This window comes from Hyaena hyaena, unplaced genomic scaffold (genome assembly GCF_003009895.1).
Source record: "Hyaena hyaena isolate Hyena2069 unplaced genomic scaffold, ASM300989v1 scaffold_10, whole genome shotgun sequence".
Lineage (NCBI taxonomy): Eukaryota > Metazoa > Chordata > Mammalia > Carnivora > Hyaenidae > Hyaena > Hyaena hyaena.
In genome coordinates, this window is record NW_024080642.1 from 8,168,927 (window position 1) to 8,241,015 (window position 72,089).

Consider the following 72,089-nt stretch of genomic DNA (forward strand, 5'->3'; position numbering starts at 1 on the left):
GTAAAATAACTGATTTTTATTTGTAAGATCGATAATTGTAGGTGGTGAAGAACATTTTTGTTAAATAACTGAATGAATTTTTCCATATCCATGAAGGTCATACTTGGAAACGTGTTGAGAAAGTCCAAAACATTTCAAAGGTTCTAGAGATCATTATGTCTATGGCAAACACACATGTTTACCTGGTTCTGGCTCCCCCTGGAAGGTGCTAATTTCTGGGGCCTCAAGGGGTAACAGTGGAGTGGAGAAAAATCCCAGTGTGAAAATGATGTCATATCAGCTATTTGTCTCTCTCTTTCTTTTATAAGCTATTGCCTCTGTGAGGGCCTCTGGGCTAGCATGACTGTCCCTCCACTTCGGTTAAGAAGTGTCCATCCTCTTGTCTGGGTGAGTGCCATCCCAGGACCCCTCACTGGACTCTTGACTTGGTTTACATGCCAAGGGAATGGGCTCTGGAATGGCTCCTCTCTCCTCCTAAAATATAAAGTGGGACTTGGGCGCTTGAATATGAGAGGTCAGAGAGAAGGCAGTGGTGACTAAGGTTCCCTGACGGCAGGGTTGTTACCAAAACAGTTAAGTCAAGAGCAGATTGAGAAAGAAGACTAATGCAGGTCTGGAGGGATTGACTTGGAGGTGATAGTCTGAACATGTCCATGTAGAAGAGGCTAGACCATTAGTTGGCATTTGACCCATTGTGGTCTTGACATTATTCTCAGAAGTAATCATCAGGAAATGTCTTCCTCTGCTTATGCCTTTTTCACTTGGGGAGATCCAGCTCCAGCCTTTTCCTGTTCAAGGAGACTTAAACAGCCATCCTTCAACCAGAAGTTGAGACAGATCACTGTGCATTTTATTAGTGTGACCATTTTGGGGAAAGGCAAGTATTGTCCAACTGATCATATGGGGTCAGTCACGGCACCATCACAGACTCTGTCCCTATCTGGTCATCAGGTCCATGATAGTGTGTGTGCTGGATGATGTGTAACTAGGGCGATGAGACAGAGGAGCAAGAAGCTAAGTGATGGTGGAATTGGAAGCAGAAGGGAATTCAGGCGCTGGGTATCTGCTTGTTTAGCTCTGTGAGAGAGCTTAACTGGGTATCCACGGATCCCACCTGGGAACCTAAGCCTGCAAATTCTCATCCTACTCAAAAACTTTTTTTTTACAGTAAAATAAATTTTTTTAATGTTTTATTCACTTCTAGGAGAGAGAGAGAGAGAGAGAGCGTGAGCAGGGGAGGGTCAGAGAGAGAGGGAGACACAGACTCTGAAACAGGCTCCAGGCTCTGAGCTGGCAGTCAACACAGAGCCAGAAGAGGGGCTCGAACCCACGAACCGCAAGATCATGACCCAAGCGAAAGTCGGACGCTTAACCGACTAAGCCATCCAGGCACCCCTACATTTTTCTTAATCAGCAAAAGGTCAGTACTTTGGATTCCAAATTTCCCCAATTCTATATGGAGAAATGCAATATCATCTTGCTGTTTAGAAAATCTACAAGGCTGGCATTCTCCTGCTGTGGAGCTGGTGATGTTCTCAATGCTATCTTCTCATTTCATGTCACTGTTTCCATTTCATTTCATTTCATTTCATTTCATTTCATTTCATTTCACTTTTTCTGAAAAGTCCAGACTAGTGCTCAGCTTTGCAAGTTAATCTCTTAATAGTCTGGGCAACAGCAAGCATCTCACTACCACCGTCATACATGATGGCATGTTATGTGGAGAAGGTGAAGACAGGTCGTGGGAACGTGCCTTCCCACCCCGTTTCCCTGAAGCCTCCAGTTCACGCCCTGGGATCCTGTGTACCCAAATTATGGCCATGCCACCATCTGCAGGCTTGGAGTTTTCTTCTTGGAACTTTGATCTCAGGAAAATCGTCTTTCTCTTTAACTTTCAAATATTACATTTGTTCCCATTTTATGTCCATTCATTCAGTTCTGTTTGAGTCTCTCCAATGCTACTGTTCTTACCCATTAAGTGTCAGACTTATCAAGTCTTTTCTTATTATGTCACAATCTTTAACTCTGTTACATTTTATGTGTTCTTGCGTTCTGGCCCTCTCCGGGACATTGCTACACTTGGTGGTCGCTATCAGGATCTCATTCTTCTTTCACCACCATTGGCACCTCCCAGCTTTTGCTCAGTTCTGCTGCTGGTGGAAGAAGGCCATGGATCTGGGAGCCTCAGGAAATGATTCCGTTGTCACTGAGTTTGTCCTGCTGGGTCTGTCAGAGACTCCAGCTCTGCAGCCCGTCCTCTTCATCATCTTCCTTCTCGCTTATGTAGCTACTCTCGGGGGCAACCTCAGCATCCTGGCCGCCATCTTCGTGGAGCCCAAACTCCACACCCCCATGTACTTCTTCCTGGGGAACTTGTCCTTGCTGGATGTCGGGGGCATCAGCGTCACTGTCCCTGCCATGCTGAGGCGCTTCGTGTCCAATAACAGAAACGTTCCCTACAGGGCCTGCCTCTCACAGCTCTTCTGTTTCCACCTCCTGGCAGGGGCTGACTGCTTCCTGCTGACGGTCATGGCCTATGACCGCTACCTGGCCATCTGTCAGCCCCTCACCTACAGCACCTGCATGAGCTGGGGAACTCCGCAAGCTCTAGTGGGCATGTCGTGTGTCTTTTCCTTCACCAACTCACTGACCCAAACTGTTGCCGTATCTACTCTTAACTTCTGTGGCCCCCGTGTGATCAATCACTTCTACTGTGACCTCCCACAGCTCTTCCAGCTCTCCTGCTCCAGCACCCAACTCAACGAGCTGCTGCTCTTTGTGGCAGCAGCCTTCATGGGTGTGGCCCCCTTGGTCCTCATCACTGTGTCCTATGCACACGTGGCAGCTGCAGTCCTGCGGATCCGCTCCGCTGAGGGCAGGAAGAAAGCCTTCTCCACATGTGGCTCCCACCTCACGGTCGTCAGCATATTCTACGGGACAGGTGTCTTCAGCTACATGAGGCTGGGCTCCGTGGAGGCTTCGGACAAAGACAAAGGGATTGGCATCCTCAACACTGTCATCAGCCCCATGCTGAACCCACTCATCTACAGCCTTCGGAACCCTGATGTGCAGGGCGCCCTGCAGCGGGTGTTCACGGGGAGACGGCCCCCAGAGTGACATCCTTTCCTCTAGTCTTAACGAATGTCAAGCTGCTTACAGCTTCCAAAAGGTATTGTGTTTGTGCAAATGGGAAGGGAGTATGCTGAAATGGGGTTGGAGACTGGCCTAGGAAGGAAAATACAATAAAAATGATAATAGCTATCACGTATTTTTTGATACATGACAGGCCCTCTTCTTGGTGACTGACGTCTACTAACTCATTTAATCCTCATAATAACCTTATGAGGTAGGTATATAGTTTCAATTTAGGAAATTGAATTTTAGAGAGGTTAAGTAACTTGCCCAAAGTCACACAACTAATGAACACCAGAGCTGGGATTTGAAGCCAGGCAGGTACATCTTTAACTACTGCATCTCATTTCAATGAGGAAGGATATCTCTAAGGTGTTCAACAGAAAAACAATGAAAAGAAAAGGAAAATCAATGTTACAGGGAAAATGTTATGAAATAAGAAATTTTTGTTGCTTTGACAAATTGATACTTTGTTCCAGAGCAGCTGGGAGAGGTTAAAGGGATTGCTGGAGGCCAAGTTCAACAAATAAATCAACAAAAAGGAAACAAGTGTTAAAAGGAAGCCTGAGGGAATAGGCCCTGATTAGAAATATCACAGAGGTGAGGTAGAGTATTTTCATATTCATTTCAAAAACACAAAAATTATGCGTAATAAGGTTAGTTAGAGAAAGAGGTTTGGCTCATTGTGAAAAATCTTCCTGACAGAATGGAGATCTTCACCATCTCTGATATAAATTTGAAACCACCCTTCTCCTTCTGCATTGCTGTAGGGAGAAAGCACTTCACTTATTCAACTTATAAACTTTAAACAGCTTTTTCTACAATGTAGTAAAAATGCATGAGTACTAAATTAGAAAGTTCAAAAAGAATAGGGGCTCCTGGGTGGCTCAGTCAGTGGGTGCAGGCTCTTAATTTCAGCGTGAGTAATGATCTCACGGTCGTGGGATGGAGTCCTGCGTTGGGCTTTGAGCTGAGCATGGAGCCTGCTCGGGATTCTCTCTCTCCCTCTCCCTGCCCCTTCCTTGCTCGTGTTCTCTGTCTTACTCTCAAAATAAATAAAAATTTTTTTAAAAAAACAAAGTTCAAAAATAATAATTAAATTGACTTGTAAGTTTGCCATTCAGGGATAATCATTATGGACATTAAGCATATAATAGTTGGGGGCACCTGGGTGGCTTAGTCGGTTAAGCGTCCGACTTTCGCTTAGGTCATGATCTCGCGGTTCGTGGGTTCGAGCCCCGCGTCGGGCTCTGTGCTGACTGCCAGCTCAGAGCCTGGAGCCTGTTTCAGTCTGTGACTCCCTCTCTCTCTGACCTCCCCTGCCCACTCTGTCTCTCTCTCTCTCTCCTAGAAATAAATAAAACATTTTTAAAAAAGCATGTAATAGTTAAAAATTTTTCATACTTCATATTTATTTGCCAAAATAAACTAATTCTATACCTAAATCTCTATAATCTGCTTTTTTTCAGTTAATAATGTAAGGGACATCTATCCATGATAATAAATATAGATCTTCCTCATTTTTTTCTATGGTTACATAGTATTCTTTGAATGGTTGGAACAAAGTGAATTTCACAACTACCTATTAGTGAACTTGTGTTGGTTCAAGTAATATTGTACGACATGGTGCAGTGGGCGTCTTCTACATTCACCCGTGCACATTTTTCTAAATATTTGCTGAGGGTAAATTCCTACTAGTGGAATTCCTGGGTCAAAGGGTATGTAAATTTTCAAGGCACTTGAAAACAAATTGCCAAATTGCCATTCAAGAATGACTGATACATTGATACTTCCATATCACCCGTAGCTTGTACCTCTGCTGAGGTACCAGGCCACATGTTATAACTCAGTGCTCTTCTAATTATAAATTCATCACTAGTAAAGTTAAATATATGTGTGTGTGTGTTTCTAAGATCTTTTTCTTATAAATTTGGAAGTACTCTTAGTTGGTTAATGATATTAATTCTTCATCTCATAAATATAGCAAATATGATATTTTCTTTGGTCATACAGAGGTTTTAAATTTATACATGATAAAAAGACTCGACTTTCTCAGCTACAGAGTTGTAGCATCTGGTTTTGACATGATGTCTAGAGAAACCTTTTTTATTTTTGATTCTTTTGCCATTTTCTAAATATCCTTACAGTTTAGTGTTTGTTGTAGGACTCCTTTTCTAGCTGTACACTTGTTAATTACCGTGGTATTACAGTACACACTGCTATGCAGTTCTTAAGATCTTTCTTGTTACTCTTCTTTCCCTACTATGGGTGTTCCAACCTTGCCAATTCCTGCAGCTGCCTAGTCCCATCTATCATCCTTCTAGATTAATTTTTATAATATGCTTGTAAAATTCTAACACAAACTGTATCAACGAAAGAATTTAGGAAGAATGGACAACATTGAGCTGTTAATTTTCCCATTTTGGAGCAAGGGATATCTCTTCAGTTCATCAAGTCATCTTTTAGAGTGTAAGAGATTTTTTAAAGTTTTTATTTTAATTCCAGTTAGTGCACAGACAGTGTTGTATTAGTTTCAGGTGTACAATATAGTGATTCAGCAACTCCATACAATACCTGGTGCTCATCACCACAAGTGTGCTCCTTAATGCCCATAACTATTTAAGCCATTCCTCCACCCATCTCTCCTCTGGTAACCATAAATTTGTTCTCTATAGTTAAGCCTGTTTCTTGGCTTGCCTCTCTCACTCTCTTTTTTCATTTTGGTCATTTGCGTTGTTTCTTAAATTCCACATACGAGTGAAATCATATGGTATTTGCCTTTCTCTGACTTATTTCACTTAGCACTATGCTTTCTAGCTCCATCCATGTCATTGCAATTGGCAAGACTTCATTCTTTTTATGGCTGAATAATATTCCTGTGTGTGTGGTGTGTGTGTGTGTGTGTGTGTGTGTGTGTGTGTGTGTGTGTAATTGCTGGATTGTAGGATAGTTCTATTCTATCTTTTTGAGGAGTCTCCATGATATTTTCCAGAATGGCTGCCCCAGTTTGCATTCCCAACAACAGTGCAAAAGGGTTCCCCTTTCTCCATATTCTCACCAGCATCTGTTATTTCTTGTGTTGTTGATTTTAGCCATTCTGATGGGTGAGGCAATACCCATGTGGTTTTGATTTGTATTTCACTGATGGCAAGTGAAGATAAACATCTTTTCATGTGATTGCTGGTCATCTGAATGTTTTCTTTGGAGAAATATCTGTTCGTGTCTTCTACATATTTTTAAATTGAATTATTTATTTTGAGGGGTGTTGAGTTTTATACATTTTTTATATATTTTGGATATTAACCCTTTACCAGATATGTCATTTGCAATCATCTTCTCCCATTCCATAGTTTGCTTTTAGTTTTGTTGGTGGTTTCCTTCTATGTGCAGAAGCTTTTTATTTTGATGTAGTCCCAATAGGTTATTTTTTATTTTGCTTTCTTTGCCTCAAGAGACATATCTAGTTAAAAATTGGTACAGCCAGTGTCAGAGAGGTTACTGCTTATTTTCTATTCTAGTATTTTTATGCTTTCAGGTCTCAAATTTAGGTCTTTCATCCATTTTGAATTTATTTTTGTGTATTGTAAGAAAGTGGTCTAGTTTCATTCTTTTACATGTTTCTGTCCAATTTTCCCAACACCATTTGTTAAAGAGACTGACTTTTTTCCATTGGATATTCTTTCATGCTTTGCCAAAGATTAGTTGATCATATAGTTGTGCATTTATTTATGAGTTTTCTATTCTGTTCCATTGGTCTATGTGTCTCTTTTTGTGCCAGCACATACTTTCTTGATTACTACAGCTTTGTAATATAACTCTAAGTCTGGAATTGTGATGCCTTCAGCTTTGTCGTTTTTTTTTTTTTTTTTTTCAGGGTTGCTTTTGCTCTTTGGGGTCTTTTGTGGTTCCATGTAAATTTTAGAATTGTTTGTTCTAGCTCTTTGTTCTTCCAACCCATAAGCATGGAATGTCTTTCCATTTCTTTGTGTATTCTTCAACTTCTTTCATCAGTGTCTTATAGTTATCAGAGTACAAGGTTTTCACTCTTTTGGTTAGGTTTATTACTAGGTATTTTATTATTTGTACAATTGTGATTGGGATTGTTTTCCTTTTATATATATATATATTTTTTTTTTTTTTTTAAATTTGAGAAAGAGCACTAGTGGGGGAGAGGGGCAGAGGGAGAAAGTGAGAGAGAGAGAGACAGAGAGACAGAGAGACAGAGAGAGCATCTTAAACAGGTTCACACTCATTGTAGAGCACAACGTGGGGCTCAATCCCACAACCCTGGGATCATGACCTAAGCCTAAATCAAGAGTTGGGCACTCAACTGACTGAGCCACTCAGGCATCCCTGTAATTGGGATTATTTTTAAATTTCTCTTTCTTCTGCTTCATTATTGGTGTATAGAACTTACACACACTTCTGTATGTTGATTTTGTATCCTGCAACTTTACTGAATTTGTAATCAGTTCTAGCAATTTTTGGTGGAGTCTTTTGAGTTTTCTATACAGAGTATCATGTATCTGTGAATAGTGAAAGTTTTACCTCTTCCTTACTGATGCGGATTCCTTTTCTTTTTGTTGTTTGGTTGCTGTGACTATGACTTCCAGTATCATGTTGAATAAAAGTCTTGAGAGTGGACCTCCTTGTCTTGTTCCTGACCTTAAGGGAAAAGCTTTCAGTTTTTACCCATTGAAGATGATGGGTAAACCTTTGGGTTTCTCATATATGGCCTTTATTATGTTGAGGTGTGTTCCCTGTAAACCTACTCTGTTGGGAGTTTTCACCATAAATGGATGTTGTGCTTTGTTAAATCTTTTTCTGTGCCTATTGACATGATCATATGCCTCTTATCCTTTCTCTTATTGATGTGATGGCTCATGTTGACTGATTGCAAATATTGAGCCACCCTTGCTACCCAGGAATAAATCTGACTTTACAATTGTGAATCATTTTAAAAAATGTATTGTTGGATTCTGTTTGCTGGTATTTTATTGAAGATTTTTGCATCTATGTTCATCAGGGATATTGGCCTGTAGTTTTCTTTTTTAGTGGTACCTGCTTTTGATATCAGAGTAATGCTGGCCTCATTTAATGAATTTGGAAGTTTTCCATTGTCTATTTTTTTGAATGGCTTGAGAAGAATAGGAATTATCTCTTCCTTAAATGTTTGGTAGAATTTGCCTGTGAAGCCATCTGGTCCTGGACTTCTGTTTGTTGGGAGTTTTGTGATTACTGGCTCAGTTTCTTTGCTGGTTAATGGTCTGTTCAAATTTTCTATTTTTTTCGATCTCAGTTTTGGTAGCTTTTATGTTTCTAGGAATTTATCCATTTTTTCTAGGGTTTCCAATTTGTTGGCATATAGTTTTCATAATATTCTCTTGTAATTGTATTTCTGTGGTGTGGGTTATTTCCCCCCTTTCCTTTGTGATTTTATTTATTTGAGTCTTTTCTCTTTTTTATTAATAAAACTGACTAGAGGTTTATCAATTTTATTGATTTTTTTTCAAAGAACCAGCTCCTGGTTTCACTGATCTGTTCTACTGCTTTTTTAGTTCAGTATAATGTATTCCTGCTCTAATCTTTATTATTTATTTATTTCTGCTGATTTTAGGATTTGTTGTTGTTGTTGTTCTTTTTCTAATTCCTTGAGGTGTAAAGTTAGGTTATTTATTTGAGATTTTTCTTGCCTCTTGAGGTAGACCTGTATTGCTGTAAACTTCCCTTTTAGAATGGCATTTCCTGCACCCTTTGTGGGTTTTCATTTTCATTGTTTCCATGTACTTTTTAATTTCTTTTTTAATTTCTTGGTTGCCTCAGTCATTGTTTGGGGAATGTTACTCAATCTCCATATATTCGTGGTCTTTCAAAACTTTTTTCTTGTCGTTCACTTCAAGTTTCATAGTGCTGTGGTCAAAAAAGAAACATCGCATGACTTCAATCTTTTTTTGCTTTGTTGAGGCTGGTTTTGTGGGTCAATATGTGATCTATTCTAGAGAATGTTCTACGTGCACTTGAAAGAAATGTGTATTCTGCTGTTTTAAGATGAGATGCTCTAAATATATCTAGTAAGTCCACCCATCTGGTCCAGTGTGTCATTCAAAGCCATTGATCCCTTGTTTATTATCAGTTTAGATGATTTGTCCATTAACATAAGTGGGATGATAAGGTCCCCTACTATTACTGTATTATTATTGATTAGTTCCTTTGTGTATGTTATTAACTGTTTTATGTATTTGGGTGTTTCTATATTGGGTGCACAAATATTTACAATTGCTGTATCTTCCTGTTGGATTGTCCTCTTTATTATTATATAGTGTCACCCTTTATTATTATATAATGTCACTTCCTGCCCATTGCCGGGTGGCTCAGTCGGTTATGCGTCCGATTTAGGCTCAGGTCATGATCTCACGGTTCATGGGTTCGAGCCCCGCGTCAGGCTCTGTGCTGACAGCTAGCTCAGAGCCTGGAGCCTGTTTCAGATTCTGTGTCTCCTTCTCTCTCTGACCCTCCCCTGCTCATGCTGTCTCTCTCTCAGAAATAAATAAAACGTTAAAAAATTTTTGTTTTTCAAAGTCTACTTTGTCTGAAGCATGTATAGCTACTCTGGCTTTCTTCTGACATCCATTTGCATGATAGGTGTTTCTGCATCTCCTCACTTTCAATCTGCAGGTGTCTTTAGATCTAAAATGAGTCTTTTGCAGGAAGCATACAGATAAGTCTTGTTTGTTTTTTTACCCATTCTGACACCCTATATCTTTCAACTAGAACATTAGTCCCTTTATATTCAAAGTAATTATTGATAGATATGTGTTTACTGCCATTTTATTATTTGTCTTTTATTACTTTCTGAAGATTTTCTCTGATTGTTTCTTTATTGTGTGTTTTGCTGATTTTCTTTAGTGATATATTTGGGTTTTTTTCTCTTTATTCTTTGCATGTTTACTAGTGGTTTTTACTATATGATTAGCATCAGGTTTGTATATAACGTCATCTGCATATAGCAGTCTATATTAAGGTGATGGCCATTTAAGCTTGAACCCATTCTTTTCTCCTCTCCTCTCCATGTTTAAGCATATGTTAATTTATATCCCTTTTTTATTATTTCCTTGACTGATTTTTTTAACAAAAATGTTCATTTCCACTGCTTTTGTGTTTCCTACTTTTATACTATCACTTTTGGTGCTAGCTTTGACAGCACATACACTATACTATCACTTTTGTTCTCTTCTTTCCACTCAAAGAGTTCCCTTTGATATTTCTTGCAGGGCTGGTTTAGTCCTCATAAACGCCTTTAATTTTTGTTTTTCTGGGATACTCTATCTCTCCCTCTATTCTAATGATAGTCTTATTGGATAGAGTATTCTTGGCTTTAAATTTTTCCCATTTATCACTGCTGTGTGTGTGTATGTGTGCACGCATATGTGTGCACACATTTAGTTTTCTTGTAACAAAGCAACTTGTACACTTTTAAAAATTTTAAAGTTTAAATTTTTAAAGTTTAAAACTGAGTACCATCTTTCCTTTTCAGTGAAATAAAAAGAAAACTTAAAAATAAACAGGAACAAAATTACAATGGACAATGTCAATCCCCAATGAGATCCTATAGGTTCTTCTGATTCTCCCATTGAATGGCAGGGCTCAAGTCATCATTAGGAGGGAATTTTATTTTTATTTTTATTTTTTATTATTTTTTAAATATTTTTATTTATTTCTAGGAGAGAGAGAGACAGCGTGAGCAGGGGAGGGTCAGAGAGAGAGGGAGTGACAGACTCTGAAACAGGCTCCAGGCTCTGAGCTGGCAGTCAGCACAGAACCCGACGCGGGGCTCGAACCCACGAACCGCGAGATCATGACCTAAGCGAAAGTCGGACGCTTAACCGACTAAGCCACCCAGGCGCCCCAGGGAATTTTATTTTTAAAATGTCATCTTAAACTGCAAGGATGTCCATTAAACATCATGATTAAACTTGCCAAAGGAAAAGCCATGTTGTCAAAATGCCCACTTAACCCACTGAAACATCTCAAACCCACCCCTTGCTGATCTTCTATAGACCCACTTTTAAGGTTTTTTCCCCCCTTTTTTTTTAAACAAGAGAATGTGAACAGATATATATTGGTAAATACTAACTGTCTGTATTCATATACAGGCACAGTGTTAACTCTGAGTCCAATAGTCAGAGAAACAAGGGAAAAAGCGAGATTCCATGCACCGCTACATAGAGGGTAGCGCCCTCCAGTTTCCAGCATAGCTATCGGAGCAGCTTTTTTTTTTTTCTGACAAAACATGGTGGTGTTGATTCCACAAAGGTTTTGTTGGGACAGGAAGGGATAAAAATGAATTTGGAACAGAAAGAGGTAGAGTTTCTTTCCCTACTCCATTCTGTTCATGGTATTCCCTCCCCACCAAATAAGTTGAGAACCATGGTATAAAGGGAGAGAAAAGAGGCTTTAAGAAACAGGGCAGATGAGCACAAGAGGCGGGAGAAAATGATTACAACTTGCTCCAAGGGACTGGAGAAAATTAAAAATGGAACTTTGGAATCCATCAGTTAGTCATCTTTTCCTTCTTCTTCCTCTCCTTCCTCCCCCTCAACATCATCTTCATCTTAGTCACTTTCATCCTCATCTCTTTCCTCATCAATATCTTCCATTCCTCCTTCTCCTCTTTTCCCCTTCCCCTTTCCCCTCCCCTCCTCCTTCTCCTCCCCATCCTCCTCCATCATCCACATCAGGAGCCAAGTTGTACTGTAATGGAGTTGGCCAAATATCCTCTTTGATGACCTCTCCTAACTCATCTGCACCTGCATCAGAATGGGTAGCAAACCGGGTGAAGAAACTTTCTGGTTCCTCAGGCTGTCTCTTCCTGATGGCTTTGTTCTGCATTTGACTTGAACATTTCATCAAATCCTTTCCAGATTTCCGTTTGATTTTAGTGGACTTTGAAGATGGATCACCACTCTCATTCAGATGAAATTCTTTGGAGAGAACTTTCTTCTCAAAGTAAGGGTTTTCATAAAAATAAAAATCTATTCTGTAACCTGATTTCATATCCTCAAGTTTTGTCACTTCAACCCTTGTCTAATAATGCAGCGCCTCTTCATCCTTCTCCCCAGGTAGCGTAGACACCTGTGGATGGTTGACAAATGTTGTTACCCCCAAATTTGGGATTTATGGTGATCAGTTCTGACCTATTCTGAAAAAATGGTTCGTGGAGTTTGTTATATTTCTCTTCCACTTTCAAAATCTTCTCCACTTTTTCATTACATCTGTCCATTTCATTTTATACTTCATCAGTATGTTCGATTGCTTATTGCTGCCCTTTGGCAAGTGCTGAGAGGTCAATGTCTCCTTTGACTTGAGGGCAGGAAGCAGTTTCTTCATTTGAGGTGGGAGTGAATACTGGCATTTAGGGACATGTTGTGAGGAAAGTCAACAAAACAAGGGCAGACGCATGTCTGGAGGAAACTCCAATTACTCTCCCATTCAGCACTTTGAATATACTATGCCACTCCTTTCTGTCTTGCAAAGTTTCTCTTGAAAAATATCCTGGTAGCCTTATGAGTTTTCTCTTCTAAAGTAATGACTTCTTTTGTCTTGCCACTTTTACAAGTTTTCCTTTATTACTCTATTTTGCAAATTTAATTACAATATGTCTTTGTGTGGGTCTGCTTTTGCTGATTTTGATGGGAGTTCCCTGTGCCTCCTAGATCTGGATATCTATTTCCTTCCACATATTAGGGAAGTTTTCAGCTATTTTTTCTTCAAATAATTTTTTCTGCCCCTCTTTCTCTCTCTTCTTCTGGGTATCCTATAATATGAGTGTTATTATATCTCTGATGAGATCACTGAGTTCTCTACATCCATTCTAGTTTTATGTAATTCCTGTCTCTCTTTTGTTTAGCTTGATTACTTTCCATTCTTCTTTTAAGTCATTAATTCATTCCTCTGTTTCATACTGCTATTCATTCCATCAAGTGTGTTTCTCATTTCATTTATTGAGCCCTTTATCACCGCTATGTTATTCCTTATTTCTGTGTTAAGGGCCAAACTCATGTTTTCCACTCTTTTTGCAAGTCCAGAGAGTATACTTATGATCATTGTTTTAAATTCTCTATCAAGCATATTACTTGTATCTGCTTCACTTAGATCTCTAGTCGTGGCCTTGTCCTGTTCTTTCATTTGGGATAAATTTCTCTGTATCCTCATTTTGTCTGCTTCTCTGTGTCTGTTCCTGTGTAAGAAAGTCAGATATGGGGCGCCTGGGTGGCTTAGTAGGTTAAGCGTCCGACTTTCGCTTAGGTCATGATCTCGCGGTTCGTGGGTTCGAGCCCCGCGTCGGGCTCTGTGCTGACTGCCAGCTCAGAGCCTGGAGCCTGTTTCAGTCTGTGACTCCCTCTCTCTCTGACCCTCCCCTGCTCACGCTGTCTCTCTCTCTCTCTCCTAGAAATAAATAAAACATTAAAAAAATATATAAAAAAAAGAAAAAAAAAAGAAAGTCAGATATATCTTCTGCTCTTGAAAGTTAGTGACCTTATGAAGAAGAGGTCCTGGAGTCCCCTGCGGTGCAGTGTCCTCTGTTCACCAGAACCTGACCTGACACTTGTCAACACAAAATGAACAAACCGTGTAAAATTTCTAAGAAAAGAAAAAAAAAGGAAGAGAGTTTTATTCAAGCCCAAGTGAAGACAGCTGCCTGGGCTATACAATCTTCACAAAGAAGAGAGTGCTTTGGAGAAGGAATTTTTTTTTTAAATGTTTTATTCATTTCTAGGAGAGAGAGAGAGAGAGACAACGTGAGCAGGGGAGGGTAAGAGAGAGAGGGAGATACAGACTCTGAAATAGGCTCCTGGCTCCGAGCTGGCAGTCAGCACAGAGCCCGACGCGGGGCTCGAACCCACGAACCGCGAGATCATGACCTAAGCGAAAGTCGGACGCTTAACCTACTAAGCCACCCAGGCGCCCCTGGAGAAGGAATTTTAATACAGGGTTATATATGGTTTGTTGTTGTTGTTGTTGCTGTTATATCAAGAGTTGCAAGTCATCATAATGAAGGACATTTCAAAAAATTACATTTATTTTATGCTTTTAGTATGTGCAGGCTTGCAGGCTTCAGAGGTACAGGAACAGAACTTAGGGAGAATTTTCCTCTTATCTTTAGTTTGGAATGTTTCTTTTAGGTTATTTGCTAATGAAGCCGATGTACAATGTATGCTCAGGGCAGAAAAGACTGCCCATGCTTTGAAGTTTCATGAAGCCATTGTGACCTTGCTAAATGTATAGCTTCCCTGGGAGCAGGGCCCACAAACTTTAAAGTTGAAAATGTCCTTTATCACATTTTAGAAGAGTACCCTTTGTGTGTTGCTTATGCCCCGTTGTGTCTGGGTCACTTTTCCTTTCGGTGCAGCCCTCTGCACGGACTCCTTGCGTGCTGTGCTTGGGTCATTACCTCTGCCTGTTGTGCGCTGTGCTTGATCTCTGTGGTGTCGGTGGGACCCAGGCAGGCCAGCTCAGCGGGGACGTGCCCCTTGGGAACTTGAAAAGGGGGCAAAGGTGTTAGCGACATTTATGCGGGGCCTCTGGCCCCACGCCCCATCCCTGAAGCTCCAAGGCAGCTTTAAGAGCATTTGCCCTGAGCCCTGGGTGAGGCTAGCGGGCGCGGGTGGAGAATTTGTGGGCCTGGCACAGTGCAGCCCCGCCTCCCGCAGAAAGGCCGGTGTTTATGCCCGGAGGCGGGGGAGGACATTAGCACCTGCCAGCTCCTTCATTTTTTGGAGAAGTGCCCCCAACACGCTCTGAAATCAGTATGAACAGATCTGTCTTCCGTTTGCCCCCGTGTTGTGTAAACGCCGTTTTTGCGTTGCTTCTAGGGGCAGACTGCAACGCCTTAAGGGCCAGGGACCCAGCCATCGCTCACCCTCCGGGCTGCCCAGTGTCAGCGGACTTCAAGCTGCGGCCTCCACGGGGGAGACTCAGTTGGTTGACTTCAGCTCAAGTCATGATCTCACCGTCTGTGCTGACAGCTTAGAGCCTGGAGCCTGCTTTGGATACTGTATCTCCCTCTCTCTCTGCTCCTGCCCCGCTAGTGCTCTGTCTCTGTCTCAAAAAATAAAATCAAAAATTAAAAAATTAAAGCTGTGGGCTCCAAGTCCCATTGCCCATACAAACTCAGGGTATTCAGCACTTTGGGTTTTAAACGCCAAGTGCTTTGAGGATTCGTTTTCCCCATGTGAGCTCCCCAGTGTGCACGATGTGAAAATGTTGGGGTTCAGAGCCCACCACCAAGAAAGAATTCCTGAGACATCTTCAGTGCAGAAATTGGTTTTATGAAAGTGCACGGGGACAGGACCCGTGGGCAGAGAGAGCTGCACTGGGGTTGTGAAGGGTAACTGATTATATACCTTCAAGTTTGGGGGTGGGGTTAGGGATAGAGTCTCTAAGGAATTTTGGAAGCAAGGTTTCCAGGCCGTTGAGGGAGAGAGCTGTTGATAGGAAACGATTTAGTACTAACAAAACCTCAGTCATGAGACCCTTCCGGTCAGTGGGCCGTATGCTTGGAAGATGATTGCTAACATATTTGGGGGGGGCGGGGGTTAGAGATAAAGGAAGTTCCCAAAGGGGTTTTTATATGTTAAAGGAGATTTACAGGACCCTGCGGGATCAGGATAATTTTAAGCTAAGATTGCCTTTTGGCCTTAGCAGGGTTAGCATCGAGGCTGCTGAGTTTCTAGAGGGAGGTCACTCTGCCCATCTCAGGGACTTGTCAAAGGCAGTTCCTCTGCCTTCTCCCTGCATGTAGCTCCCTCCCTCCCCACTTCTGACCTTTCAGGTGCAGCTTCTTCTCTTCAGGTTGGCTTGCTCTCTGATATATTGGCTCCGATGCGGGTGATAATCCACAGTAAAGCCTGGAATTGCCAGTAACTGGTCCTGCGAGTTGTTGACGTCCTAGGTCAGCGGCATTTGACAATATGGAAAAGGCTTTGTCTGTAATGTATGTTTGTTTCCCAGGATTTTCTGGTTCTATCTGAACCTTAAACTTACAACACAGGTTACTTCTACCAGCACACAAGATGTACTCAAGTAATAGCAATGGGATGAATCTGTCTTGCTTTAAAGAAGACTGTCGCAATAATTAGGCATTATGTAGGGAGAGAGGCACAAGACCTGTCAAATAATTAGACTTGACACTAAACTGAACCCCACATATTTTCATAAAAGCATAAGTTTATTAAATTATTAATTGACTCTAGGGGCGCCTGAGTGGCTTAGTCGGTTAAGCGTCCGACTTTCCGCTTAGGTCATGATCTCGCGGTTCGTGGGTTCGAGCCCCGCGTTGGGCTCTGTGCTGACTGTCAGCTCAGAGCCTGGAGCCTGTTTCAGTCTGTGACTCTCTCTGACCCTCCCCTGCTCACGCTGTCTCTCTCTCTCTCTCTCTCCTAGAAGTAAATAAAACATTAAAAAAAAAAAAATGAATCATTTTGGGGCGCCTGGGTGGCTTAGTCGGTTAAGCGTCCGACTTTCGCTTAGGTCATGATCTCGCGGTTCGTGGGTTCGAGCCCCACATCGGGCTCTGTGCTGACTGCCAGCTCAGAGCCTGGAGCCTGTTTCAGCCTGTGACTCCCTCTCTCTCTGACCCTCCCCTGCTCACGCTGTCTCTCTCTCTCTCTCCTAGAAATAAATAAAAAATATTAAAAAAAAAGTTTAAAAAAAATTATTAATTGACTCTAAAAGCATTCATTGAGCACCTAAACTGTAACAGGAATAATAGTAAATATTGAGATGCAGAGACAGCAAAACAAAAGCTCTGGTCTCAAGATGACTCCTTGATAGTGAAGGGACCGACAGAGGCCAAAGTTACAGAAACACGAAGGGTGGCAGGTGCTGCGGGGCAGACGGCTGACATGCACAGTGAAGATCAAGAGACAGATCTGTTGTGGCGGGACTGTCGGGAAGGGCATCCTGGAAGAGATGCCGATGAGCCGCCAGCATTCGCCAGGCTGACCAGGGAGGAGCTCCCTCCAGACATAAAGTGACCTCTTTCAGGACCCTTTGAGAGGAGTCCAAGTAGGAGATTGTCGCAGCAGGAAGTTAGGAAATGAGATCACAGATTTGCAGCTGTAATTGGAAAAAGGGAAGCGAGAAACAGAAGATTAAAGGAGATTTGGGTTTTGTTTTAGTTTTGTTTGAAAGTGGGAAGAGCTGCATGTTTAAAAAATTTTTTTAATGTTTATTTATTTTTGAGAAAGAGACAGCACAAGCAGAGGAGGGGCAGAGAGAGAGGGAGACACAGAATCTGAGGCAGGCCCCAGGCTCTGAGCTGTCAGCACAGAGCCCGATGTGGGGCTCGGACCCAAGAACCACGAGATCACGACCCGAGCCACAGTTGGAGGCTTAACCAACAGAGCCCCCAGGGGCCCCGAGCTGCGTGTTTTGCATGTCGGGATGCAAACACCAACCAAAAGGAAGAAGGTTAACAGGCCCACAAAAAGGAGATGGAGGGAGATACAAAGGAATGAGAAAGTGTAGCAGTGATAGCAGAAATGATTGATTTTCTATATAATGACATATTTATTGATTAAGAGAAAGTACTTATTTAAGTACTTATTGAAATAAATAGAATATAATAATTACTGTTAATAATTTAATTTCACCTCCCAGTGAAATTTCTTTTGCTACTAAGTTATTTCATTAATAATTGGCTAAATTGTTAACAGTGTCTACTCGCTGTGCTGCTTCAACACCTGCCCTCAAAGAACTTATAATACAGGGGAAAGTGTAATAACATGTATTCATTACAATAATAGAGTTATGCCCAGCTTATCATGAAGCCCAGAGATTTAACACTCACTGATCCACAGAACTTTCAAACACTGAAAATCAGGCCTGATTATCATGTGGTTCTCATATATGGTTTAAATTAATAACATATATAAAAGTTTTTTTTCATTTATTCATGTTTACTGGTTGCTTACTGAAGTCCTGCTAAACAGCCTATTAAGTGTCTGTGCTGGACAGTAGGGTCCAGAGAGAAAGAAGAACCCAGTGTGTTGTGGCAAAGTGCTGTAATAATGTTAGTTATTGATATACGACCATTATTTTCATTTGAGATTCCAGGCATACATTTCTCTCTTGAAAGCTAGCACGAGAAGTGCAAGCATGCTGTGGGCTTAAGCATATACAAATGCCACTAAATATAAGAATAATTCCTTATGTGCAAGTAGTACTTCCCAATTCACACAAACACTTCCATGCCCAGCGTCGTATTTGATTTTCAAAACATCCTTGTCTGGCCTGTATTTTATTCTTCATTATACAGGTGAAAAACCTGAAGTACAGCAGGACACCACTGCTCATTCAAGATCACAGTGTCAGAAAAAAAATCCTAGAATCTGACACACTTGAAATCTGGAAGATGGTTCCAAGAATGAGTGGACTATTTTAAATAATTTTGAGTGAAGCTGCATAGAGACATGACAGCTGTTTATAACACATTCTAAGGAAAATAATATCATATTCTTCTTTAAAAACATAAGAAGCATCCATTTCGAACTTAGAACCAAACAGTATACTTACTATATACAGTATACAAAACTGGAGAAGTATGTCCTCTGAACTCAAGGCCAAAGTCCCTGTGTCCATTATAGTCATAGAAATTGACATAACTAAATTGTGAATTCAGTAGTTTGGAAAATTTTGCTCCTTTAGTGAGGCACCCTGAATTATCCTATTCGTTTGAATTATTTTCTCTGCTCTGATGACCCTTGTTTCCAAGCTTCAAACGCACATATCCATCAGTCTGAGGGGCGTTTCCACATGCACTGCACACCCAACATGTAAGTGGTTAAGCTCATCTTCTTGCCATGCTTGCTATTCTTTTAATAGCGGTTCATTTGTATACCATCATCTACTTTCCTAAGAAATAAAACCAGAGGTCATCAATTCCTTCCTTGACCCTGTTAGCATCCTTGACCTCTCCATTCAGCATGCATCTGTGAGCCAGCAACTATGGCCTGGAACGCATTCACAGGTAGTTGGAGTTCTGACACCTTTTCTTTTTCATTCCCTCTGTTATCTCTGAGATCACATTTTTACATGGCTTTCAACTTGCTTCCTTTGAAATTGGCCTTTCTCCTGCCTCTGGCACCTGAAACTAGCACTTAGCCTTGGTTTCTAGTGTTAGAACCTCAGTTTTCCTCCATAACTTTCGATACCCTGACCCCTCTCCGCTCTAAGCCAGGCCTTGAGATGCCCAACCTTGGCCTCTTACTTCATCTTGCTGTCCGGGCCATTTACCAGGAGGACCACACAGAATTTTTGGTTGTTCTGTAGGGTATGTTTTACAGTCCTTATACTGGGCTGTGGAACTACAGGGAGATCCTGGCTCTGTGTGAGTCAGGGATTTCAAGTCATTGACCACAAATGCCTACTGCATTGGAACCAGTCCTGAGAAGGCCTCAGGGAGAAGGAGGTTTGGACCAGACCTAGGTTTAGCATGTCCTGTTATGAATCTGTCCTGTTATGAATCTGCAAGACAGCACTGTGTGCATGAGAAATACATCTAGCCACCGTCTCCCCCTGACGAGTCCATCGGAAACTTCATCACATGACCAGAGTGCTCCCCAGGAGTCCCTGATACCCTCCCACTGGAACCTGTTAGTATATCACTTCCGTGTAGGCAAACCCTACATATCGTGTAGTCGTGTTATTCGTGTAGTCACCATTTCTATTAATAAACCCCCACAGCTTTTATTTTATCTGCCGCTTTTGCATATGTTTATCCTGCTTAAGACCCATATCCAGGCTAATCGCCTTTGGAAATGTCCAAATAGGAGGCAGAAGAGTTTCTTGCACTGTAAGAGTATCACTTAAGGCCTGTGATCCTGATATAACTTTAACTATCACCCCAAACAAGATGAATGTAAAGAAAAACACATAGATTGTGATCAAACTGCTGAACACCAAAGGTAGTCTTGAAAGCAGCCAGAGAAGACAGGCACATCACATATAGAAGAACAAAAGTAGGGGTGAGGGCAGACTTCTTCTGAGGGGATGTGTGGGTTTGAAGAAAATGGAGCAAGTGCTTTAAAACATTGAAGGAAAAAAGCTGCCAACTCAGAGACTTTATCCAGCAAAAAATATCTTTCGAAAGCGAAGGTGAAAAAAGTATTTTCCCAGAGGAATAAAAAAGCTAAAAAGAATATATCACCAGCAGATTTACTCTGTAGAAATGTTAAAGTTCTTGGCAGCACCTGGGTAGCTCAGCCGTTTAAGCATCCAACTCTTGATTTCAGCTCAGGTCAGGATCTAGCAGTTTGGGGATCGAGCCCTGCATCCACCAAACATGGAGCCTGCTTGGGATTCTCTCTCACTCCTTCTCTCTGCCCCTCCCTCCAATCCCTCTCTCTCTGTCAAAATAAATAAATAAAGTTCTTAAAAACTTAAAAAAAATAAGTGTTACAGTTCTTGAGGCCAGAGTATGACACCAGATTCGGGTAGTCAGGAATGTAAATTGGCCCATCCTTCTAAAATGAATCAATTTTATTTACCATGTCAGCTGACTAAACATGACATTCAGAAAAATCACGTGACAAGCCTCAACATTCATTTATGGTGAAAACTCACATGAAGCTAGAGATGGAACATGAGTTTATCAGCTTGATAAAGGATATCTGCAAACAACTTAGAGATATATCATAATTAATAAAGAAAGGCTGAATGTGTTCCCCCTGAGGGGACACAGGGAAGGAATCTGGCACTCACAACTGCTATTTACATTATTTTGGAACCTCTAGCTAGTACAAGGCAAGACAAAAATAAAAATCCTACAGATTGGAAAGAGGACAAGTAAAACTGTCCATATTCAAGATGACATGGTCTTCTGTATTAAAAATCCTAATAAACCAAAAGCTACTAGAACTAATAAGCGAGTATGGTGAGGTCACGGTATTCAAGGTCAATACAGAATATACAATATGGACTATGCAAATATTAGTTATATTTCATATATAGTAGCAAAAAATTGAAAATTCATATTAAAACAATACCACTTACAATACCATTAAAAAACATGAAATAGGACAAAATAAACAAAATATGTGCAAGACCTATACACTGAAAACTTCAAAACATTGCTGAAAGAAGCATAGAAAGACCTGAATGAATGGAAAGATATGTCATGTTCGTGGACCAGAAAACTCAGTATTGTTAATATGTCAGTTCTTCACAAATTGATCTATAGATCTTGGCATGTGTTTTATAGAAATTGGCAAGCTGATTCTACATTTTATATGAGAACAAAGGACCTAGAATGGTCAAAATAACTTAGAAAAAGAATAACATATTTGGGGTATGTAAACCACTGATTTCAAGTAGTTTAAACTATTAAACTATTTTAACTATTAAACTACAGTAACTGAGACAGTGTATATTGGTGTAAGGATAAACACATTGAACAGTGGAATAAAATAGAGAATCCAGAGGTGCACCCATGCATATATGGACAATTGATCTTTGTCAAAATTGTCAAAAAATAGTCTTTTCAACACATTCACTGAAACAACTGCACATCCATAAAAAAAAAAAAAAAAATCCTCAACTCACCTCTCTCCTGGTGCCGTATTACAAAAAACAAAACCAAAAATAAAAAACTTTAAAAATGGATCCAAGATCTAAGTGTAAGCATTAAGACTATAAAATGTCTAGAAAAAAAATAGAAGAAACATCTTTGTGATTTGGGTTAGACAAAGATCTCAGATAAGAAGCAAAAAGCATGATTCAGAAAAAATGATAAATTATACATTATTGAAAATTTAAATATCGGTGACTCAAAGAAAACTATTAAGAAAATTAAAAATACAAGACTGGGAAAATATTTGCAAAACACTCATCTGATAAAAGGCTAGTATCCAGAATATATAAAAAACTTTTACAACTCCACAAGAAGTAGAAGAGCCACCCATTTGGGATGGAGGACAATATTTAAATAGACACTTTACCCAAGACAACTGATAGTGAATAAACACTTGAAAAGATGCTCAATATCCGTGAGGAAATACAAAGTGAAACCACAATGACATACTACTACACCTTTAATAAATAGTTAATGGTAAAAATTCTGATGATATCAATGTTGATGAGCAACTGGGAATCTCACACTTTGCTGGTAAGAATGCAAATGGTATAGCCACTTTGGAAAACAGTTTGAGAGTTCCTTATAAAAATAAATATTCACCCACATAGAGTCCGGAGTTTATACTCTAGGTATTTTCCAGGGAGAAATGAAGACATACATCCACACAAAGAACTGTATGCACATATTTATCGTAGCTTTATCTGTAAGGGCTAAAATCTGGAAACAACCCAGATGTGCATTAACTAGTGATTAGCTAAGAAAAATGGCTATTATGTCCATACAGTGGCATATTACTCAGGTTACAAAGGGCTGGGCTACTGGTATAGCCAACATACATGACTCTCAAAAGGATTATGCTAATTGAATGACTCCAGTTATAAAAAGTCTACTTACTGTATGATTTACAACAGTCTGAAAAAGGCAAAAACATGAGGACAGAAATCAGATCAGAGGTTGCCATGGGCTATGGTGTGTAAGGGAGATTGTCTGCAAGGGGGCAGAAGGGAAGATTCTAGAGTGGCTGAAATGTTTTACATACTGATGGACCTGGTAGATAACATGACTGCATAATTTTATTAAAATTCATCAAGATTTACAATTGAAATTACACCTTAGTTAACCCAACTTTTAAAGTTATACCTTAAAAACCCAATGTGAAAAATAAATGAGAGGAAACGTGCCAGAATCAGCTTAACTGGGGCCCTGCCTGAGCTCCACCACAACCCCCCGCCTCTGGATTTGGCAAATCATCTAAGCCCTCTGGATCTTATTTCCAACTATAACATTGTGATTATTTATCACCTTTCTTGCTTTCTCAGAGACATGAGGAGCTTGGAGTGATGTCATAAATCTAATGTTTCTTTAACAGAGCCCAAAATACTAGGCAGATGAGAGAAACCCTTAAGGACTGAGGTTGTTTGTCTGCCTCTGGCTTCTTGTGCGATCCCTGAGAGAGTTCATTTTTAAGGCCTCTAAGTGCTTGTTAGCTGCCAAACAGAGCCCCAGGACAGACACCCGGGCCGCTGCCTCACACCTTTTAAAAGCCTTTGGAGACAGGCCACCTTGGGTCAGCTTAGCACTCACCCCCATCTCTACAAGACCCCAGGCAGGAGTAGTAGCCAGAGCGCTCCCAGGAAGGTAAGGCCCACCACGACTTCCCACTGCTCCAGAGCCCCTAGTTTCCTCCCATCTTGAGTAAGGGTGAATGGACATCATTCAAGGACTTCACATGGCTTTATCCTTGTTGATAAAACAAAGAACTGAGTGATGCTTGGATTCAGGGAGGGTAGGGAGACAGGAAGAATGACTGGAAGATTGAAGGACAGAGCTGGCAACCAGAAGGACATCAGAGGGAACTGACTGGGCTAAAGAGAAGGGGGAATGAAGAGTCTGGGAGAGCCAAGGAGGCTATTTAGGTTGGTTGGGGCAGAACAGCCTGTATTTACCTTTAAGTAAACCTAGAGATAATGCAGTACAGCCTTTCATATTACAGAAGAAGAAGGGATGGATGGATAGATGGATAAACAGATAGATAGATAGCCTTGGAAAATAGCAAGGGCTGGCAGAAAATGAACAAGTTCTCCATTTGGAACAAACTCTTGCATATGTGAAGTTCAACGAGTTAAATTTTTTGAGCCTCCTTTTTCTCATGTGTAAAATGATTACCTATCTTTAAGAATGTTTGCTAAGTTCAAACGTAACCTATAATGTAGTAACATATAATAGAGGTAGATGGAGTAACATACCTGAAAAAAGTTTGTATGTAAGTAAACACTAGCTTTCTGTTTTCTTTTCTTTTCCTTCCTTCTTTCCTCTCTCCATCTCTCCCTTCTTTCTTTCCTTTCTGCAAGGTCCCAATGCTACCAGAAACTTGTTTATAACACAAATAACGTAAGTGCCTGGACTCCAATTCCACAGCTCTTTCCACTGTGCTGAGTTGTCATCCTTATAAACCAGAAGAATGAGAGAGGGACAGAGAGAGAGAAGAAAAAGGAGCGGGGAGAGAGAGAGAGAGAGAGATTGTGCACGACCTTGTGGAGAGAAAGAACTATGCAGGGCAAACTGGGACCAAGAACTGAGATGAACTGGGTCTCGTGCGAACAGGCAGGGTGGGGGATGAGTGGGGAGTGGACAGATGTTTCCAGGATGGGGAGATGCTGCCACTGCTCAGGGCAAGAATGAACTCTTGTCACTGTGCTCTGTGACACTGGACGGTGTCACTGCTATGATTTCCAACCCAGATTGGGCTTGCCTTAATGTTAAGCTAGGAAAATCCATCTGTGAGGACATTTCATACGGTGACCAGGGATCCCTACAAACGTCCTCTCTCTTCTCACCAAATAACCTGCGTGTCCCAGAAGTGGCAGGTGTTCGAGTGTTCTTGGTGAGTCTCCCTGCCACCTTTATTAGACCCCCAGCTCTGCCCCTCACTGTCTGCCTAAATGTGGACAAGTTACCTTACGTCCTTATGCCTCCGTTTCCTGTCTGCAAAATGGGAATTATAATAGGATCTACTTCAGAGGATTATTTGACATTAAATGAGGTAATACCTGTAAAGTATTCAGAACATTGCTTAACACAATAGTAAGATCTAATTAAGTCTCGGTTATTATTAATTACCTCCCTTATAGGCTTTTTGTGTGGACCGAGTGAGGGAAAACATAAAAGTAACTCGGCTACAAAGTACTTGATAAATGTTATCTGTCACTGGCTCTGACTCCAATCCCAGCACCCCCAGGAAACCCTCTCTTGTTGGTTGCAATCTGACTTCGAATGCTACACTTGGCTGGGCCTTCCCAGCAACAGGGAAGGGATTATATGCATGGGACAAACCCACAATGGAAGAAATTTGTCTTCTCCTCCAATCATGGAACAGGAAGAGATGAACAATGAGGAAAGGATTATTGCCCATTTGCTTTTATAGAATGAAGGCGAGAAGGGTTGGGAGAAACCCTTAGGCTCCTTCATCCAGCAGCAATTGCTGCCTTCAAATCTGCACAGCAGACCTCCTGTGGCTAACAGCCTGAAGAGAACCCACACCCGACCTCAGAGGGGAAGAGATGGGTGGTATCTGTTGGAAAGAACCCTGCTATACTCACAGGTCTTTTTCCTATGCTTTTCCAACATAAAGCAGTAATTTTTTTCTCTATTGTATTTCAGTAAAAGGAGAAAATCCCTCTCTATTAAGGAAATTTAACTTGCCCCTTCTTAACTGCTGATATTGGTGAAATCTGAGTCATGTTATCTACATGTCAGGTCTCCTTCATCAGACAGATTGCTGTCAGGTCCTCTGTTTCCTAAAGCCCAGGGAGCTCAGTCTTCCAAGTGTCCCTGTCTTCTCCCACTAGTTCAGCTGAAAGCTCTTTTATTTACAGTCTTTCTGATCTGGGTAGGCAGCCCATGAGCCTCTCTTAGAACTCCACATTCCAAACTCTTCCTACCCAATGACACTGTGATTTCCTTGAAGGCAAGAGCACCTTTTCCCCCTAACATGTTGTTTTGACAACAATCTGACCAGGAAAGCTATATCTGATGGACACGCCATGATCCCGGCCCTACCTCAAGCATTCTCAAGAGCTGTATCTCCTGTTTAGGGCAAGGAAGGCATTGCCACTCTACTCTGTGTCTGAGTGTAGCCCTCAGCAGAGCTGAAGTATCCCCAAGCCTGACATTGCGATAGAAAATAGAACCCAAATGTACAGTGTCAGTGGCTGGCTTCCCACTAAGGGGACCAGTGGCCATCCCAGGTGGGAGGTAGATTCTAGAAAGGAACGTATAACCTGTGAGAGACTAGCAGTCTTCTTTCTCCCACTGAGGGTCAGCATTGGCCCGACAGAGTTTGAGCTCAACAGATTGCCAGCAGTTTTCACAGAAAAGGACAGAATGATGGTGCCAGGAGACATGTAGTCTCCTGTGGTGGCCTGTTAGCATAATCTACATTCTTTGTCTTGCGCTGTTGGTTTTGAGTGGTCATAGGTATGACTTCGGGTAACCTACTCCTCCCAATGGTTCGGTTCCCTACCGCTTTCTCCACATGCAAGTGCTAGAATGATCCAGGCTATTGATTCTTTCATCAGAGGAGGGAAAGATCAGTTAAAAACTAGGGTACATAAAGAAGATTTCTTTGAGATGATGGGGCAATGACCCGGGAAGGAACCTTGGAAAGATGGAGTTTTGATGTGTGGAAGAGGGAGAGTGTTCTAGGTAGAAGGGAGCACTAGTACAGTCCTGGACAAAGGGTGGCCTAGCAGAGGCAAGAGTCCAGCAGCAGGGGCCCCAAAGTTTCCTTTCCAGAGCCACTGACGCAGTCACATCAAAGAACTTTGGATTTCATGGGTTCACTCCTCAGTTGTCCAAGCATTTGTTAGTAAACCAAACTGCCACTATGTGCAATTGAGTAGAAGCTGGCTAAATGTTCCCTGGGACTTTAGCTCCCCTGTTTTCCCTTGGAAAATCTCCTGATGTCCCATCCCACCCCCTACAAAATCCTCGTTCTTCCCCGTATCACTTAATAGCAACTCCAGTTGCTCAGACCAAGAATCTTGGAATCATCCCTGTACTTCTCTTTCTCTCACACCTCATGCCCAGTCTGTTAGTTCCACCATCAAAGTATATGCAGAATCTTACTACATTCAACACATAGACAACTACTGAATAAAAGGATGGATGGATGAGATCCTGCTTCTTTCAATAGCTGTAATGGCACCAAGACCTGAAGACGTAGGAAAACCTTTCTTCTCCGTAGCTCACAGTGTCACTTACAAAGCCTCAGCAACAACACATCCAAGTTCTGTAAGAGGCCGTACAGTGTTAAGGTGTAGATTTAGGGAATAAGATAGTCCTGGGTTTGAGACCCCAGTTTACAACCCTGGACTACTTATTTAACCTTTAAAAATCTCAGTGTCCTGATTACATATATAAAATAGCAGTCACCCCACAGAGCTCTGTGAAAATTAAATAAGAAAACAAATTTGAAGTTCGTAGCACAATTCTGAGTTTACACTTTAAAAATGTTGTCAGTGCTTTCTTAAATCACCTTAAATCACATGAAATCACCTTCATGTCCTTCCCTATTGAGCGTCTGAGTACTTCTGTACCTTGGTCAGCTCCTCGCTCCTCTCTTTGCTCACTCTCTCTTGCATCTCTTTCTGATTTCATGATCTCTTGTCCTCCTACCTTGTTTAGATTGTTGCTACTCTCCTATGTTGTGCTTTCTAGAACCTCATACATTCATCTATTCACTGAGCTAGTCAGACTGCTATTCAGCCACTACACACTGACACAACCTTAAGAGCTGTTAAAATGTTGATAAATAGTCAGTGTCCTGGGCCCCAGAGTAGTTTCCTCTGCCCCGGCCCCTTCCTTGTGATCCTCTGGATCTCAGCCTGAAACAGCAAGTAAAGGGTTCATGTCTGGCATCATGTCTGGGGGTTTGCAGGAGATGCTCAGACTCTAAGCTGGTAGGTGCCCATGCCACATTACCCTGCATCCAGTAGACACAGGTGCCTACTATGTGCCTCTTTCCTTTTCTGGCAGGTTCAGGTCTTCTCCTCCCACTACAGAGCTCAGCAGCTGCTGCCTATGGAGCCAGGTGCCTGGGGGAACAGGACAACTGTCACTGAGTTCATCCTTCTTGGCCTGACAGAAAACCTAAGACTGAAACCCATCCTATTTGTCGTCTTCCTCTTTGCCTATGTGGTCACAGTTGGGGGCAACCTCAGCATCCTGGCCGCCATCTTTGTGGAGCCCAAGCTCCACACGCCCATGTACTACTTCCTGGGGAATCTATCTCTGCTGGACATCGGATGCATCACTGTCACTGTCCCTCCAATGCTAGCATGTCTCCTGTCCCCCCAGTGCAGAGTCCCTTATGCTGCCTGCATTTCACAGCTCTTCTTCTTCCACCTCCTGGCCGGTGTGGACTGCCACCTTCTGACGGCCATGGCCTATGACCGCTACCTGGCCATCTGCCAGCCCCTCACCTATAGCACCCGCATGTGCCGTGAAGTCCAGGGTGCCCTGGTGGGCATTTGCTGCACCATCTCCTTTATCAATGCTCTCACTCACACAGTGGCTGTGTCTGTGCTTGACTTCTGTGGCCCTAATGTGGTCAACCACTTCTACTGCGACCTCCCACCCCTTTTCCAGCTCTCCTGCTCCAGTATCCACCTCAATGGGCAGCTGCTTTTTGTGGGGGCCACTTTCATGGGGGTGTTCCCCATGATCCTCATCTCAGTGTCTTATGCCCACGTCACAGCTGCAGTGCTACGAATCCGTTCGGCAGAGGGGAGGAAGAAGGCCTTCTCCACGTGTGGCTCCCACCTCACCGTGGTCTGTATCTTTTATGGAACTGGTTTCTTCAGTTACATGCGTCTGGGCTCAGTGTCAGCCTCAGACAAGGACAAAGGGATTGGGATCCTCAATACTATCCTCAGCCCCATGTTGAACCCACTCATCTATAGCCTCCGGAACCCTGATGTGCAGGGCGCCCTGAAAAGGGTGCTGATGGGGAAGCGGCCTCCTGAATGAGAAGACAGAGTATCAAAATACCCCCCCTCTAGAGCACCCCCTGACTTTCCCCTGCTGAAGGCATGGATGTCAGCTACAGGGATCTTCAGGGCTGGGTTGAGAGATAGGAAAAAAGTAGATAATATGGACCAGAGTAGAAAATGGTTTATCTTGGGTTGGGGAGAAAAGCTAAAGCTGGTAGAAGGCAGATTAAAGTCAGGTGGGAGAAAGCTATAATGTGGGTCAGGAAATGGGACACAAATCAACTATTTTTTTTTCATTTAATGAGTGTTCTGCTGAAATATATTTAAAATGCTAACAAAAGCAAACTGTTTGCACCCTCCACTTGTCTTTCAAGATAAAATATATTTGTATCAGTGTATGGGCTGTGGTTTTTAGAGGATTCTTCCTCAGGAAATAAACCTGGGACAGTGAAATTACACTGGGGTTTGACAGAGCCTCGGAGCAGGATGTCAGGACCTGTTGGAACACCCGGCCAGCATCTTGTTCAGAGCAACGTTACCGCCTACTGGCTCCTCAGACCAATGTCAGTGTCCTCAGTAATCACTGGTGGGAGCACGACATTCTCACCTCCAGGTGTGAACTGACTCTCACAACTCCTGCACCAACAACATGACGATGGATCCTAACATGTTTCAGGAGAAGGGGCACTCGAAACAGTGAGATGCCCCTCTCAAAAACTAACAAACTTATCCTGACGATGAAATTTTAGGACACAGCGGGGGCAACTTTTACTGAAATGAAAGTACTATGGATTTTCTAGGCCAAAAAAAAAAAAAAGATGGGAGGAAGGTAATATTAGGAAGATACTGGATATAAAAGGAAAAGAAAAAACCACTTTCGTCTGATGAAATAAAGGCAATCACTGAGTTTCCGTAAAAGAGCAACACTTTGCTGACTGTGTGAACTGATATCATTTCTCCTCAAAACTAAGAGAAACCTGCCTGAAGCTACAGCCAAAGGAGTGTCTCCTTCCTGCAGAGAATCAGAAAGAGAGCATTTAGTTAGCAAAGCTGAACACAGAGCACCAGAGTGTGAAGGAAATCCTATAACACCTAGAAACCGGGATCCACTTCACTTGGAGTGCATGACAGGGGAGGGCTAATAGTAAACAAGTGACCATGTGCTATGACAAAGTATTTGTCTTTAATTCATGTTCTGAAGTGCATAGTGTTTTTAGGACGTCCTTTGCGTATTGCGAATATTGTTATTTACCCAAACTAGGTGTTACCATGTTTCAGAAAGCTACTTCTTCTCCAGGGAAATCCAAACTATATAGTTTTTAACTCTGCTATGCAAATATGAGCAATTCATGTTTCATCTAAGTCATTTTAATAAAAAGCATATTTTTGTTTAAAAAGAAGTATGAATGTATTGATATGAAAAGATGTATAGCATCTATTGCTAAATTTGGAAGATGATGATAATGTGATGTGGGGGGGTTGGGGGGTGAGTAGGCAAAAAAATCATGGACAACCCCCAAGTTTAGTCGGTGCTTCCCTCTGTGGAGGAGGGTAGGGCTGTGGGAGCACTTCAGTTTTCCTTCTGTGTACTTTTATTTGAAGCTTTTCACTGGATTCTGTAATTTGAAAAACAGCAACAACAAATAAATTGTAAAAAGTGCTAATGGTGACAGTGTGGAGTTGAGAGGGTAGGGTGAATTGACTGTGATGTTTTCTGTCTGGCTTTCAAAGTGTCTCTGTCGTCCTCATCTTTGAGAAAAATAGTAAGGTGGCCTGTCCATCCAACAGAAGGCCATTGGGTTCACCTGATCATGATTTGGACGCCCTGGGAGAGGCATGAGGCGGCCATCGGCCATCTTGTCCATCCCCTCCTCCAAACGACCCCTATGCTAAGAGAAGACTCTCAGTGGGCCCTTCCTCCCCATTTCCTGGCCCTGAACATTCGAGCTCTACCCCCCATCCCACACCAACCCTCATCCTGCACCACCACCACCACTTTCCCGCACCACACTTTTGCACTGCTGCCTAATTGTGAATCGTTTTAATGAAATTCTACTCAAAAGTAGTGACTGATCTTTGCGGGGACCCATGTTGACCTTTCCTAGTTCCCTGTGCTGCAAAGGTTCACGGCCATCCTTCTGGCACTGAAAGACAACCTGTAGCCACATGTTGGTCCAGCCACCGGGACTTCAGAGAGCTCAAAACAAAGGAATATGTTACAAATGCCACCAGGTACTTTGTGAACTTTTGAGGACATCCAGGACCCATGTGTCAGGCTCAGCAGATGTCATTTTATACATATTGGGCATCTTCATGCGAGTAGTTGAAGCTGCTGTCAGATGCATCCCAATCATGCCTCTTTCCCCATCACCAGGCTTCACCACTTGTCAGCACAGAGAAAGGCACTCTTAGCACTCAAGGAAATTATAACAGTAGTGGGTTTTCTCTTTTATTCTATTGGCACATAACAGTATTTATGAAACACTTTGAAATCTGTTCATTTGAATATTGCAACTGCATAGTCGAGTGTCACCACAACCAAGGCCAGGATTGCAAAGTGAGAAGGCCAGCTTCTATTATCCTCACTCTGCAGATGAAAAACAAAAGCAAAGGTACCGACAGACTAAATGATTTTCCAGAGGCCACAGGCAGACTTGGTAGGTAGGGCGGCCTCCAACCGCCAACTCGTGGGCCTGGATCTTTGCCTCCCTCCCAACCTGCTTCTAATAAAACTAAGGGGCGATAATGACTCTAGGTGCAGTCTCAGAAATGGGAAGGACAGCATAGTTGAGTGAAGAGAACTTTAGACAGGACATGTGGAGACCTGGGTTCTAATCCAGCCTCTTTTACTGTAAGCTACATGAACTTGCCAACCATCAATTCCCTGTACCAGTAATTAGTCCCTTCCAAATATCTTGGGCGTTTTTCACTCACCTACCATATGATAAATATTCATACGATGCCAAAGGCTGAGAGAAAATAAGGGACCATGGGCAATTAAATGGACAAGGGATAAGGCTGAAAACAGGTGTTCAAGCCCAGAAACAATTAATTCATGTGCAGTGGACCTGTGATGTGTAAAAGTCAGTTCTTGGTCTTCAGCAACTGCAGAGATGCCCAGATTGGAGGTACTAGCAGTGGGCCGGAGAGCTAACACTACTTGAAACAGAAAGAAGAGAGCTTGGGAAGGAACTCGGAACACCAGTCAGATAATATTTCACCTGTTTTCAGAATTTATGCTTGTAGGATCTGGGTAGATGATGATAACGGGGACTAAAAGAATTCAGACCTTACTTTGCCATTGACAGGTAGCTGTCCAGGACAAGATCTGGGAAAGACAAATATGAAGCAAGCATCTTCTATGTGCCAGGCAGCAATCTGAGAAGGCCATGCTACCAGTTAAATTGAAGACGCTGTGATCAAGTGAAGACAGAAGTTAGGAGACCCAGCTTCCGGGCTAATACTGCTCCCAGCAGTGTAACGCAGGGCAGGCCAGTTCCTCTTTGTGGGCCCCACTTTTCTCATCTATGCAAAGGGGATCATAACATACACTTCAAATGATTATTCTGAGGATCAAATGGATTGAAATACAGAATAATTGAGTTGACAAGTGCAGTGGGATTTCCCCCACTAAAATGCTGGCTTTCCCAGCCAGTGCTATGCCCTTTTTACTGCACTGCCTTCACCTCCTTTGAATGAGCTGGTGAGAGACTCAGTCCTGTAAAAGCTGCTGTCCTGCACCGCCTCGCCCTGCACCACCTCGTCCTGTGCCATGGGCGGAAGCACGATTAGTCTCTTGGGCCCCCGAACAGCTCAGTATCTTTTGGTCTATTCACAAGAGGCAGCTAATTGATAAACTTTGCTAACTTCCCCAGCTCCGCAGGACCTTGGGAGTCCCACCCACCCAGGAACGGCTGTAATGAAGGTTCCCACCGAGACAGCCAGGGTCAGGATTGGGGAATGGAGTCCTTCCAAGATCCACAAACAGAATCTTCTAATCAGCTCCCAAATGAGAGATCAAAATAACGCAGCCTAGGGGCTAAGGGAAGGTGGGATTTGCTGACTGTCTTCTGCATCTCTAATAAGGCCGGAGGGAAAGTGTGCCCAGAGAAGACTTCCTTTCTTTTTGGTCCTTAAGTCAGAAAGAAATGAGACCTTAGGGAGGACAGTGTAGGGGACCAATTAGCGATAGATGGTTGCAGTAACATCGTTAGTAACATTCATTAGCAAAGTTGTGAGCAGAGGGAGGAGGTGTTCAGACAGAGAATGTCTGGCCAGGAGTCTTAGCCTCCCTGCAAACCCTGGCCTCCCATTTCTTCACTTCCTGTCTGATTTTAAGCAATTGTTCTCACAACCTTCTCATATCCAGAACTCTGTGTCTCCCGCTCCTCCAGGACAGCCTTGTTGTTTTCAATCCCATATGAATAAGTGCACCTGCTTCGTTGTATCACTTTATAACTGCACCAGGATTTCCTTGATCAAAGTCCTGCCTTGACTTGTTAGGTTGTTTCCAGTTTTTCACTCTAAAAGGCAGGGCTTTGATATGTCTTTGCACAGCTGTTTCCTTGAACGGATTATAAGCGTGTATCTATATTCAACACTTTTATAAATATTGAAAAATTATCAATAGGCAGATTGTACCATTTGGTTTTTCTACCAATTCAATGCAACAGGGCTACGTTCCCAGTTTTGACCAACCTCAGGTATTACCATTTTAAAATATCTTTACAATGTGATAAGTGAATCACTATCTCCCATTACTCTTTTAGTTTGTGTTTCTTTGTGAGGGAGGCCGAGATTTTCTTCTTATATTAATACAAGTGTTACCTCTTTTTCATAAATGCCGCAAATATTTTCTTTATTTAATTTTTGCTACATTAATGCTACTGGTGTTTTTGACACACAGACTTTTAACATTTTCTGTAGCCAAGCATATTTTACTTTATTATTTGTCTTAGCTGTCACGTTAAAATTATTTTCCCCACCTCAAGTTTATGTAAATATGTATCTATACTTTCTACTGTTTATGATTTTATCCTTTACATTTTATGTTTTATACTTTTACATCTCAAATTCATTTCCATCCATGATGTGATATACTGATACTTTATTTTTTTTTCTATAGCTTAGGTCCTAAGACTGTCCCCAATAATTTGAAGTACTTCCCGTTGTGAAGCATTAAATGCTTTTGTACACCTTGTCTGCTACTGGACTTTGCACTGATTTACACCATTCTGTCTGTGCCACAATGTTGCAACCATGGTAGCTTTAGAATATATATTCACATCACTTTTCCGATGGGAACCTTGTACCTTTGGAATTTGCAAATTGTGTAAAATTTATCGATGGTTTTGGGAGAATTGACAGCTCTACAATTTACCTTTCTAGATAGGGGCATGGTGTGGTCTATTGATTTATTCAAGTACTACTTCTAAAGAAGAGCTCTGAAGGCTTTTAAAAATGAGAACCTCCTCTAACTTCTTACTTGACACATCCCCAAAAGCAAGGGAATCAAGAGCAAAAATAAACTGTTGGGACCTCATAAAGATTAAAAGCTTTTGCACAGCCAAGGAAACAACCCAGAAAATTAATAGGCAACCAACGGAATGGGAAAAGATAGTTGCAAATGACATATCAGATAAAGGGTTAATATCCAGAATCTATAAGGAACTCACCAAACTACACGCCCGAAAAACAAACAACCCAGTGAAGAAATGGGCAGAAGATATGAACAGACACTTCTCCAAAGAGGACATCCAGATGGCCAACAGACACATGAAACGATGCTCAGCATCCCTCCTCATCAGGGAAATACAAATCAAAACCACACTGAGATACCACCTCACGCCAGTCAGAGTGGCTAAAATGAGCAAATCAGAGAACTCTAGATGCTGGCGAGGATGTGGAGAAACGGGCACCCTCCTACACTGTTGGTGGGAATGTAAACTGGTACAGCCCCTCTGGAAAACAGTGTGGAGGTTCCTCAGGAAACTAACAATAGAACTCCCTTATGACCCAGCAATAGCACTGCTAGGAATTTACCCAAGGGATACAGAAATGCTGAGGCATAGGAGCACATGTACCCCAATGTTCATAGCAGCACTCTCCACAATAGCTAAAACATGGAAAGAGCCTAAGTGTCCATCAACAGATGAATGGATCAAGAAGATGTGGTTTATCTATACCATGGAATACTACATGGCAATGAGAAACAATGAAATCTGGCCATGTGTAGCAACATGGATGGACCTTGAGGGTGTTATGCTGAGCGAAATAAGTCAGGCAGAGAAGGACAAATATCATATGTTTGCACGTATAGGAGGATTAGGAGGAACTTGACGGAGGAACAAGCGGGAGAAGAAGGGCGGAAATGGTGGGGGAAAGGGAGAGAGGCAAACCATGAGAGACTCTTGAATGCTGACAAAAACTGAGGACTGATGGATGTGGGGGGGAGGGGGGGATGGGCATGGAGGAGGGCACTTTGGGGATGAGCACTGAGTGTTATGTAGAAACTAATTTGACAATAAACTATTTGTAAAAAAAAAAAAAAATGAGAACCTCCACCTTTCTATTATTTCTTTTTTTTTTAAATTTATTTCTGTATTTTAAGAAAGAGAGAACACAAACAGGGGAGGGGCAGAGAGAGAGGGAGAGAAGGAGAATCCCTAGCAGGCTCCATGTAGTTGGTGCAGAGCCCCATGTAGGGCCCGAACTCATGAACCACAAGATTATGACCTGAGCCGAAACCGAGAATCGGCCACTTAACAGACTGAGCCACCCAGGTGCCCCTCTATTAAGTTTATTTATCAATAAATAATGGTTTTGTTACTATTATGAAGTAAATGTTTTAGTATAAGATATGAATACTTTAGGACTCTTAATACATATTGTTAAACTATTTACCAAGAGGAAAGTGGCAGGGTATCCATCTGGAAATGATCCGTGTCTATTTATTTCATCATACCATCACAAGTATTTTTTTTTATCATTTCTAATTTTAGAGCCAAAAATATATAATAACTTTGCTTTTTCTGCTTACTAGTAAAACAGTATTGTCTGCTAACCATGTTTGCATTTTTCTCTTTTGTGAATTGCCTTTCTTGGCCTATTTATGTAACGAGATCTCAGCGTTTTCACTTCATTTTTCTTTGTCTTTTTCTTTTTTTCTTTTTTTAAGTTTGTTTGGTAGGAATCTCTAATAGATCTTTACCAAGATTAAATACATTAACCATTTCACATTTTCTGCAAATATTTTTCCAAGTATTATTTGCCTAATTTTAACTTGAGTAACTTTTTACATTTTCTTAAACGTTCAAGTAGCCAAATCTTTCCTTTGAGCCTTGTTGCATCCTGTGTGTTCTGAGAATGTCTGCCATTGTTGACAGTGATGATAAACATTTACCTATATGCTCCTGTGTACGTTTTCAATTTTGAGTTTTGTATTTAACTCTTAAGCCTCTCTTACATTTGTTTGGCCACATTGTATAATATATGCATCCAAGAGGTCTTTGTTTTTCAGGTGAACAGTCAATGCCTCAACATAGTGTTAAATATTTTATTGAATATTCTATTCCCTGCCTACCTGTTTGTACAGCTTCACGTAGGTACACATTGAATTATTATAAATCCAAAAATGTATTTATGGCCTGTGTCTTCCATTCTATCAGTTGTCTATTTCTAAATAAGTATCAGTGTGTTTTGTCTCAAGACAATTATTATGACCAACTCACCAGATCCTAAAAGAAAATTTTTATAGTAGAAATGTCACTTCTTTAATGTACGCACATTTCCATATTGATTATTTTTTAATAGTTTGGAGGCCTAAAAATGATGACTGATTTTAATGTCATGGTATCTATTAAAATGCTCTTTTATTTTTTTCAGTATGTTTTTATTACTGCTAATAATGATCCCTATTTATTTCCATTTAACAACTACCCAGAGACTAGGCCTACACATACATTACCTTGTTTAATCCTTACAATAAATTTGTCCCATAAGACAAATGTTAGAATTTTCATTTTACAGATGAAAACAACGGCAAAGGGAAAATTCTGACAAACAATACTCTGTAACATTTTCTTTCTTTTTTTTTTCAGTTTATTTAAGGATATATCATCTGACTTCTTTCAGTCCCCAACTGATCTCACTGAGTTCCCTCAAGTGTGCACTGCCTTTCTGAACACACTTCCTAAGTTAGATCAGGGACCAAATAACTGCCCAGAGCTCCTCATGCAACTTCTTTTGCAACTGGCAAAAAAAAAAAGCAAACTCACAGTCTATCCTGCTGAAATATACAAAGCCCTCTGGTGTATTTCCAGTGGAAATTATTACATGTTTTTAAAGTTTACTTATTTTTGAGAGAGAGAGTGCACGAGCACAAGCCAGGGAGGGGCAGAGAGAGAGGGAGACACAGAATCCGAAGCAGGCTCCAGGCTCTGAGCTGTCAAAACAGAGCCTGATGTGGGGCTTGAACTCATGAACCATGAGATCATGACCTGAGCTAAAGCTGGAGGCTTAAACCAACTGAGCCACCCAGGTGCCCTGTCCAGTGGAAAAATTTAAAACTCTCCTTGCCAGTGCTGATCAAGCTATGATCAATATTTTGTGACATGCATATGGAAATAAACACGTGTGACCAGCCTTGACATCAACCAGGTACTAGTCAACTGAATATAGCAGGTGAATGGGGACTAAAATTCTAAAACTGAATAATTCACAGCATAGTGGTTTCTAGTGAAAATAAGTGTCTTTTTTCTTTTTTTTGAATATCTAAATTTTTAAAACTTCAGAAAGGATGTGCAAGCCAGGAAAAGAATAACATTTAAAGCAGATTAAAATAACTAGTATTATTTCACACTGCTTCAGAGGGCCAAGTATCTGGAAGTATGTTAACTGGGTGGTTCTGACCCAGGATCTTTCATGAGGTTGTAGTCAACCCCTGTTGGCATGGCAAGACTCTGAAGACTTGACTGGGACTGGAAGTTTCCATTCATCACCATGTGAGCCTCTCTCCGTAAGGATGCTCTTGCCTTGGCTTCTGTCAGAGAGAGTGCTGAGAGAAGGAGAGCGAGGGAGACACAGAGGGAATACTGAAGATCAAAGCCACAGAACCAAATCTTGGGCAGGGCACTCCCATTACTTCTGCAATATTCTATTTGTTAGAAGTGAGTCGTCAAGTCCCGCCCGCTCTCAAGGGGTCGGAAATTATGTTCTACTTCTTGAGGGGGGGGCATCAAAGAATTCATGGAAATATCAGAAAAGAATAATTACCATACACATTTTGACAAAACTTAAAAACCACATCCACATAAACTTCCTCTGTTTTTAAGGAATGTAATTAGTGGTGTTCAGCTATAGTGGAAGAAACACGAAACAAAAGAGAATTTTATTATCTGACTGGTAGCATCTTGAATGACCTTTATTCTTTCTTTATCCATTTCTACATTTTCTATTAACCTTATGGTAAGCATTGGTCAGCATAATTAAAAAAAACCAAAATGCTAAAAAGAAGAGAGAGAATTTTATTTTATGGAGTCAAGGTATGTTCAGTGCAAGTACTAATTCCATTACTGTACCCAAGGGAGAGAGACATGTAATTTTTATTCATTAAAAATCCATTCTATACTCTACAATATATAAAATTATTTAAAAATGCATAAAGACTATGCATTTGAAAATGTATCCAAGTATCAGACTCTCTGGGAGCCCAGACTGTGCTCACACTGGAAATGCCCTCCTAACTCTCACCTCTCCTAGCCTGGACGGCATTCTCCACAAGACCAAGAATGCGTGTATTCTTTCTTGAAACTCCCCCAGAACTGGGTACACATGGTCGCCATCAGTAAGTATTCTCTGAATGAACCAATACTGCATCTCTTCCCACTCCTACCCTAACCGCCAACTCACCTTCTCCTAGAAGAGTGGTTACTTCTCCCCTTTGATTGCTTTCTGTATCTTGTGAAGATAATTACTTGAACAAGTAGAGACTGACCCTGGGTTATGCTGCAAACGTGGGTTCTGATATCTTTGTCTAATTTCATTCCTTTTTCTTATCTCCAAATCCCAACTGGACATTTAGGTTCCAGAAAGACAAGCACACACTTCCTCAGATGAAAATCCAATGCAAAAACAGTTAAGAATTTGACTTATTGACCAAATAGGCTCAGTATACCCTACCCAGTGATTCACTTTGGAAATTGCTAAGGTTTTAGTATGTTTCTTCTTACTTTCATATACTGTGGCCACTGTCACAGGGGTGACAGTGGCTGTGGCAAGAGCTGCTTAGTCAAGGACCAGTTCTCAGTTACATGCCAGGGTGTTTGAGAGCTACTTGGCCCACTTGGAGGCGGAGGTGGAGCTGGCCTGTGGGACTTGGCTGGGCAGGAAGGCTATGGACGCCTGAGACCTCTCTCCTACCCAGATGTCAATGGGGTACTGAGCTGCTTCTCTGTGGTTTGCCATAGTACTTTTCCAAACACCAGTAAAATGGACCCCAGAGACCAATCATTTCTACCCCGATGCGCCCATCATTCTGGTTGGGAATAAGAAGGATCTTTACAATGAAGAAAGAAGAAGCAGGATCCAGTAAAACCACAGATTTTAAAAGAGGGCCCAAAGTTTCAATACCTGAATAGTAAAAGTTCCCTAGAGAGAGAACAAATGAAATGGGGTGAGGGTGGGCGAAGTAATAGTTGTTGTTTTTGTTTTTAATTTCAAGATCTCAAGAAAATGCCCAGATACAAAGCACAATGGATGAAAACAGATCTACCCAAAGGCAATTATTGTGAAATTTCAAGTCACTGGAATTTAAGACAATAGTCCCCAAGCTTCGCTGTGGGTGGGAGAGAAGGGAGCTGTCAGCTCACCTGTGAAGAATAAAGAATTAGATGCACCTTCCACTTGTAATGGCAGGTAAGGTAGCTTGAACGAAGCCTCCTTTTTGGGACAACTGAAAAAGCTGGACAAAATATATTCAAATGTATTCTTGAAGGTATCAGAGCTAATAAAAACAGTGAAGAACTGCCAGGACAGAGCCCAGAGAAAGATGAAATCACACAGAAACGAGCCCATTCAGGCTTTTCCCCTGGAGCCCTTTGCTGATTTCAGAGGGTGCAGCCAAGCGACTAAGGAGCTTCAAGTTCAGGATCATCCCAACACAACTTAGGGAACTGAGATAACATGGGGCTGTGCTAGTGTCTCTGCAGAGGTCCTTTTATTTCTAGTTCACCGTTTACTATTAAAGTATCGCCTTTCCAGGGGCGCCTGGGTGGCTCAGTCTGTTAACTGTCTGGCTTTGGCTCAGATCATGATCTCTGAGATTTGTGGGTTTGAGCCCCACATCAGGCTCTGTGCTGCCAGCTCAGAGCCTGGAGCCTGCTTTTGATTCTGTGTCTCCCTCTCTCTCTGCCTCTCCCCTGCTCATGCTCTGTCTGTATCTCTCTCAAAAATTCATAGACATTTAAAAATTCAAAAAAATAAATGAATAAATAAATAAAATATAGCCTTTCTGGATCCCAGCCCAAAAAAGTCTGTTTCATTACACCCTGAACTCTAATCCTTTTTCTCTAGGACCTTGAAGATTGTCAAAAGCACTTACCTGCATATTAGGAAAGAAGAAAAGCTTCCAAAAGCAATGAGCTAAACACCCACCTTAAGAAGTTTAAAATGAGGGGCATCTGGGTGGCTCAGTTGGTTGGGCGGCCGACTTCAGCTCAGGTCAAGATCTCATGGTTCTTGGGTTCAAGCCCCACGTCAGGCTCTGTGCTGACAGCCAGCTCAAGGCCTGGAGACTGTTTCGGATTCTGTGTCTCCCTCTCTCTCTGACCCTCCCCTGCTCACGCTGTCTCTCTCTCTCTCTCTCAGAAATAAAATTTTTTTTTAATTTTTAAAAAGAATGTATGAAAAACTTTATTCCAAAAAAATTTAAAAATTAAAAAAAAGAAATGTGAAATCTGAAGTTTTATAATTATTAAAGAAATTAAACCTTCACTAAAAACCTTTAACACACACAAAAAAGCATCAAGTGAATTTCCACCCAATATTTAAGGAATAAATAATGTCAATTTTACACAATCTCTACTAGAGTACAGAAAAGCAGAATTCATTCCCCAACTGTTTTATAAATTTTTAAAAATGTTTCATTTATTTCTGAGAGAGAGAGAGAGACAGCGTTAGCAGAGGAGGGTCAGAGAGAGGGAGATACTGAATCTGAAATAGGCTCCAGGCTCTGAGATGGCAGTCAGCACAGAGACTGACACGGGGCTCGAACCCATGAACCGTGAGATCATGACCTGAGCCGAAGTCGGATACTTAACCAACTGAGCCACCCAGGCGTCCCCCACCTGTTTTATAAAAGTAGGATAGCTTTGATAACAAAACCTATCAAGGACATTAAAAGAAATTATGATTTCTTCTATCTTTTTATCTTTTTCTATTCTTATTCATTCTTTTATTTCTATTTATCTTTTATCGGTTGAGCATCTGACTCTCGATTTTGGCTCAGGTCAAGATCCTAGATTGTGGGATTGAGCCCCACATCCAGCTCTGCACTGAGCATGGAGACTGCTTAAGATTCTCCCTCTTTCTCTCCTTGTCTCTCCCTCTGCCCCATCCCCTACTGTGTTTTCCTCACTCTCTCTAAAATAAAATAGCAACAAAAGAAAAAGAAATAAAACTTCAGGCAAATGTCATCATAAGCATTATGGAAAAACCATAAATAAAATAAGTCAGTCATATATAACATAGAAGCTTCAATACAGAATGCTGGGTTTGTTCCAGACATGCAGAATTGATGTGTCATTCAAAGGACAGGACCATTCACCAAATTAACAGAATAAAAAAAGAGAAAAAAAATCAACTAATCTTGTCATTAGATGCAGAAAAACATTTGGTAATATAAATATCCATTTGTGATAATAACATGGATACAACTATGAATAGAAGAAAACGTCTTTAATGAAGATCATCTACCAAAACCTACAGCAAAAATCATGCTTGCTGTCGACTGAATGTTTGTGCCCCTGCAAAATTCATACGTTGTAACGTAGTCTCTGATGTGATGGTATTTGGAAGGGGGACCTTTGGGAGGTGATTGGGTCATGAGGATGGACCCTCCTGAAAGGGATTAGTGCTTTTGTAAAAGAGACCCCAGAGAGCTCTCCCATACCCTCTGCCATGTAAGGACACTGTGAGAAAATGGCCATCCACGAGCCAGGAAGCGGGTTCCCACCAGACACGAATTCTGCCAGTGCCTTATTCTTATACTTCCCAGAGTCCACAACTATGAGAAATAAATTTCTGTTGTTTATAAGCCACCCAATCTATGGTATTCTGTTATAGCAGCCCAAACTAAGACAGAACGCTGCAAGCTTTCCTCCTGATTTGGCCTCCTTTGATAAGGCAAAACAGCAATATTAATTTAAATATGAGAATTGGAGAGGAAGAACTGTAATGATCACTTTTCATAGATTACATATTTGTGTGTTTAGAAAATCTAAAAGTTATATGATAAACCATTAAGATTGATAATTGAGATTAGTGGGATTGCTGGATACCAACTCAGTTGGACTTCTGTATACCACTAGCTTGCAGTTAAAATATAAGAATTAAAAGATAGCACTTACAATAGCATCAAAAATACCAGATGCCCCGAAATACAGTTGATAAAAGATGCGCAAAAACTTGAGCTGGAAATTCTACAACATAATAGGGAGACATTTTTAAAGACCAAAATAAATGAAAGGCTCTCCGTGCTCATCACTGAAAAATATAACATATGAAGAAGTAAATTCTCCCCAGATTTATCTATATGTTTAATTCAGTCCCAACCAAAACCCCAACAGGTGTGTGTTGTGGGGAGGAGGAGAGCAGGGAGACTGGAGAAGCTGATTCTAAAATTTTTGTGGATAATGCAAAGGACCAAAGATAGCTTGAAGAACAAGTTGGTGAACTTTCTCTACTGGATATTGAGATTTATTTGTGATACCAGCTAAGATGTGTGGTATTGATACAAAGATAGGCAAATTAACTAATCTAAAATAAAACAGAGTCCAGAAGCATCTTCACACGTACACACACACACACACACACACACACACACACACACTTGGTTTACAACCAAAGGTGACACTTCAAATCACTGGGGAAAGGATGGTCTTGTCAACAAATTATATGGCACAACTAGTTATCTAAACAGGATACTATGAGATTTGACCCGTATCTCAGACTACACACACATGTCGGCTCCAGGTAGATTGTAGATCTAGATGGTAGAGGCAGAAATAATAAAGCTTCAAGTGAATAATAAAACAGAATATCTTTAGGACTCAGGATAGAGAAAACTGTCTTAAATAAGACAAAAACATCAATTATAAAGGGAAAACACTGAGCAACTTGATTGCATTAAAATGAAGAACTTCTGTTCATTAGAAGATACGGATGAGAGAATAAAAAGAAAGCTACAGACTGTGCAATATATATATACATGTATATACATATATACACAACTAACTAAGTAACTAAGGAATTTCTACAAATTAACTCAACAAAAAAGTGGACAAGGACTTGGAAATCACACAAGACATCCAATGGTCAATGAACTTGTGAAAGCGCAGCTTCGGTAATCAGGGAATTGCACAACTCAGGAGGGCATTCTTCAAAGCGTCACACGCAGCAGGCCAACTCCAGGCTCTAGAGTGAGGACATCAAGTCAGAGATCACCGCCATCACCTGGAGCCCATCCCCTTCTCTCCGAACCCGTCTGGGTAAGGCACCGCCTGCGCCCCTGCCGCCAGATGGCAGCCTCAGCGCGGGGAACACTGGGAGACTTCTCCCAGGCATCCAAGGCGCAGTCCGAAATCAGGTCCACAGGCCAGGTGTCCCTCAGCGTGGGAGGGCGCGGGCCACCATCCACAGGAAGCTCGTGGCCATGGACGACGGCAGACCTTTTAACAAAATTTGCCCTGATCCCTGGGCCGAGGCTAGAAGTGTCTGGGCATCACCACCTCCTGCAGGTGGTTCTGTGTTTATGTTGTGGGGGGGGGGGGGGGGGGGGGGGGGGGGGAAATAGCGCCTGACTGCTCTCTCATTTCCAAAGAAATTCGCCCACACGCTCTGAAATCCGAAGTCCGTATGAACAGATCTGGCTCCCGTTTGCCCCAGCATTGTGTAAACTGCCGTTTTTCTGTTGCGTCTCCGAGCAGGCTGCTCTCTGTGACGGTGGTGACACCGCTGTCGTTTACCCTCCCGGCTCCACCAGTGCGAGTCACCTGACTTACAGTTCCAGGCTCCAAGTTCCACTAGTTTTACAAACGCATGGAATTCAGCCCCTCTGGTTTTTAAAGCCAAATGGTATGGGGATTAGTCCTCCTCGTGGGAGCTCCCTCGTGTGAGGGCCTGTTTCTCTGCCCTCTCCCTGCACGAATCTCCCTCCCTCCCGCCAGCAGCCTCCCTCTGCCTTCCGACGTTCCTAATCTTTCAGATGCAGCTTCTTCCCTATATTTAGTTGCGGAGTTTGTCCTGCGGGTCTGGGCTGCTTTCTGGCTTACTGCTTGGATGTGAAGGATACCCAGGTGTAAGCCTGGCACGGTGTGAGCCCATGGTCCTCCTACCCCGCCATCTTCCTAAGCTCCTCTCTTTTCAGAATCAACCATGTTTAGAAGCTATGGCCCTAAAATAATTGGAACAGAAGCAGATAACCTGAAATGCTTTAAAAACCTCTTAATCAATATGCAGAACATGTCACTGTTCAGGTAAAATAAGTCAGTGAACAATTAAAATAATAAAAGAAATTCCATTATTGTGCCTAGAGAGTACACTCTTTTAAATTAGCAGCAAAAATGCCCACTAAGAAAGCATCTAGCGAAGCCCAGACCAAACCCTAAGATGGTAAGACTCTCTCCCATAATCCATGTCATGGAAACCGGTGCTACTTAGACCACAACAAACTCCAGATAGTATCACTACAGTTCATCAGATCCTGAAAAACAGCGCCATAACTCCCTGAGAAATCTGGGAAACTGTATTCATTCTATAAATATTCATTGTTCCATGCTCTACGTGAAGTACGCTGTGATACCACAGAAAATATGATGGATGCACCTTACTGCACAGAGCTTACCACAAAAGCAAACATAAAACTCAGAAGTAAACTGAAAAAATATAATATTGGATCTGATGATATAGACCTTTCCAGTGGAAGTGATAACTTTTTCTGGAGAACTGGAAGAAATTGAGACAAAGACAAATGTTCTTTTGTGAATGTGTGTCAGAAGCCACAGCAATGAATATGTCACATTTTGTTCCTACCAATTTGTGTTCTTTTTAGTAAGGATAAGGTCGGCTATGCTGAGGTAACAAGTATCTTCAAAACCTCAGGGATTAGCGCAACAAAGGTAATTTCTCAATCATGGCATAGGTACATATGTGGAGCTCTCCTGAAGGACCCAAGATGACAGAGGCTTTATTATCTCGAACTGAGAACCCAACACCTCTGAGGTCACTGCAGCAGGGAAGAGGGGAATCGAGGAGGTACATAGGCTTTTAACTTAGACCAGAAGTGACACAACACTTCTGCTCACAACCTGAACCTGAGTGTAGGGGACACTGGGAAATGTAAGGGAACACATGGTGGGCTCGACTGTCCCTGACACAGATTCTTTAACTGCAAACAACATAAGCTTACTTATTCAGAGGAAAAAAATTATTGGAAAGATATGGGGGAGAACACAGTACCAAAGAGATGATGAAAGAGCCATCTTTGCAGAGATAGGACTCAGGGAGCCTAAGGGGTTCTTGATAACATGAAGTCCTTGAGTATCTCTTCTGGGCCCCACCACTAGAATGAATGGAGCCTTCCTTCAGTTCTCTTCTATTCTTGTATAAGAGTCAAAATCCCAGGGACTAAGTAGGAAAAGAAAAGGCCACATGGAAGTATCTTCCAATTATCCCTTCTATTTAATATGTCGCAAAGTCAGGACATCTGGGTTTACTGCCCTAAACCAAGATCACATACATGGGGTAAAGGAATTTCCCCAAAGGTAAATCCTAGCCCTGTTATAAATGCAGAATAGACATAGGGTGAACACTAAGTTGATATTCTCACTTTCATCTTTATCCTGGTGTTTCCACTTACTTCTCCCACCCTAGCTAAGTCCAGAATCTCAGGGACCCTGCTCTGAGGACTGGTCAGTTTATTTAAAGCAAGAAAGCTGAACTGGAGAAGGACTTCTCTGGGAATTGTTTTAGCTTAGATGGAACTGGTGAGATTTCCATAGGTCAGGTGAAGAAACCCACTTCATATGCAGGATATTAGTGGGTCATGTATTTCTCTCACTAGCCAGATAACCAGTGGGGGCTCTAGGAAATTTGAATGCTAATTCTCAGAAGAAAGTCTCTGGGAAACAAGGGTGAGAGGGCTACACCCTGAGAGTCAAAAGACCTGGTACAAATCCTGGATCTTCAACTTACAAGCTGTGTGACATATGGCAATTTATGTCTCAGCCCCAGTTTTGTCATCTATGAAGCAAATATAACAATGCCCAAATTTATGGAACTATTGGGATTATTAAATGACAATACATTTAAGCAGAAGTGTGATGGTAAGTATGTATTCTAAAAGGAGTAGCTGCTATTATTATTATTATTATTATTATTAATTTACTCATTTTATTAGTTTTGCTTTTTCTCTTCCTTCCTGATCTTGCATTCTTTGTTCACATCAATTAACCCATGAAAAGGAGATCTTGGCCTTGAGAGTTATCCCCAGAGAGTCCTTTGCACCTTTGTTCCTGGGGCTTTAAACTTTAATGTTTATTTGTTTTTGAGAGACCGAGGACAGGGTGTGAGCAGGGGAGGTACAGAGAGAGAGGGAGACATAGAATCTGAAGCAGGCTCCAGGCTCTGAGCTGTCAGCACAGAGTCTGACATGGGACTCAAGCTCATGAACCATGAGTTAACCAACTGGGCCACCCAGGAGCCCTGTTCCTGGGGCTTTAGATGAAAATGTATGGCGTGGACATTTTCACTGCGTACAAAACAGTGGCCACTGGATCTCCTCTACTGAGCTGTCCCTTAGACCAGGGAGCCGACAGCAAGGTGGGAACCACTGGTGTTTCTCTTAGGGGAAAAAAAGATTCTGAAGATAGCTGAGACAATACAGACAAACAAAAAGATGTCAAGATATAAGAGGGCTGGTAGAATGGCTAAAAGTAAAAGACTGACAATGCCAAGTGTTGATGAGGATGTGGAGCATCTGGAACTCTCAAACATTACCAATGGTAGCATAAACTGATAGAACCATTTTGGAAAACTAAACCAGATTGGAAAACTCTAAGACGGTTACACATACTTCTATCTTTGGCCCAGCACTTCTCCTCTTCCATATACATCAAGGAGGAATGAAAACATATCCGCAAGAGTCCTTGCATAAGAACATGCACAGCAGTGAAAGAAAGAGAAAAAGAAAGATAGAAAGAAAGAAAGAGAGAGAGAGAGACAGAGAAAGAAAAAGAAAAGGAAAGAAGAATGTGCATAGCAGCTTTATTTACAGTTGCTGAAAACTGGACATAAGCTAAATATTAATCAATAGAAGAATGAGTAAGAAGAGTTTATCACTATAAATCCATACAACTGAACACTACTCAGCAGTAAAAATAGGCACAAGCTACTGACACATCTATCATTGTAGATAAAGTTAAAAACATTATCCTGAGCAAAAGGAACCAAACCGCAAAGAGTGCATCTTATGTACATATTGTATGATTCCATTTCTGTGAAGTTCATGAACAAGTAAATCTAACCTATGGTGATAGAAATCATATCAGTAGTTGCCTCAAGGTGGGGGGTGACTAGAAAAGAGCATGAGGCACTTTCTAGGATAATGAAATTATTCAGTATCTTCACTAGAATGATCACGATATGATAATATGTAATATCTTAATACATTTTGTCTAAGTTTACTGAACTTACTGACTTGTGCAGTTTACTGTATATACATTATATCTCAATAAAGGAAAATAATAAGTATCAGGACTAAAACAATTACTCCACCAAGAGCAAGGAAGAGACTCATCAAATGCATGTCAGAGAAAAAAAATATTTTCTTCATGGTCCCAGATCACAAACCAGTCAGAGGTGATGTAGAGCAGAAGGAAAAGCAGAATATGAGGAAGGTGTAGGCCATGGCAACAAGGCTGGTCAGGGGCAGACTGTCCCCATGAAGGTGCAGCACTGGAGGGCAGGGGTGACCATCGTGTAGTGGAGAGGGTAGCAGATGGCCACATAGCGGTCATAGGCCATTGTGGCCAGGAGAAAGATGTCCATGTCCCCAAAAGTCAAGAAGAAGTAGAGCTGACCCAGGCATCCTGCGTAGGAAATGGACCTGGTCTGGGTCTGGATATTCACCAGGGCCTCGGGCACGGTGGTGGAGGTGAAAAGGATGTCAGCACAGGACAGGCTGGCGAGGAAGAAGTACATGGGCGTGTGAAGACGTGCGTCAGTGCCGATGGCCAGAACAATGAGCAGGTTCCCAGCCACGGTGACCACGTACATGCACAGGAAAAGCAGGAAGAGGATGCGCTGCTGCTCCGGCCGCTCTGAGAGTCCCCAGAGGAAGAACTCAGAGATGCTGCTCTGGTTCCCTCCTGCCATGAGCCCGGAAGCCAGAGAAAGAGACCTCCAGTGAGTCCCACTAACACTGTAAGCATATTTCTGTATATATTAGAAATATGCCCACAATTCAGGTTAAAGAAAAATAAATAATTTTTTAAACTTTTTACTTAAATTACAGTTAGTTAGTTCTTAGAAAGACATAAAATGCCAAACTGTAACAGAAAGAAACAGATAACTTGAACAGACTGATGACCAGCAAAGAAATTGAATCGGTAATCAAAAATCTTCCAACAAACAAAAGTCCAGGGCCAGATGACTTCACAGGTGAATTCTACTAAACATTTAAAGAAGAGTTAACAGCTATTCTTCTAAAACTATTTCAAAAAATAGAAAAGAAAGGAAATCTTCCAATTTCATTCTATGAGACCAGCATTACCCTGATTCCAAAACCAGATAAAGTCTCACTAAAAAAGAAAACTACAGGCCAATATCCCTGATGAACATGGACGCAAAAATTCTCACTGAAATACTAGCAAACCCAATCCAACAGTACATTAAAAGAATCATTCACCACAATCAAGTGGGACTTATTCCTAGGTTGCGAGGGTGGTCCAATATTCACAAATCAATCAACCTGATGCACCATATTAATAAAAAAAAACATATGATCATTTCAATGGGTGCAGAAAAAGCATTTGACAAAGCACAGCTTCCATGCATCATAAAAGCCTCCAACAAAGTAAGTTTAATAAAGGCCATACACAAAAAAACCCACAGGAAATATCATCCTAAGGTTGGGAACAATACAAGAAGGTCCACTATCACCACTACTATTTAAGGTAGTACTGGAGGGGCTTGGGTGGCTCAGTCAGTTAAGCCTCTGAATTCAGCTCAGGTCACGATCTCACAGTTCACGAGTTTGAGACCCGCACTGGGCTCTGTTCTGACAGCACAGAGCCTGGAGCCCACTTCCAGTTCTGTCTCTCCCTTTCTCTTCCCTTCACTGCTCATGCTCTGCCTCTCTCTCTTTCTCAAAAATTAACATAAAAAAATTAACATTGTACTGGAAGTCCTAGCCATAGCAATCAGACAACAAAAAGAAATAAAAAGCACCAAATTGGCAAGGAAGAAGTCAAACTTTCACTATTTCCAGATAACATAATACTCAATATAGAAAACCCAAAAGACTCTCCCAAAAAAATTTCTAGAACTGATATGCAAATTCGGTAAACTCACAGGATACAAAATCAATGTACAGAAATCTGTTGCATTTCTATACACAAATAATGAAGCAGCAGAAAAAGAAATTAAAGAGTCAATCCTATTTACAATTGCACCAAAAACCATAAAATACCTAGGAATAAACTTAACCAGAGTGGAAAGACTTGTACTCTGAAAACTTTGAAACATTGATGCAAGAAGTTGAAGAAGACACAAAGAAATGGAAAGACATTTCATGCTCATGGAATGTAAGAACGAATATTGTTAAAGTGTCCTGCCAAATTTACACATTTAATGCAACCCCTAACAAAATACTAACAGCATTTTTCACAGAGCTAGAACAAACAATCCCAAACTTTGTATAGAACCACAAAAGACCTCAAATAGCCAAAGCAATCATGAAAAAGAAAAGCAAACCTGGGGGCATCACAATTCCTGACTTCAACTTGTATTACAAAGCCGTAGTAATCAAAACACTACAGTACTGGCACATGAATAGACACACATTTCAAAAGGAGAAGAACAGAAAGCCAAGAAATGAACCCATTTCAACTATACTTCAACAAAACAGGAAAGAATATCCAATGGGGGAAAAAACAGTCTCTTCAACAAATAGTGTTAGGAAAACTGGGGAGCCACATGCAGAAGAATGACACTGGACCCCTTTCTTACACTATGCACAAAAGTAAATGCAAAATGGATTAAAGACTAAATGTGAGACATGAAACAATTAAAATCCTAGAAGAGCACATAGACAGTAACGTCTTTGACCTCAACCATAGCAACTTCTTACTAGATATGTCTCCTGAGATAAGGTCAACAAATGAGTTTATTTATTGAGCATCATCTCTATGCAAGGCACTGTATTGGCACTGCCAGGAATACAGACATAGCCATGTGCCAGAAACTTCTTCCTTCTTTCTAACCTGATGTCTTCTGCTGTAGTTTCTTCTCTTTCCCTTATTCACTGAATAGGAAACACTTGGTTGGTTTGGCCAAACTGTTTCAGTGAAGAAGACTGGCAATGAAACAAAAATTAACATAACTGGGAAAATCAACTGGTAAAGAGTACTTCAAAAGGGACATTTGGTTAAGTTCTCAACCCTGTAGACTCAGAAACCTGTGTCAAGGGTGAGTCCACTTTTCAAGAAAGGAGTCCCATTAACTAAGCTTCAGGTAGGGACACATATAAACCAGAAGACCCTCTTTCCCCACCCCTGATAAAAAGAACTTAAAGGTAGAAGAGATATTCTGCTGGCACTAAATCCTCTGACTCTAGACAAGCTATATCGGAGTGTTGCTTGATGGGCATGATCAGAGCGTACTAAGGTTCATTGGAGCCCTCTGCTTACTATACAGAGAACTTGGTGAAGGAAAGGCGCATGCCAAGCCTGACAAGTTATAATTCCCTCTTCCAGTCAAGGCTTCCAAAGGCACTGCTAGCCCTGCTCTTGGAAGACGCTGTTGCCCCTGGATTTGCCTGGTCGACCTACTCCTTTCTGCTCTGTTTCTCCAAACAGGGTTTACTACAACTAGTTAGCTTTCACTTACTAACTGAAAGCCATTTACAACCCCACCTCTCTGAGATACCCCCAGATCACTTGAATTTGGTTGGAAGTTTTCCAAAATTCTTCAAAGGCAGTTTTACAACTAATCTCTTTATATTCTTTAACATGTGGCTGATTACATAATTTGTGTGTGGATTTTACTTATTTAACTCTCAAAGGACAAACTTACTTCAAATGAAGTTCATGGAGAGATCTATCAACTCAGCCTATATCTAATATATTGATGATATTCCTTTACTTTTGCCTCTTCATAAGGAAACAAAATAAAATCTCATGGTGATAATAATGTAAGCTCCCTGGGAGAAGAGATTTTGATCTTTTTTCCTGCTCAATCTCCAACACCTATAATCGTTCCTAGCACAAGGTAGCTCAATAAATATGTGTTGGTTGAATGAATGAATGAATGAATACATGATCTATCCTGTCAGATTGGATTGGTTTCCCAAACAATTCCCAGAGACAGAATTTAGCCCAGCTTCTTTGTATTAGGGTGTCTTTAATCACTTAGTGAATTGTACTTACCTATTTAAGTCATATGCATTGGAATCTAGTTCTTCATGTCTGTCACATCTCGTCAGCTCCTTTGGGTTGCAATTTCACTATCTATTACCATCTGTTCCTTATGAAGTAGCATGTTTTCTCTCCATTTTAGACCTGTGGTGTTTGTGATTTCAAACATGCACTTTTTCCTCCAATGCTAAATAAAATGGGATGCAGTAGAGTCCCTGTCCTGTGCATGCTTGTGAGGACCTGACACTGTTCAAAACATGATATCCATTTATTCTAGTTTACATATTTTCCATCTGTTTTAAATTCTTTTTAAAAATGTTTTATTTATATCTGAGAGAGACAGACACACACACACACACACACACACACACACACAGTATGAGTAGGGGAGGGTAAGAGAGAGAGGGAGACACAGAATCCAAAACAGGCTCCAGTCTCTGAGCTGGCTGCCAGCACAGAGCCTGATGTGGGTGGAGCTTGAACCCACGAACTGTGTGATCATGATCTAAGCTGAAGTTGGGCGCTTGACTCAGCCACCCAGGTGCCCCTAAATTTTCAGTTTCTAAGTGGTATGAATTTTTAACACTAAGTTGAATCCTATCTGTTGGATTTTCTTTCTTAGTACGTCTTTTCAAGTGATTCTCCTCTCATTTTTTTCCCTCCAAGATAGATTATGTTCTGAAATATTTTGATTGACAACAAAAACCAACAACCTGTTTCCATGAGGAAGACCCTCATGATTTCTGACCAATTGATATTATTTCTTTGATCTGCTCTCCAAGAAATCTTGATATCTATATTCCTTGTTTTCTAACTCTGATAGTATGCTTTGTGCTATGACTTTCAGAGACACGAATACAGGTTCCTTACTGTACGATTACAGGTGACTAGCAGTTCAGGAAGCAGATATACATAGTCTAAAATGTTGGCTTATTTAGAATCTTCTGGGCTAGAAGAGATAAAGATTGCCTTAGGAAGAGAGTGTGGGGACTGGGGCGCCTGGATGGCTCAGTTGGTTAGGCATCTGACTTCAGCTCAGGTCATGATCTCATGGTCCGTGAGTTGGAGCCCCACGTCATGCTCTGTGTGGAAAGTTCGGAACCCAGAGCCTGCTTCAGATTCTGTATCTCCCTCTCTCTGCCCCTCCCTCGCTCACACACCTCTCTCTCTATCTCTCTTTCTCTATCTCTCTCAAAAAAAAATAAACATCAAAAGAAGAAGAAGAAGAGAGTGCAGGGCACCTGCTCAGTCTCAGTGGGTGGCTCAGTCAGTTAGACATCTGACTTCATTCAGCTCAGGTCATGATCTCATGGTTCGTGGGTACAGAGCCTGATGGCCTCTGTGCTGACAGCTCAGAGCCCAGAGCCCACTTCAGATTCTGTGTCTTCCTCTGTCTCTTCCCTTTCCCTGCTCGTGCTCTGTCTCTCTGTGTCTCTTAACAATAAAGAAGTGTTAAAAAAAATTTTTTTAGAAGAGAGTGCAATATTCATGCAAAATGTTTGGCCCACATCTACAAATTCTAGCATTCTCACGGTCCAGAGCCAGAATGCATACTATATTATTTTAACAAAGTTTTTTGTTTATTCATAACAAACTAAATATGTTCTTAATTTAACAATATTACAATATCAAGCCAACGCTTCTAATTTTATTTTTAAAACAGAACAAAATGAAGCATATTTTAACATAAGAACTTATTGAATGTAAATTCTTGCCCTGTAACATTTCCGGCTGCACATAAAGAACATGAAGAACATGAAGGTCCTTAAAAGAATCTGCAGTGGAAATTCAACAACCAATTCAACAACCAGAGTCCAAGACTCCTGGAGATGCTGACTTTCACTTACTTCTACAATGGCAGTCAAGTGTCCGGTTGTGTGGAAAGTTGACCTGACATTTGAGGTCTTTCTCTCGACTCAGGATTGACACTCTTTCTAAATACAATTAAGTCGATGAAGGGAGGTGGGTGGGAGATGGGCTAGTGGGTGAAGGGTACTAAGGAGGGCACTTATTGTGATGAGCCCTGGGTGTTGTATGTAAGTGATAAACCACTGAATTCAACTCCTGAAACCAATATTGTACTGCATGTTCACTAACTTTTAAATTTAAAAAAAAAACCCACAATAAGTCAAAATAGGCCTTTAATCCATCATAAAGATAATTTGTAATTTTAGTATCTTTATATTTCCCTAAATAAGTTAGCCTAAAGTAATGTGATATTCTCTTTACAAAATAATAACAATGCTAATAACTGCACAATATACCTTCTCACTGTGCAGTACTTCTCACTGTTCTATACTTTAGAAAAATATAAGCATCACAATTATCCAAATTTTTGGACTTACTTCACTTTATATAATATATATATGTAAGTATAAAGTATACTTCACTTTATATATATTTATTTATATAATATAAAATATAAAATAAATATTATACTTATATTATTAAACTATAATATATAATATGAATATCACATGAATAATATAAAATAATATTTATATTTATTTATATATTATATATATTATTTTCTATTATAAATATTATAAAATAATATTTTCTATTATTCAATTATAATGACAGGAATATTATAATATATTTTAAAATGTAACATATACCTTTTTGTTGTGTTCACTTGGTACAGTATATCTTTGGAAATTCCTCCACAAGTCGGTTCAAATGGATGTGAAACTTGATGATATTTATCCTATGTTTATTAATGTGTTGGAGAATTATAACTATGCTACTGTAAAGAGAAAATTTGTTTTCAATGGTTTACACTGAAGACAAAGTGCAAACGTCAAATATCTCATTTTACAGCTTCATGCTTCTCAGATGCAAGGGCCATGTCAGGACAAGACCCTGACTTAGCATTGGCTATACTGGGCTGGAACGAGGCAGGTAAAGGTAGGTGAGCACAGCTATACCTCATGTGACTGTAGAGAAATGCACTCAGCAGTCAAAGGAAGTGAAAACAAGGTTCTATCTCGCACAGATAGACAAAACGAAGAATAAAAAAGTCCATACTAAAATCATAATAGATTTCACTATTATGAAACAGAGAAGGTACATGCACCACTGCTGATGGCTGTGTACTTAGTAAAAAAGCTTGCTTGCTGAATTCCTTCCCTACATTTGTCAGGACTTAAATGCTCACCTCTTTGACCCTGGATTTTCCTGTGGGGTTGTAGGAGAGCATCAAGGAGGAAAAAAGGCATGAATTGACATATCTTCCTTAATAGTTTGTTCAAACTTACAATGATAATTAAATAGCTTGTGGAATGTCCATTTCATGGGACATGTAGTTATTAACATGAGTACCATGTAGTTTATATTTTTAACTTAAGGTCTTTGACTGAAAAGGAAAAGGAAAAAATGCTCAGCATTGTGTATGTGGAGGGATAAATACAATGAAAATACTTGCTTTACTAGAAGATAAAATCCATTGCCAATATATCTACATATTTCCTTTATACTTATATACGCTTGGTACTAAAAATATATATTTAAAAAATTTTATTTGTATTTTTGTGTGTGGGTGGATAGATGGTGGATGGATGGATAAGAGTTTGTATGAGTTGGGAGAAAAGCATGGAACCTGTCAAAACTAGTGACCTCATAGTGATGAGATATAGGAGGTCAGGAAAGATTATTTTTTTTCTTTATACATCTCCATATTTTTAAATTTATTATAACAGGTACATGTTACCCTTAGAATAGGAGAAAATCAAATAAAGAAATGTTAAAGGTAAGAAGGAGAATAAACAAGAACATTTTTATTTTTAAGAAAAAAGAAATTTGAAAAGAAAAGGAGTACTTAATGCACTAAATCATACACTTAAACACAGTTAAGATGCACTTAACATAGAGTGCATATATCTTTTTGAATTAGTGTTTTGATTTTCTTTTGAGTAAATACCCAGTAGTGGCATTACTGGACATATGATAGTTCTATTTTTAACTTTTTGAGGAACTTCCGCACTATTTTCCACAGTAGCTGCACCAGCTTGCATTCCCACCAACAGGACTCAGGCATTCCCTTTTCTCCACATCCTCACTAACACTTGTTGCTTCTTGTGTTTTTTATTTCAGCTCCTCTGACAGTGTAAAGTTGACATCTCATTGTGATTTTAATTTGCATGTCTCTGATGATTAGTGATCTTGAGCATCTTTTCATGTGTATGTCCTCTTTGAACAAATGTTCATTCAGGTTCTCTGTCCATTTTTTAAGTGGATTATTTGTTTTGGGTTATTGTGGGTTTTGTTTGTTTTTGGCATTGAGCTGTATAAGCTCTTTATATGTTTTGGATATAAGCCCCTATTTAGACATACTATTTGCAAATACCTTCTCCCTTTCACTAGGTTGTTTTTTGTGTTGTTGATAATTTCCTTTGCTATGAACCCCTGTGCTTATTGTAGCATTATTTACAGTGGGAAACAAGCCAAGTGTCCATCAGTAGATGAATGGAAAAGTAAGATGTGTTATATATGTACAACCAAATATTATTAGCCATAAAAAAAGAATAAAATCTTGCCATTTGCAATAACATGGATGGATCTAGAGGATATAAAACTAGATGAAATAAGTCAGAGAAAGACAAATACCATATGATTTCCTTCATATGTAGAATTTTTCATTTGAGAGAAAGAGAGAGAGAGAGAGAGAGAGAGAGAGAGAAGCAGAGGACGGAGAGAGAGAATCCCAAGAAGATTCCACACCCATTGCAGAGCCTGATGTGGGAGTCCATCTCACAACTGTGAGATCATGACCTGAGCTGAAATCAAGAGTTGGACACTCAACCAAGTGAGCCACCCAGTCACCTCTCATATGTGAAATTTAAGAAACAAAATAAATGAACAAAGAGAAAAAAAGAGATAAGCAAAAAAACGACTATTAAATACAGAGGACAAACTGGTGGTGGCCAGAGGGGAGATAGTGGAAGGATGGGCAAAATGGAGACAATAAGAATAAGTGTACCCTTACCTTGATGAATACTGAGAAATGTATAATATTATTGAATTGTTACATTGTACACCTGAAACTAATACTGTGTTAATTATACTTGAATTTTTAAAAATAATTTAAAATGGTTAACATGAGGAAGCCTGGGTAGCTCATTTGGTTAACTGTCCAACTCTTGATTTCGGCTCAGGTCATAATCTCACAGTTTGACCCCGAGTTCAAGCCCCGAGTTAGGCTCTGTGCTGACAATGTGGAGCCTGCTCAGAATTCTCTGTCTCCCTCTCTCTCTGCCCCTCCCCTGCTCAGGCTCTAAATAAATAAATAAATAAACCTTTAAAAAATGGTTAAGATGGTAAATTTTATATGTATTTTACTGCAATGAAATTTATTTGAAAAAAGAAAAAATCATGCCATAGGAATTTAGAGCTAGCAAGTCTCTGAAGATTCCCTTTGATTTAGTTATTGCCATTTTCCCCTGGCAACCATGTTTCCATTGTGCAGTAGTACTCAGCATTGTTAAACAATAGGAGCACCATAAATAGAACAACATATTATCATATGCTGTAACAACAATGCTATTCTTAGGACATTGGTCATTACCCCAGGATCTATTTGAAACAGCTGCTAGGATCATGAAGATAGTGCCTTTTTATTGAGCATCAGTCATTTCATGTGTATCAGCAGAATGGAAAAATTCAAGGTGCCTTCTGTAAAAGAAAATCCAGGTCAGGAGGGTGCAAGAACAAATCTTAAGACACCTAGCACATAGTAGGAATGGCCAAGGGATAACAACAGTCACAGCCAACATGTAGCCTGTGGTTACTGTGTGCTGAGTACTGTTCCAAGAGCTTTACATTCCTTGTAGCATCCCTATGAAGTAAGTTCTATTATTATTATTATTATTTTTTTTTGAGATAGAGAGAGGAGGAGAGAGGGAGCACGAGCAGAGGAGGGGCAGAGGAAGAGGCAGAGAGAGAATCCCAAGCAGGCTCTAGACCTGTGTAGGGCCTGATGTAGGGCTCAATCTCACAATGTGAGATCATGACCTGAGCCAAAATCAAAAGACAAAAGCTTAACCAATCGAGCCACCCAGGCACCCCAAAGTAGTATTATTTTCCCATTTTAAAGGTGAGATACTGAAGTACAGAAAATTTGACTAATTTCCCCAAAGTCTCAGAGCTAGAAGTGCAGGATGATGCCAGAGACCCCGGGACATGGATGCATGGACCTTCTCCCCTACTGGAAACTTCTACAAGTAGCCTTTCCCTTCCAAGGTATTTCCCGGGGCCCCTCTGCATGTACTGTGCTCCCTAGATCCTTGGATTTGCCCATACTGCCCTCCCACACACCCACATCCTCCCATTCTTCTGCTCCATTTAAACTCCACTTCCTTCCAGGAATACTCTCTGAACACTCAAGCCATAGGCACAGCTTCTACTCTGAGCCCCAAAGGCACACACTACCCAGCAGTGTACTGCCTGTGGCCAAACCTCCCTCCCCAGACCAGAATGCTAACTATCCAGGGCCCCACACGTTCTCTAACAAACAGGGGTCCTCAGACTCTGTCAGTCAGTTCACCCTTCTCCATTTACTGATGGGGAAACTGAGGCCCAGAGTGAGGAAGACACCTGCCCAGATGCTCACAGCTGGTCAGGACTTGAAAATCTCACTCGTTCCAAGACTTCTCTGACGTCCTCGGAGCCCAACGGGGCCAGGACCCCATGGACGCTGAACAATGTTTTCAAGCTGAGTGACTAGTCGAGTTGGAGAGGTTATCCCCTGGGATGTGGCTACCAGTCAGTTCCACAAGTTTAATGCGTCAGAAGAAATTAATCAGCCTGGGAATTAGGTTGCCCCTCAGATGTGGGAGGGCTGCTCTGTCAGGCCAATGGGGACGGGCAGTCAAAAGGCTTTGGAACAAGGAGCAGAAATCCTCTTGCCCTGGCTCTAGCTGGGCAGGGCTGAGCTCCTGGCATCTCTGACCAGGGCTGTGGGGTGACACAGGGAAGCACTCCTGAAGTCCTTCAAGAGCAGTTCCACAGGCGTCTCCTGAGCCCACTGTCCTGCGGTGAATCTGCCAGGAATTCCAGCCCCTCCTCCTTCCCTCGACTTCTAGGTCAAGTGGGAACTCTGGGGCCAAGGTGGGCTCAGAGCAGGGATTTGGGACCCCAGGCTGGGAGATTGGGCATCTAGGTCCTCAGCTCCTTCTCACTGCTTTCCTCACAGCGAGATCAGAGAAGAGAGCTCTTTCATAACAGAGAAATCACAGTGAGGTCACAGCTTTCAGGGTGACGGTTGCAGCACAACATAAGTACAACCAGATAGGACAGACCAGGGGCCCTGGCTCTGTGATTGCCAACAAGCCCTGTCCTTCTCAAGCCATTAGCACTTTCTTAGAAGGAGGTGGAGGAGTGAGAGCATCCTCTGGGTACCGGTGGTCACCACAGTGAAAGGTGTCTTTCCCAATTCTGGATTCCCAGACTCCTTTTTTCCCCCTCTCCTACTCAGTCTCCCCAGAAGGGTAGGAGAGAAGTCATGCTAGCTGAAGGCTGAGGGGTCCTCATGGGGCCAGAGGGTGCAAAGGCCATTCTTTATGAAGTTTCCTGGCTAATTAATTAGTGAGTGACCCTCTGTGCTCCCAGCCTGCATGCCACCCCTCTCACTTTGGGCTGTTGACATCAGTCTTCTTCCCCAGGGCGTACCTGCCTTTACTCCCCCTGCTGGTAGTAGATCAGTCTCTGGGTACATGGTGTGGAGGGCAGAGCCCATTTGTACTCACAGGTAAGGGGTTGGGCAGGAGACTTGCTGGTACAGAGCAGAATAATCAATGGCAGAAAGGCAAGGGCTAAATCAGGAAGAGAAAGAGAGAGAAGGAGAGAGATCAATGAGAAGTACCTGCTAACTCGTGGCAGAAAGGATGAGGAAGTGCACAAAACCAGAGGTAGGATTCAGACCCCTGAATTCCTGGCTCTATCCCCAAATTGCTGAATGACTTCAGACACAGTGTTCCCTGTGCCTTGTCTCCCATTTTTGTCATGGCTGTTGGGTCAGGTGATATCTTAAAATCATTGCCAATTGCTGATTCCAAGATAGAATAGGAAGATGAACTCTTTGATGGTGTCTTATCCATAAAGCTCTGAATGCCAGCCCCACCCCACCCCCACCCCCGCCTGGTGCTCAAATCCCTGCCCAGCATAGAGTAGATACAACAGGTAAGATTGCTGTGCAAATTATTAAAGGGAAATGATTGAGAAGTTGGCAGAGGAAAGCAGAGGAGAAGAGAAAGCCCTTGGAATAGAAAGGGCTCATTTTGGGTTAAAACTGGTTGAAGAGAAGGCTATTCAGGATGCCATTGAGAGAAGAGTCTGGGCTGACCAGAAAGACATTGGAGTCAAGGAATTGGCTAGAAATTCCCAGAACTGAGAGTGCCATCAACGGCTTCCCTTTTTCCCACTGCCCATGTCCCTATCTGATAAGGCAAATGGAGACTTTTGACAAGAGTGAGAGGAAGGAGGAAGTTGTTGGCATTTGTGTGTTGACTTCTGTGTGGCTGAGAGAACCCATGGAGGTCCCTATGTCTCTGGTATTTTTGAGTGTGGGGGTCTGGGCCTGTGTTTGTGTGTATGTGGCATGTATGTCTTTGGATGGATCTGTGTATGCGTCTATGCCTCTGTGTAAATGACCGTTAGTGGGTGTCCATGTATGCCCATGTGTGTCTATTCCTGTCCTGGTGGGTGTGAGTGTGTCTCTGGCATGTCCGTTGACTGGATTTATCAGGATATGTCTGTGTCTGTGTGCATGCTCACATCCCTGTGTGCTTCTGTGTCTTGGTGCATCTGAGTGTTTGCTGCAAAGGGGACCTTTTCCGCAAGCTGCCTGGGGGGTGGGGTTTCTGGTTCTAGAGTCTAAGATTCTCTGCCTCATTTTGTGACCTTAAATAAGTCCTCCCTATCCATTTCAAAGGAGACCCCTGCCATGCCTGGGCCTTAGGAAGGGGCTCTGAGTCAACGACAGCAGCTCAGAATCCAGGGAAAGCAGTCCTGTGGCAGGATTTCCAGGGGAGCCAACATAAATTCAGTCAATTTATCTCCCATCACCAAAAGTGTTTAGGGGCTGGGGGATCGGGGAGGAAATTGACATTTTTAAAAGCACCTTCTATTTGCTAAGTGAATAAATATATATGCCTCAAAGAGGTTTAGCTTCTCTGAGGTTTCCCTTATAATTTCCTTTGTATATTCTACTCCCTCTTTCTAGAATTCCTTCTACTCTTGTATGTCCAGTGAATGTCTTGTCCTTCGAGCTGGCCCTGCTCAAATGCCACCCTCTCTGTGGAGCCTTCCCTGACAGCCAGGAGAGTTAAAACAAAGTCCTGTCTTAATTATCAGGCCTAAGGCCAGATAGGAACGGACAATGAAATATTTGCCCTCAGAAAGCTCGTTATCTAGTGGAGAAGATGAGCATCACAGCAGAAGCAACAATACCAGCAGATGAGAGCTAAGTTCCAAATGAGCATTACCACAGAGAGGAGAGAGGCATTCAAGCGAGGGCTGGAGGAGTTAACTAAGGAGGTGGGGCTTCTTGGAGGAGGTGGAGCCAGAGTTGGGTATTGGGAAAGGATAGGAAGAGCATTTCAGGTAGATAGCAGCATACAGGAAAAGCATGTGAGAAACGTGTGAACAAGAGATGGTGAGGACGCCAGCCTGGCTAGAGTGGGGGTACAGGGAAGCATGTGGAAGCAGCTGGAGCTGAGAACACTGGAGAACCAAGATGGAAAGCTTTGGTTGCCAGGCTGAGCCATTTGCCTTGTGCCAGATAGGCAATGGGAGACCAGCAGGGCAGTAAACTGAGTAGAAAGAGCATGGCTCAAGAATTTCCAGGACCCTTTTAGTTATGGCTTTCTCTTTCTTTAAGGCTGGTGTCCTAGCTCACAGGAAACACACTGAAATCTCTGGGTGAAGATGGATGAGGATGCATCCACCCTCAAGATTGGGGACCTCTGGCCAGGAGAGACACCAGCCCACAGATGGTGCAGACAGTGTTGAGGCCTGGCATACCACCCTTCAGGTGAGAGAACCCAACATTCCTCTGCTGTCTTCTTGCCTTGGGTCCTATCTTCCAACCCACCCCACCCCCCTGTGCCTTACAGTGGTAGGAGGACAAAGCCAAGTGTCAGCTCTCTCCACCCACAGCATGCCTTTCTCTGTCTTCACATTCTCTCTGACTGCCTGAAATGCCCTTCACATTTCCAGGTCTCTATCTGGAATCCTATGGATTCTTCTGACCTTAGTTCAAACTTCACCTCTTCTTTGGAATCTTCCCTGAATCAGGCAAGCACAGGAAATTCCTCCTAATTTGGTCATACAATTAGGGTAGTGCTTGTTATTGTGCCTGTCTGGAGGTCAAGGACAGTAGCTGACCTACCTTTATAATCCTAGAGATGAACACAAACCCAGATCCAAAGCAGGCTCTCAATAGATAGGTGTGAAGTGTACACTTGAGCTGTTACACTGCCCCCAGAGAACTTCACACAGCCCAACCCCAGAAAGACCACTGGGTCCAATTCCAGTTTAGAAACACATCAGCAAAACAGAGGGTGACCAGAATGGAAAAGGCCCTGGAGATTAGGTCCTCTAAGAAAGAGTCTAAGGCACCAGGTGTGTTTGGGTTGGAGAGAAGAATACTTCGTAGACTTTTTTTTTTTTTTTAACACTGCATGAAAAGCTGCAGAGAAGGGAGATTAGGTGTTTAACCCCCAGTGGTCAAAACTGTGACCACTTGTAGAAGTTATAAGGAAGCAGGTTTCAGCTGAGATTATGAAAAACATCTTTAAATAACTACAGGCTTCCAGCAGTAGACCGGATCACCTCTAGTAGCCTTGGGGAACAGGGAGAAGACATCAGAAATTTAGGGAAAGGGAAGCAACATCTCCTAAGCATCCATTCTCGGCTACATGCTTCTACATACATTACCCATTTAATGGTGGCATCAACCATACAGAGAGAAATCATCAGAATTTTCATTCTCTAGATGAGAAGAGTAGAGCTGAAATGAATATGGTCTACATTTACAAAGTCAAACAGGATTAAAACCCTGCAAAGCCAGTGGCGTTCCCTTTATATCACACGGTGCCAACTTGGAGGTGGGGAGGGAAGGTCAGGGGCTCTGCAGAGGAGAATTCTGTACCTAAAAAGAGGATGAGTCGGAGAGATGCCAAGGTCCTGGCTGTTGAACACTTCAGCTCTGTGCTGGGGGAAGGGGTGGAATTGGCGTAGGCAAATGACTCCCTGGGGTGGCCAATGGGTCACAATGATAGAAAAGCAGAAAAATGAAAAAATAGGCTACATCTGGGACTTCTCCTGTGAAGTGACAAGAGTGGACACTGCAGTCTGCACACTTTCTCCTCTCTTTCATCTTCACTTGCCTCTTTTTTCTCTAATTGCTCTTAAAAATCTTCATTAAACAAACACTGATGGGGTGAGTTTTGTGTAATCACTGGGCAAGACAGGGAATGAGCACAGCGCCTTCTTGTAGAGCTTCCAAGCTAAGAACTGGTTCAGTCCATGCTCTGGGAGCTCACTAAAGCCTGGCCCTCTTTCCTGGCAAAGCAGGGATAAGCTAGGCTAGGAATAGAGCATTTATAGAAACTTTGCATCAGTGGGAAAGAATGTGTTTTAAGGAAGAGATTGAGTAGGTAACAAAATGAGTGCTTTGTTTCTGAGATGACTGAAGTCACTTGGTTACCTGAGAAGCTTTGAAGTTCTCAGTCAGCTGAGGTCAGCGCAAAGACAAACCTTGCCCCAGTATCACAGGTGGATGTTACCTTCTTGATTCCATGCCTCCTCTGCCAGCAACCCCACACAATCTCTTCCCCTGTCTGATGCCTCCCCCTCCCACACCATAGCACGTCTGCTGGATAAAACCCTATTCATTCTCCAAGAGCCAGTTCAAATCCCATCTCTTCTTTAAATCCTTCCCAAATTCCTCCGGTAGAATAATTTACTCCCATGTGATTCATAAAATTAGTAAAGTATGAAAGACTGCAAACTGCTGTAGGTCAAAGTGTGGGTGAAAGCTAAGATTCACCCTGTTCCCCACAGGCCCTAGCACAGGAGTCAGTAAACTATGTCTTATGGGCCAAATCTGCCCCTTCTGCCTGTTTATAATAAAGTTTTATTGGAACAAAGCTATGGCCATTCATTTACGTATTATCAATGGCTATTTTCATGCTATAATGGCAGAGCTGAATACTTGTAACAGAGACCATATGGCCCACAGGCCTAAAGTACTCTATGATCCTTGACGGAAAAGTTTAGTGATTCCTGGGTTAGCACATAATATGTTGTGAATAAACGAATGGCAAATGTCATAAGGAGTTTTATGAAGAAACTTCAACTGGTTTTCAGATGGCCTGGGTCCCAGTTCTGCCTCAACTACTTGTTTGACTAAGCAAATGATGATAGATAAATAGATAGATGGCAGATAGGTAGATAGACAACAGTTTTGGGTGCCATGCTAAGTATTTTACGCTTATTACCCACTTTATCTTCACAACCAACTCCATGGGTAGCTATTAGTATTTTCTTCTTTAGTATTTTCATCTTTCACAATGGAAGGAAAAGAAACAGAGGTTCAGAGACGTCACACTGCCTGAGAGGTAGAGCCAGATCCCCAGGTCTGTTCTACTCCAAGCTAGACACTACCCACTACCTTAGAAACTGAGATTCAGTCTCTTCATAAAATGAGGATTATTGGGTGGGCAGTGTGGTTTCCAAGCCTTTTTAGCAAGCAGAAATTTACAAACAGGACATGGAACCCCAACATGCAGACGCCTACCTAAAGGTGCCAGAACTTAGGCCTGCTCCTCATCTGCCCCCTTAGCGCCCCAGCCTGTGCGGCCACTCCATGGCCCTGACCAACCTCACGACACCCCCCGAGTTCCTCCTCCTCGGCCTCGTGGATGGAACAGACATCCACCCGCTGCTCTTCCTGCTCTTCCTCAGTGTCTACCTGCTCAGTGCACTGGGCAACCTGACCATGGTGGTGGCGGTGAGGTCGGACGGGGCCCTCCACTCCCCCATGTACTATTTCCTGGGTCACCTGAGCCTCGTGGACATCTGTTTTACCACTGTCACGGTCCCCAGACTGCTGGCCGGCTTGCTGCACCCGGGCCAGGCCGTGTCTTTCCAGGGATGCTTTTCCCAGATGTACTTCTTCGTTGCTCTGGGCATCACCGAGAGCTACCTGCTGGCAGCCATGTCGTATGACCGCGAGGTGGCCGTCTGCCGCCCTCTGCACTACTGCGCGGTCATGACGCCCAGGCGCTGCGCGGCGCTGGTGACCACGTCCTGGGCGGTGGCCCACCTGCACTCTCTGCTGCACACGCTGCTCATCTCGGCGCTCTCCTACCCGTGCCCCGCCCCTGTGCGCCACTTCTTCTGTGACATGACGGTGATGCTGAGCTTGGCGACCTCAGATACGGCGACCGCGAAGGCTGCCATCTTCTCCGAGGGCCTGGCGGTGGTGCTCACCCCGCTGCTCCTCGTGTCGCTGTCCTACGCGCGCATCCTCATCGCGGTGCTGGGAGTGCGGTCGGCGGGGGGCCGGCGCCGCGCCTTCTCCACCTGCGGGGCCCACCTGGTGGTGGTGTCGCTCTTCTTTGGTTCTGTCCTCTCCGTCTATTTCAGGCCGTCGTTTGTCTACTCAGCACGCTATGACCGCCTGGCCAGCGTGGTGTATGCTGTGGTCACACCAACCTTGAACCCTTTCATCTACAGCCTTCGTAACAAGGAGGTCAAGGGCGCCCTAAAAAGGGGGCTCAGATGGAGGACTGCACCCCAAGAGGTGTAAGGGCAGGTCCTGATTCACTGGCACTTCAATGATAAGAACGATTACAAAAAAACACCCCCCTCTTTTTCTAGCTTCCTAAAGCACTAGCAGTTTGGGTCCTGTAGTCTCTTGAGTGATAGTCAAAGAGAATTGATCTTTATCTGTATTTTTGAATTCCTGCCATGAAAATGATGGACATATTATCTAGGGAATAGAATAAAAAAATTGGGGGGGGGGAATTAAGATGAACGCAGACCTGAAACAAAGGTGACAATGTGTTTATTTTACAGGAATGGGTACATCGCAATAAGCTAAATTCATTTCTGCACGGGCTGCATGTTTGAAATAGAAGCTACTTTAAAATTTTGAAAAAATGAAAATGGGAACAAGCAGGGGACTAAGGAAAGAGCCTTGTAGCTTCTGTAGAGGAAGGGGGGAGAGTGCCTGTAGCAGCAGTCTAATGGATGGAGAGGAAAGCCGAGAAGCAGTACAGATGCAAAGAAGTTTTTAAGGAGGTTTTTTTTTGGGTGGGAAGGGGGGTGCTCCAATGTAGATCACACTCTTCTCAGGCTCCTTTTCTGGAAACTTCAGGAAACACCTAGCGTTCATCTTAATTCCCCCCCCCAATTTTTTTATTCTATTCCCTAGATAATATGTCCATCATTTTCATGGCAGGAATTCAAAAATACAGATAAAGATCAATTCTCTTTGACTATCACTCAATCCAACCTCCACTCCCATCCCAGTTACCAGTTCAGTACCTCCCCCACCTTTTCTCTCCCTGCTTTTGACACATAAATAGTGTCACTCTTTACATATTATTTTGCAATTTTCCTTGTCATGCAACAATAGTCTAGGAGATCTTTTCTTAACACAATAAATGGAACTTCTTTACTTTTAGCTTCATGATATAGAACCTTATACTGTGATATTCTACAGTTTAACCATTTTCTGATTGATAGTTATGCTTTGCCAATATTTCACTATTACAATGATGTAATGATATCCTTATCATAAACATAATAAAAGATAACATTTAGTGAGGACTTATGTGCTAGGCATTGTCCTAAGTACTCTACGTGTATGTCTGCCTTAAACCTCACAAGATTCCAGGAGGAAGATATTATTCTCATTGCACAGGAGAAGAAAGAGGCCTAGAGAAACCAAGTGGCATTACCAAAGCTGTAAGACTAAGCATTCATCTTCTTCAATACTTTGTAGTTGATTCAGTTTATTCATAATATCGAGCATATTTTAGTAATATATAAGTTCCTAAAATATAATTGTGCCTATATTTTTTCTTTTTTTTGTTTCAGTAGTATTCTCATGATTTGCAGATTGCCTCTGTAGCTGTTGGTTTTGCTTCTTTTTCACTCCCACCATTCCTCATTGGTGTCTTTTTTGTTGCCATATTTTACATGCCATTTTATCTGTTATTATTTATATTACCAAAGAACCAACATTTAGTTACTATTATTCTTTTGCTTCCTGGTTTTCAACCCCATCAAGCCTTTAGTTTCATATTTTTGAATTCCTTTCTCCTGTTTTCTCTGTGCTGATTTTGTTAGACCTTTTCCAGATTCTCAAGGCTTATGTATCCTCTCGACTTTGGGAGGGCTGTCTCTGCTAATGTCCATTGTTGGTGGAACTTGACTACACTCAGCATGGATAATACATGTCTCTTCTTTTAAGAAGGGAGTTGATGCCCTTCTTACAGCTTACTGTTTCTGCTGACTGATGCTGTTAGACTCAGCGATGTCTTCCATCTGATTCTGGGCTATGACTTTAGCTGCTGCATGGTCCCCTCACTTATTATCCTGATAGTCTCTGGAAACACACTAGCTCTCAACTCCAGCAGGGCTCCACCAGTGTACATAAGAACTTCTCAGATCTTCATGCCCCAACATGGTTGAGAACATTCATGTTTATGTGCATTCACATGTTGTATGGAATTTCAGATACTCTTCCCTAGACCAGAGCTCTCAAGATATGGCTGCCCCATATAGCGGTGGTTCTTCTGCAAATTGCCTTCTTGCAAACAAGTAGGGAAAGTTAATGATGCCCTCCAATATCCAAAACTATTTGAAGATTTTACTAAACTCCCATTTGGTTAATGAAGGACAAAGAGTAGGGCCTCACACTAACATCTGGACTCTCCTTAGAATCACTATTATTTTACATTATTCTCTTTTCCTTCCTTTTAAAATTTATTATTTTTTCTTTAACATAATTTACTGTCAAATTGGCTTCCATACAACACCAAGTGCTCAAACAACAAGTGCCCTCTTAATGCCTATCACCCATTTAACCCATCCCCCCACCAACCTCCCCTCCAGCAACCGTCAGTTTGTTCTCTGTACTTAAGAGTCTCTTATGGTTTGTCTCCCTCTCTGTTTTTATCTTATTTTTCCTTCCCTTACTCTATGTTCATCTGTTGTGTTTCTTAAATTCCACATATGAGTAAACTCATACAATATTTGTCTTTCTCTGGCTGACTTATTTCATTTAGCATAATACACTCTAGTTCCATCCATGTTGTTGCAAATCGCAAGATTTCATTCTTTTTTTGATTGCCAAAGTATTCCATGGGGGGTGTGTGCGTGTATCATCTTTATTCATTCATCTGTCAATGGACATTAGGGTTCTTTCCATAATCAGGCTGTTATTGAAATGGTGTTCAATGAAGTTAGAAAAAAGAAATAACAGAACTAAGTATTTGAAAGAAATATGCATACTTACTAATACTGATGTTAACTTTGATTGTGTATCTTCAGTCCCCAAGATATTTAACTGAAATCCTTATTAGAAAACAATAAGATAACTTAGTAAGGTAGAATATTTAAAAAATGATATACAAAACAATCAGTAACTCTTTTATGTACAAAAAAATTTTTTGTCTAAAACACAATAGTGATCCTCTCCAACACTTTTTAAATGTAATTACTTAAGACTAAATGTAGAAAGTAATATGTAGTAATATGCTAAATTATATAATATAATTATGTATTAATTATGTATAATAATGTAATATATACAAAATTCAACTAAGAAATGAAAATTTGGAATAAATAAAGATATTAATTATTTATAGTTTGTAAGACAAATGCACAAATAGCCAACTCTAATTCACAAGTCAATGTAATAATTCAGTGTCACTCCAGTTAATTTCTCAACAGATTTTTTAAACTGTAATTTAACAAAATAGATCTAAAGTATATCTGAAAGGATAAATGTGTCAGGAAAGTATTGGAAGAGAAGAACATAAAGGAGGGGTTGTCACATAAGGTACTTAAATATAAGTAATATATACTTATAATATACTAACAATATACTTATTATATACTAATATAATAAGTCCAGAAATGAATAACAATAATAATAACATAATAAGCCCAGGAAGTATATATGAGCGCTTAGGACATTGTAAAGGTAGTTTTTTTACACCTGTGAAGGTGGAGACAACTCACTTATTGAGGAAGGGGAGAAAAGAAAAAGGACAGTTGCCCTTAAACAAAATTTTGGGTGGATCAAAGATAGAGACATGGAAACTAACACTGTGCAAGAACTAGAAAAAATAATGAGATAATAATAATAATTTGGGGATAGAAAAGTATGTCAAATAAAGAAATCTTAAAGTAAAAATCAACTTATTTGTCTACTTTGAGGTTTATGATCTTAGTAAGGGAAAAACCCAACACTACCAAATTCAAAAGATGAATAACAGACTGAGGGAAATATTTCCTACAAGGCAGATAATGTGATCGTAAGAAAAAAAAAATTGATTCAAGGCTAAGGACATGCACAAGGAAAAGTAGCCAATCAATATAAAGAGATGTTTAAGCTCCCTGATACATACAGAGATTCAATTTAAAAATAGTAAAATATCATATTTTGATATCATGTTGATAAATATTTTGAGAACAAAATATCCAGAGCTGGGAACATGTAAAGAAACAGCTACTCTCATTCACTTTTGGAAGGAGTTTACCTTAGCAGAATTCCTTGGAGGCAATTTGACAAATTCTACCCAGCGATAACCTGTTCATATCCTTTGATCTAGTACACCCATTTCTAAGAATGTGTCCTTAGATATGCAGCATAAGTCCACAAGGAAACATTTGGACAAGGAAACAGAATTGAAGTATTGTTCAAAATAATAAAAAACTGAAAACAACCCAAATGTTTACCAAGGTTATTTAAATAAATTATAGTAAATGCATCCATTCAACAAGCACTGGATACATTCTAAGATGATGATATATCTTTATATGAAATCATGAATTCAAAATGTTTTTTAATAACATGATAAATGGTGTGTATAATTTAGTTTTATTATATGTAATGTTAGTAGGTGCAGAGAAAATATCTATGTACATAGAATATTCCCCAACTTCTAACTGCTTTCATGGAGGAGAGCAGAACTTTGGGGGACCTTCCATTCCACTTTATTATTTACTTCTTTGTTGTCTGGATAATTTTTTAGTGAGAATGTATTCTTTTTGTAATCAATAAAAATTTTTGAAGAGGAAATGAAATCAAAGTTGGCATTATTAAGAAGACTTTTTTTAAAAGGTGAGATTTTTTAAGGCACATTTTAATTTCATGAAGCATTTGAAAATGTATTCAAATCACAAGAATCCTCTATCCAGCAAGCCTGTCATTCAAAATAGAAGGAGAGATAAAAACCTTTCCAAATAAACAGAAATTGAAAGAATTTGTCACCACGAAGCCAGCCCTACAAGAAATCCTGAGGGGGATGCTCTGAAGGAAAGGTTGCAAGGAACAAAGATACCAGAGACACCACCACAAACATGAACCCTACAAAAGATACAAAGACTCTAAACCCACATATTTCAATAATAACACTGAATGTAAATGGGCTGAATGCTCCAATCAAAAGACATAGGGTAGCAGAATGGATTAAGAAACAAAATCCATCAATATGCTGTCTACAAGAAACTCATTTTAGACGGGAAGATACCTTCAGATTAAAAGTAAGGGGATGGAGAAATATATATCATGCTACAGGAAATCAAAAGAAAGCCGGAGTAGCGATACTTATATCAGACAAACTGGACTTTAAATTAAAGACAATCACAAGAGATGAAGAAGGGCACTACATAATAATTACAGGGTCCATCCATCAGGAAGAACTAACAATCATAAATGTCTACGCACCGAATATGGGAGCACCTAAATATCTAAAACAATTAATCACAAACAGAAACAAGCTTATAGATAAGAATGTGCTAATAGCAGGGGACTTTAATACTCCGCTTACAGCAATGGATAGGTCAACCAGACAGAAAATCACTAAAGAAATAATGGACTTGAAAGACACATTGGACCAGATGGATCTGACGGATATATTTAGAACTTTACATCCTGAGGCCAGGGAATTTACTTTCTTCTCAAGTGCGCATGGCACATTCTCCAAGATAGATCACATACTGGGACATAAAGCAGCCCTCAATAAATATAAAAGAATAGAGATCATACCATGCACACTGTCAGATCACAATGCTTTGAAACTTGAAATCAATTACAGGAAGAAGTCTGGAAAACCGCCAAAAACATGGAGGTTAAAGAACACCCTTCTAAAGAATGAATGGGCCAATCAGGCAATTAGAGAGGAAATTAAAAAATATATGGAAACAAATGAAAATGAAAACACAACAATTCAAAATCTATGGGATGCGGCCAAGGCAGTCCTAAGAGGAAAGTACATTGCTCTCCAGGCCTATTTCAAGAGATTAGAAAAAGCACAAGTCCAAAATCTAACAGCTCACCTAAAGGAGCTAGAGGCAGAGCAACAAGAACGCCCTAAACCCAGTAGAAGAAGAGAAATAGTAAAAATTAGAGCAGAAATAAACAACATAGAGACCAAAGAAACAATTGAACAGATCAATGAAACCAAGAGTTGGTTTTTTGAAAAAGTAAACAAAATTGACAAACCTCTAGCCAGGCTTATCAAAAAGAAAAGAGAGAGCACCCAAATAGACAAAATTATGAATGAAAATGGACTTATTACAACCAACCCCTCAGAAATACAAGCAATTATCAGGGAATACTATGAAAAATTATATGCCAACAAATTGGACAACTTAGAAGAAATGGACAAATTCCTAAACACACACTCACTACCAAAATTCACACGGGAAGAAATAGAAAACCTGAACAGACCCATAACGAGTGAAGAAATCGAATCAGTGATCAAAAATCTCCCAACAAATAAGAGCCCTGGACCTGATGGTTTCCCTGGGGAATTCTACCAGACATTTAAAACAGAATTAATCCCAATTCTTCTCAAGCTATTCCAAAAAATAGAAGTCGAAGGAAAACTCCCGGACTCATTTTATGAAGCCAGCATCACTCTGATTCCCAAGCCAGACAGAGATCCAACAAAAAAAGAGAACTATAGGCCAATATCCTTGATGAATACGGATGCAAAAATTCTCAACAAGATCCTTGCAAATCGAATCCAGCAGCATATCAAAAGAATCATCCACCAAGATCAAGTGGGATTCATTCCTGGGTTACAGGGCTGGTTCAACATTCGCAAATCAATCAATGTGATCCATCATATCAATAAAAGAAAAGATAAAAACCATATGATCCTGTCAATAGATGCA

The 72,089-nt window shown here is 41.3% G+C and overlaps 3 protein-coding genes and 2 pseudogenes across 3 annotated transcripts; 3 read left to right on the plus strand and 2 right to left on the minus strand.

Moving 5' to 3' along the window:
* Positions 1–2,169: 2,169 nt before the first annotated feature.
* On the plus strand, positions 2,170–3,117 carry LOC120245910 (putative olfactory receptor 3A4). The gene has a single exon (XM_039253145.1). The coding sequence runs from the start codon at positions 2,170–2,172 to the stop codon at positions 3,115–3,117; it is 948 nt and encodes a 315-aa protein (XP_039109076.1).
* Positions 3,118–11,687: 8,570 nt separating this feature from the next.
* On the minus strand, positions 11,688–12,544 carry LOC120245875 (annotated as a pseudogene).
* A 15,303-nt stretch (positions 12,545–27,847) lies between these two features.
* On the plus strand, positions 27,848–28,795 carry LOC120245919 (olfactory receptor 139). The gene has a single exon (XM_039253153.1). The coding sequence runs from the start codon at positions 27,848–27,850 to the stop codon at positions 28,793–28,795; it is 948 nt and encodes a 315-aa protein (XP_039109084.1).
* A 19,080-nt stretch (positions 28,796–47,875) lies between these two features.
* LOC120245883 lies at positions 47,876–48,408 on the minus strand (annotated as a pseudogene).
* Positions 48,409–64,533: 16,125 nt separating this feature from the next.
* LOC120245215 (olfactory receptor 1L6-like) lies at positions 64,534–65,478 on the plus strand. Its single transcript, XM_039252172.1, has one exon. The coding sequence runs from the start codon at positions 64,534–64,536 to the stop codon at positions 65,476–65,478; it is 945 nt and encodes a 314-aa protein (XP_039108103.1).
* Positions 65,479–72,089: the final 6,611 nt, after the last annotated feature.

Coding starts and splice junctions, on each gene's coding strand:
- LOC120245910 (XM_039253145.1), top strand. CDS start 2,170: ATGGATCTGGGAGCCTCAGGAAATGATTCCGTTGTCACTGAGTTTGTC.
- LOC120245919 (XM_039253153.1), top strand. CDS start 27,848: ATGGAGCCAGGTGCCTGGGGGAACAGGACAACTGTCACTGAGTTCATC.
- LOC120245215 (XM_039252172.1), top strand. CDS start 64,534: ATGGCCCTGACCAACCTCACGACACCCCCCGAGTTCCTCCTCCTCGGC.